The sequence below is a fragment of the Paralichthys olivaceus genome, chromosome 19 (genome assembly GCF_024713975.1).
Source record: "Paralichthys olivaceus isolate ysfri-2021 chromosome 19, ASM2471397v2, whole genome shotgun sequence".
Classification (NCBI taxonomy): domain Eukaryota; kingdom Metazoa; phylum Chordata; class Actinopteri; order Pleuronectiformes; family Paralichthyidae; genus Paralichthys; species Paralichthys olivaceus.
The window spans coordinates 5,296,201-5,368,289 of record NC_091111.1 but is presented as its reverse complement, the minus strand read 5'-3'; the positions used below and the strand labels follow the sequence as shown (position 1 = coordinate 5,368,289).

Genomic DNA, 72,089 nt, shown 5'->3' with positions numbered 1-72,089 from the left:
TCGCTTGGAATGGGCTCATCGAAGTGTCAGCCCTTGTAGATCTATGGCCCAATATGGTAGGGAGAGGAAAAAAAGAGAAAGAAGGAGCGGTAAACTCATAAACCTATATCTTTATTCTGATTGATGGTGTTCAGTGTCCCTTTACAAAATAAATAAAAGACGTAAAAAGATAGCGCACAAACAGCAGACATTGCGTAAACTAAATATATTCCCGACATACTAAATAAAATTATTCCACAATTTTCTGATGCCTGTGATGAGTGCTTCCATTTCCCTTTGGCCTGGACAATTTCCTCTGACATCTCTGCTCATCCACAGCTCATGACTGCATGTGAAAGCACTCAGAACAGTGATTGATATGTGGATGAGCGCCGGCAGTGTTTTCATCCTCTCTGAGTAAATCCTTTCAGCTGCTGCGTTCACAGACACGCCAGCTGTTCTAACCTGCTAACCGTTTCGGTCAAGCTTCTGAGTCAGCTATACTATCGGTGATTGAGATGCGTTCTCTGTGATTATGGCAATCATTGAACCACTCGTGTCATGCAGTAATACTTCCTCCAGCTGGACTGGCTGGGCCCGTTCCATGTTTCTGTGGAATTGCAACAACGTGCCACTACTGACGGGCACTGTCGCATAATGATCAGTTTCACTATGTAAAATGTCATGTTGTCTCTGATAACTAGAAGGTCTGAAGTCATCACTAATTATTCAATACTAGAATTGCTTCTACCTTCTTCCTTCAAAGTACAGTAAATACATTTTTTCAAGTAAAAACTCCATACTTCATCATTTGGAGTTTGGCTTGTTTGTTTTCTTACTGCATTAGGTTGTCATGGGGGAGACAGACTTGATGTGTGTAATTAGACTAGCTTACATTAGCCACTGAGAAGGATATAACCAGGTTTGTTAAGAGCTGAAGAGTGTTTGAATTTCTCTAAGATACGATGAGGTCACATTAGGGCTACATCCTATTACGTTTCATTTCTTTCCTCACAAGTGTTTTGGCTCTGTATCAGTTTTGATCCCATTTTTGAAAAAGCATATCATGGACCACTCACATACACTGGTGGTGCGTGTGTCAGTGTAAAGTGCTGTACACAGATTGCTCGAGTAATAGGTCAGCTTCTACTCATGTGAGCAGTTGAATCATTGTAAAGTGCAGAATTGAACTGCACAACATGAGGTCATCAAGGCTTGTGATTGTTTATCCATGTTACATGCTGCACTGGTAGCCTGATGAGTCCACAAAAGCTATGTACTAACTGTAAAAACCCAATCAACAAGCTTTTGCTGTGAGCAAGGTTTCCTAACATCTCCATTTCTGTCAGGGTTTAGGGAGCAGATGGACCCTAAAAATGCAGGAGTGAGGATAGGTAATATAAAGTGTCCTTTAATAAAGGCAAAACAAACCAAATCTGAAGACCCATGAACAGAAAAAAACACTGTGATCAAAAACCAAACACTAGTAACATGATAAAGCAAAGTATAAAGGAATGACAACAGGGTGGTGGCGTACGACGACCATGTAAGACGACAGACAGCCAGAGACAAGAGGAAGCACAGACACTTATATACACACAGGGGAGGCAGGGCTGATTGAGCACAGGTGAAACACATGAGGGACAGGTGCAGACAATCACATGGGTGGGAAACAGGACAAAGACAGGAAGTCAAGGCAGAGACACATGAGGAGCAAAAATGTCTGAATAAAACAGGAAACACTGGTTAAAGTCCACAAATCAGAGTCCACAAACAGAACTTAAACAACAAATGCTAAAATATTCTTCTTCTAAGAGGCAAAGTGTGGATGCCAGGCGTTTTTAAATGAAAATGTAGTAATGTAACATCTAATATTAAAGGGTTCAGTGTGTAATATATGGGTGAAGGGGATCTATTGGCAGAAATAAAATAAAAAATAATTAGTGCGTGATCATCTAAATTTTCATTAACCTAGAATAAGCCCTTTATATTTAAATAATTTATTTTTACATCAGGAGAATGTCCTTTCTAGAGAGGACGCCATGTTTTTTAAAGTAGTAACTGGACAAACTAAACACCTTTTGAGTTTTTATGACAACTGAAGGCTGCCACAGGTTTTCTTTCATGTTTGGAAGGGGAGGGTGAGGTGAGGGGTATTCGGTTCCAACATAAAACTTCACCACTAGACTAAATTCTACACACTGAACCTTTAAACTGACTGTTGATGGTAAATTTCTCCAAACTTTTGGCTTGTTTGTTTGTCTTGATACATATGTGTGTTAAATACTGAATATGTGACACTTGGGTTTGTTTACATGGTGCTGTGCTGCGTTGAACCATTATGAAGTACTATATATGTCAAGTAACCTATTCACTTTTTCACTATATACATATTATACATATGAAGTCATAATAATAATGAATTGCTTCCAGTTTAAACTTGGCTGCCTAAAGATCAGTGAATAAGTGTCCATATTTCAAATAAAACTTGCCCAAATGCATGAATTCACCTGCACAAACAACACCAGCTGTGAATGAGTCTTCTCAATCTGCCAACGTTACCCTTGCATCGCCAGATCCTTTTTCCTTCCTGGCACCCAAAACAGCTCAAATTGCCCAGAGGAATGCTTATTTTCAGGCATCAGAGCACACACCAGACAATGTCTGTCCTTTTCAAAGGGTATCAGGGATTGGCAGGGGCATGATCCCCTCTACTTGCAGGTCTTTTGTGATTCCCAAGAGGGGCTGAGGCCAGGCGAGCTCCCTGGCGCCATTCTGCTCTTTCACCCAGTCAGCCTTCATTAGCCTACACCGTAACATTCCTTTTGCTGGAGATCCAGATTTCTTGATGGTTGGATTCAGTATACTAACACTAAAATAAATTACACTAAATTATCAGTAGATCAGAGTAGTTATGTTGGAAACTGCTAATTAATGAATACCTCTCTGCTACCCATTAATCTCAATTTGATAAGAGGTAAAGCAAAAATAAATCGTAAAGTGATAACTAATAATACATTCACTGAAATCTAGGATGTTTGTCTAACATATGTCATAAGGTTTTTCTTTTTCATCAAATGTTGTAAATACAACCTACATTGCAACAGTGTTGTAAAGACTTTGTGAAATTATTACATGTCATATAAAAGGTGCAATGTCTCATTTATATAATGTATGGTGCCCTAAGTCAAAGTATAACTAACAGTGACAGCTGTTTGGGGTGATAAATTGTTATTTGTTGGAGTGGTGCTTGTGCCCTCAGGCCACCATTTCAGAATGTCATATTGCAGATGAATTGTCAGAAATTAGACTGTGAGGAAAGGGGATGTGAAGCCAATTTGATTGCATGTACAGTACTGAAGCTTGATGGTTGTATATGTGTGGATTAAAAACACAAATTTAGTTGGAATTCAGGGGTTTACATAATCTTCTATGTTACCAATTCCGATTTGGTAACAGGGTTGCACAAGCACTGCTTTGACATACATGTAAACTAATCTGCTTGACCTTTTCAGCACACAGTTTGTTAAAAGCTCAAATTAAGTGCTCCAGAATCAGTATCTAAGCCTGTGCTAATACAGCCTTAAATACAAAGATTTAGGTCTTTGAAAATTCATCAGTCAAGTCATGAGAGATTAATCAGTACAGAGAAAAGTGCTAGCCAAGGTAGTTAGATGATAAAATAAACTGAGAGGAAAAATTCTAGCAGACACAAAACAAACAGAGGTTAATAAGATAAATAAAGTAATTATAAAACTGCAATCAAAAAGTTAAAAATATCCATACTAACCTAATTTAGTATCGCAATGACTTAGAAAAGGCATCACGCAGATCAATACCAGTCAATGCAATAGTTTGTGCTAGATTAGCATTAGCATTAGCAGTCTGGACTGATAGGAGAGACCCTCTGAACCTTTATCACAACCTGTGCTAGTCAAGTCATGAGTGAAACTGAATGGTCTGTGCACTGTGTTGCTTTCAGGTGGATCTCTGCTGTGGAGCACAAATTCCTAACATTTTAAATTATCAATCTGTGCCCGGGGCTGGACTGGCCATCTGGCAGACCTGGCATTTTCCCAAAGGCCTGGTGGGTCTTTTAGGCCAACACAACTTTCTCTTTTTGTCTGAATGTCTCATAAAACTGGTAGATAGTTGGTTTGTTTTTTGAAACTGAGTTTGCCCAATACTGTCTTGAAACTCCTCCTTCTTTGAGCTCAATTGCTTGATTAAACAGTACATCTGGCATCAGGTGATCCTACTCTTGAGTCTGTGAAACCAGTAAGATCCCCTTGATCAATCTAAACAACAAAGTGTTATAGTGGAGGACAAATCAATTTCAAAATAGCCAATAAGTTGGAAACATTCCAATAAAAAAATTCTGCATGGGTCAGGTGTAGTAGAACAATTTTCTAAATATATTCAATGGTGTGTGGTAATGCTCAAAGCTATAGAGCTGACAGTAAACAAGGAATGATTTAAACGTGCACCTTACTGAATCAGGAATTGTGCATAAATGTATAATTGGCCCCCTTTGTGTAAACTGTGTCCTCTCTACGGAGTAAGGTTCGAGATCCGGCACTGCTGTTAATGTAGCTTACGACATCTTTATTTTTCAAAGCACCATTTATGAACATTAGCAGTGAGTCAGCATGTTGGTTGTTGTTGGGGAGAGCACTCTGTTCGGACCTGTAAAGAGGCCTTTGGGAGCCAGCTTTTAAGTAGGTGTTGATAGACAATATGAACTGAGAAATCTAAGCATGTATTTATTTGATAAACAGCAATCTGTGCATTACCTGTATTTTTATGTCAATGCAGCTTTTTTGATCATCGTTATTAGGGCCCTGACTGTATCATTATGTTAAGACCTCACCCATCTGTGTCTCCCCTCATGTCTCATTGAGACGGGCTGAGCTTGCATCCCCAGAGGAGGAGAGTGTCAGGGAGCGAGGAGCAGGTGGACATATGATTCATGGCTCTGAATTAATCACAGTGGAGTAAAATAATTTTGCACCACCACTTTTTGAAGGTATTTATTATGTTTCCTCTCTCTTTGTCCTTGATTCCCTCTTACTCATAACATGGTGTATATGGAGTGGTATGGTCATGTGCAAATTTGGGCCAGTGTGAAGACCGTGGAGTGTGATAAGTTGAGGTGGGTCAGTGGGGGCCAAAACACTAGAGCCATTTTTTTTTCTTGTTACATTCCAGCCCTGTCTGTGCTACAGGTTATGTTCCTTTGAATCTCTGATGATGCCCCTGTTAGTGTGTGTCATGAATACCCAGCTATCCTTTAGTGCATTTGTTATTAAACTCCATGGATTGCTGTCTGTCAACACTTTGCACTATAAGGCAGTAATTGAAGGTTAACTCAGCCCTCTACATATCCATGGAAGATGTCCAAAACTATTACATGTTGACTGACACAGAGCGAAAAACATGAAGATGATCACACTGTCATGAAGTTTTGTCGTAACAAAGGTCGTAACAAAGGATAAATAGAAGAAAATACAGTGAAAGTATAGTAGTAAAAAATATGTATGGCACACTGCCTGATCTTAAATACTGAATAGTGATTTATTTTGATTATTTCCAACTTACAGAATACAGTAATTTGTATTTTACATAAGTAAATAAACCAAACTGAACATTAGTGTAGAAACTAGCCCCGGTTTATAAAGTCTGCAGCAAAGATGTAATTTAAGGAATGTTTTTGTCAGCTTCAATTTAAAAATCAATAATTGATTCAAAAATTACAAAAACAACACTGAGCTCAAAATGTGCACAAATACTGGGCTGGACAAATGGTCAATTATCTTGATTTCATCTTTCCCCTATGCCACAGCAACTCTGTGGTTTTTATATAATCCCACTTCTTTGTGAGCAGTAATTTTAATTCAAATGGTAAATACATATAAAGTTCTAGGAAAAGGAATTTCCAGCGCAGCTTTCCCAGGATATCTGTGCAGTGCAGAAAAGTATTGATCCAGCTAAAATAAAGAATCTGTTGGTGTGAGCACAAGTATTGGCCTCTCCTTAATTCAATTGTTGGGGAGGTATTTTTTTGGGTTTGACTGCAAGAACATCTGTCAACCAACACACACACACACACACACACACACACACACACACACACACACACTCCACACAGGCTCAAACCCATCACGGGACGACACAGGTCGTCTGCACACACAAAAAACCCACACCCAATACTAATCAAATGAATCAGTTTAAGTGCATTTCTGCTCAACTATTTATCAGCTGGCCCTGTCTAAACAGCAGCTGATAATGCTGTGCACTGCATATTGAAGCAGAGGCTAGCACTGACACACTGTGGGCGCCCATTTCACGCCTGCCCAGTTCAGGGGCTAATGAGTGCAGTTAGCATCTCATATGCTAGCTCAGTAATCGAACATCATTAATTCCAGTGCGATTAATTTTGTTACCAAATCACTGACCAAAGTCTATTTGAGCTCGCTCCAAATGACGCCCTGATGACGGACCTCTGTATCCCAGTAAACAAATGATGTAGATTCAACTGTTTGTTAGATCAAATACAATGATAATCTCACATGGTAAGGTTCAATACTGTTTTCAGTTTGTACACGAAATGATTTATTTCATTCTATAAATTTGCATCTCGTGGTGTCAACACACTGGAATGCCAAATGACTGAGTCTGGTGTCCCAACAAATTATTATTATATTATTGTTAGATTAGATTATATTATATATAGAATATAGTATTTAACATACACGTTCTGCAGTGCTTAAAAAATAACTGCTGAAAAGAAATACCAAACTAGAAGTGGCTCTCTTTTCAATAATAAATACAGCTATAACTGTGAAAATGAAACAACTTATATATAACATACTGCACCCATTGTAACACATTATGTACTTAACAGTAAGGCTGCATTGTGGGAGATTTGTAAACACCATTTTGTTTCTTCATATTTTGGAGCTTGTGTTGTTGACATCCCATTCTGTCTTTTCACAGCCTTTCCATTTTGCTCCATTATTACCACCAACTGTCAATGGATGAAATATTGTGCCTGGTAAGCACCACACACACATTTTCATTAGCACCCTCTGCAGTTGTGTCACCCACATGCTTGTGCTGTCATGCGTCTGTAGGCTTTAAAATAGTGCAGTGGACATAGCCAGGGATTACAAATCACATAAAGCACACTGACCCAAGAATCTATTTTCCCATACACAATCATTCCAAAAAGAATGGCTGTAAAATGATTTAAAAAAAACATTAAAAACATTGCAAATCAATAATGTGTAATCAACATTTTAGGAAACCTGATAAAATAAAATGTGAAAAGTGTCCTATGAGTAATTTATTTAATTCCTGAGCCAACATGTAGTGAGCCAGCTAAGCCAGAGAAATGACGGCATCTAATGTGCATGTGCTCATCATGGTCAGACAGAGAAGGACTAGGGTGTGTTTATGCTAATGGGTGAGCAATATAACTTAAACAAGAACCTGCATCATCAAAACACCAGTGGTCAAGAGGGTACCTTTAAATCTTTAAATGTTGTTGTATTTAATCATCATCATCAAAGGTCATCATCAATAAGTTTTTGTTAACTCCTGGTTTGTTAGGCTCCAGAAAATCAGCGACTGTAAGTTTGTAAGTTCAATTTCCTTTGTGCTTAACATACTTTGCTTCAGAGCATTGATGTCAAATGTTTTCATTGTAGCGTTTTGTTAATAGTTTGGGTAGCATGCATTTAACCTATAGCCTTTAGCAGGCAGCATTAGCCTTCTGTGGATGATTGACCTTCATGCATTTAGATTGAATGATTTATAACATAATGGCATTATTTATTCTTCTAAATACAGTGACTTACTTTAAATAGTTTATAGTTTCATTAAATTTCATTTCAGTATAGTCATTAAAAATGTAACTTCATGACCCATTATTATTGAATAGAGTTTGGCTGGTTGTGACACTCACTCATGTAGGGAGGACAGTTACATGTGGCGTCTCCATCAGGATCATTTTTACAATGTGCGGAATGAAAAACAGCATTGCTGCTTTATTGGGCTAAATTCCATTAAAAATCGACATTGCATTATGTCTTCAACCTCTGAAGTATGTGGAACAGGTGGACAAACAGCCACTACCACATCCATTAAGATGATTTTGACTACAAACATAGAAAACAAACTAAGCCCATCCCACTATTAACTAACACATTTGGCTTAATAATCATGCAGACATGTAATTACACTTGCTCTCAGAAGCAGATTAATATTTGAAGAATGCAGCCTTAACATTCTTTGTGTCTCATACAATGGCTGCATGTGTTTGCCCTCGGCCCAGCCTCATGCATTTTCCAAGTGTGTGTCCTGTTGCCTGCCTAAGATGACAGAGATGGCACCGTGCCCGAAGACCCTGCGCTGCATTCCAATGGCCATTAATTGAGTACCTGCCCGTCATCTCGTCCCTGATTGATGACATAATTAGAGACGGGCCTGTTTGATGGAGATGCCTGGCAAACTCCTCTGTCTGTTTGGCCTTTGTGTGGATTTGAGGCCCAGGTCCCTGGAGCTTTGGTCTGTTGCTAACCTTGCCTCAGCATGAGCAGCACTATTCCTTCATGTATGTGTGTGTGTGTGTGTGTGTGTGTGTGTGTGTGTGTGTATGTGTACATGCAAGGAAAGTGCACCCTGGTCCCGCTCGCCTTAACAATGAGCACAGCTTCAAGCTTGGGGAAGCTGATTAAATTAAAGTGCCTCACAGGCAATCATGCCAAGGTCAAAGAGATGCTGTGCAAACTGCTTTTGGCACCAACTTTCCTCGGTGTGTGGAGATGCTTATCAGCAGATGTGTGTGGTTTAGACTCAGGAGTGGCTGAATAGTCGTGGAAGGTGGAAAATTGAATTGTCACTGTTGATTTTGCTGCTTGCATATCAGGGAGAAAATGTTCTTTCAACAATAGCACAATATGAGGTCCTGGTATGTGCCTTGTACAACAAAGATCTAGAGTACCCTCAGAGAGTTGGATCACAGCCTGTATGTCTTTGTCACTGAGATTCAGTGAGATCTATTTTATTTATTTACCATCTGAGCCATATTTATCTTTTATATTTATTTATTTGTTATCTATATGGTATTAATTGTTTTGGAAGTTTTCTGGAAGCTGATGAAAGGAGAACTCAGGCAGCAGCTGATTTCTTATGCAGAAGATTTGAATGTAGACTTGATGCATCAAGGAGACCAGAAGGTGGAATAATATACAAACGCTAACAGAGCAACATGAGACATTGTCACGCCCAAGTCTGAAGATGTCTCCCACAGCATCCCCATATATCTTCCTCTACTTGCATCACCCATTCTAAATGCACATTCATGAAAGAATTGCTGTCACTCTCTATGTTACATGTAGGTGTTCACATCCTATGGGATACTGGTGTAATAGACAAAAGAGTTGAAGTTGGTGTCTCTCTGGGGCATCTGAGTTAGATATGAAAGTCTCTAAGAATAGACACTACAATGTTCTGTTGGTTGGTCCTTTATCTATAACCTGACCTTGTGTACTGCTTAGAGAGAGAAGGGCGTATCTGTGGAATTAGCCAGGCACTCCTCTCTTAATGGTGTACAGATAGAATGTAATATTCACTATATATACATAATACGGTATATAGTGGCATATACAGTAATGTGTAAGGATATACGAAAATTCCTCAACATTCATTATTTCAATTATTAACTGTCACCACCACCCTAAGACCAGATCGGGTACTCTGGTCCAACACCTTTGTGGATTTGACATTACCCTGGTAGGATGCTGTTGATGAGGCCATACCATAAGATAATATCACACACTGCAGAACGCTGCAGCCAATTGCTGTGGATCAGAAGTTAAGATCCCAACTGGGCCCCAAGATGTTAGGGACATACACCCAGGTCTGATCAGCCTGTGGTGGGCCTGCCTTAAGAGAAGCCTTTAATAGACCGAAACTTCAGTTCAAGGGATATAATGCATCTTGTCCAATGTTCTTGAATAAAATATATCTGTATCCACGTGCTGCATGAGTGGCGTGTTTGTCAAGGAATATTTTGCACTTCATTTAGGTGCCCATGTTATCAGGTCAGAGCTGTCACACCACCTAACACCTATCACCAAACCAGCACATGAAACGCGGCATTCATGTGATGAGACTGCAAACAAATCCACTTCAAGTTTATAGAAAAGTACCAATCAGTGAAGGTGTGCAGGAAAATTGCATAGACGATGAACATCAGAGTAAATCTGCAGGCGAGAGAATCTGCGTGAGAAGGACACCAGTAAAGCTGGGCATACACTGTGTGACTTTACAAATGTTGTTAGATTCCACCTCACACTGTACGCAGTAAATCGTCTCAGATGTGAAGCCAAAGCTCACGATTAATGTTCTCACACTGCACGATCTGATCGTCTGACACGACCTGACTGCTGCATGTTGCTGTGAAAGCAAACTACATTTAGGCTCCTATATTGTAAATTAATCACCAGCTACACACTGTTTACTGTGCTGTAAGAACCCCTCTATCGCCTGCTTTTTCTTTCTTGCTGTGCAATTGCTTCCAGCCATAAACTACATTTCCTAATATTGCGTTTCACCATTTCGCACAAACGCAGTGAGAGCCTGAGGATGGCCGACCAAAAATTTCTCACATGTCAAAGATTGCTCCGACCGTCAGAATCAACTGATCACTTCTCGCACTTTCCTTAACACTGCACGACAAACAACGCTCGAATAAGCTGAAAATCGGTCCATGAAGCTGAAAATCACATCAGATCAGTCTCAAATCACACAGTATAAGAGAGGCCAACAACACAAAAAAGGCAGATGCTCCTTTGAAGGAACCGAAAATCTTGGTGCTGGGATGCGAAAAACTGTGCGTATAAAAACTGATGCCTGGGGTCTTCAATGGCGGCTGCTTTTAGAGTGACAAAGAGAAAAGAAATAACTCAAAGTACAGACAGTTTCATGGTCTGATGAAACACCCAATGACAATATTACATGCTATGTAGGGTGCCAGGAAAAAAAAAACACATCATCCCCACGGTCGCAGCTCCATGCTGTGGGGAAGCCTCCCAGCAGCAGGCCCGGGTTGGCTTGTGAAGGAAAAGATCAATCGAATGCAGCAAAGCACACAAAAATTGTGTGTTGCAAGTTTGCAGGAGAAGATAAACCAAAAAAAACTATAAAAGAAATGGTTTCAAAAGCGTCCAGACCTCAATCAAATCCAGAATTTGGGGCTGCACATGAAATGTTCATTCATTTACCTCGTGCAGCCTGATTGAGTGTGAGCAGTGTGGCACAGAAAAATAGCAGGGAATTTGCAGTGTCCAGACTGAAACAGACATAAACATATAGACTCAACGACTGTAGCTGCTGCAAGAGGGAGCCTCTGCTGAGTATCGACTCAAAGTTGGGGAATTATGCCATCAGTTGTTTAGTGTTTTATCCTTGGTCTCAAATTAAATCAATGTGTAGAGATTTCTTTTCACTTTGAGTTTTTTTCTTCCATCAGAAAAAGCTTAATCACACACACTGTTAGTCGATAATGTAAACAAGGCTGGTGTAAACCAGAGAGGGGGCCAGGGGTGGCATGAGCCTCCTCCTGGAATCTGAATGGTGCCCACTCCACCAGAGTCAGAGGGTGAAAGGCAATTCAATCAGACTTAGAGAGAAACAAATGAAAATGAGTTAATTAGAACAGACTTAAATTCTGAGACCCAAGTTGAGACTAGACGCTGGTGGTGAGGATGGAAGACACAGATGGGATGTCTCAAGAAGAGCTTCTGATTTGGACGGTTGAAGGGAGATGAGACAGTATCCAGTTGGTGTAGGGAGTGGAGGTGGGTCACTCTGTGATCGCTGTACTGAACTAACAGGTAAAGAGAGAGAGAAAGCATTTTAAATTCTGACAGGTGATTGGCTCAATGCATATCAGGTTGTGATTGGATGAAAAGAGAGAATGAGCTGCTGGTGCCAAAACACAGCAGGAAGTACATGTGCATGAGACCTGGGAGGCTCAGGAACCTGACTGAAGTTTTGCTCAAATTTATTTGGCACATTAGTATCTCGGAGGACCAGGGGTGGCATGAGCCTCGTGGTGCCTCGTCCACCAGAGTCAGAATGTGAAAGCCAGTTGGCACACTAGTATCATGGAGGGGTTACTAACCTGGCCTCTGAGGTGAAGGCTCTCTATTAAATGACCATATATTTTTAGAAAGTCAATCAAAGAAACATTAAATGACCATAAAGGGATGTGTCATCTTAAGTCATATGTTTCTTTCAGTCTGTCTCTCTCCTGTGTGGGAGGGGTAGAGGAACTAGGGGTCAAATAAACTGCTTTCGGACAGGAACTGAACCCTGCATAATTTTCATCAGGAGTTCAGGTGATGTAAGTGAGAACACAAATGTCTGAGTCAGTAGCTGCAGACATTCTCTGCAGTTTCTCCTGCAAGACCCCCATTAGAAAGATCAATGTCCAATGACGCCATGTGAGGAAACAGCAAGGGATCCTTCGCAGGATTCACCACAAGCAAGAGGGCAGGCTGAGATGCCATACATGTAGAGGACGATATGGACAGATGGCAATGTCCATGTCCTGTAAACAATCATGAGTAAAAATAATTCAAAAAGGTGCTCTTTGGTGCAGAGCTGGTAAATTCTGATAAAAAGGAAATAAACCAAGGATCTCCTGCTGTGGAAAAATTAAAAACCTTTATTAGTATGGCTAATACATGGCAAAGATTAAAAAATAAATGCACCTATGCATGGCAGCACACTGGGCTCATCAGGGTGAGTGGCACAAGAACGTCTTTGTTAAATTCCCTCTTTATGTCAGAAATTAAAGTTAATTGTGTGGGGAAAAAAATATTACACGGAATATTTTTAATTATTTAATAATGAACAGTTTATTACTGCCTGGAACCAGGTGTTAAATTTGAGTCTCAACTCATTTTTGCATAAGTGCCCCACCCTTCAGAGCCTCTACTCGAATGTGTTTTAATAACTGTGGAATTCTTTCCACATCAGTAATAACACTTCACCGACTGAAAGCCACTTTAAAGGCAAGTCATTCCTCAGCTGCTTGGCACTTGCACAGAATCACTGAAGTACTGAGGCGCTGGAGTACGGTTTGTTTACTTGTTCACAGACAAACAACATCATCGCCGAGCGTAAGACTAAACATATGAGCTAGAAACACAGAGACAGTGGTGCGCCCTAAAAAGAAAGAACGCGTCGGCGGAGAGTGGAGCGGAATAAGTGATATCCAATCAGCAGCTGCTTACACTCCTCAGTGGTTTTCAGGGATGTCTGTGGCTAATGACTCACCATTGGAGTGCCTCCACGTCCCATGGCGAGATTCAGATCTGCAGGCCAAGCTTGAACGCTATCAGATGGTAGTGTCTGAACACCAGTGGCGTCTGCAGCATATGCTTAATTGGCAGTTTGAGCCTCTGCTCTGCTGTCTGTGTTCCAAGTCATTAACATGTAATGTGCGCTCCGGACCCGGGGCTCGTAAGAAGCATTCCTACTCGCCATAACATTTAAACAGCTTTGAGCCACACTTTCCCCAGCTGTGAGACAAAGGGCTTCTGCTTTTTGTCTCGGGTGTACTCCTCTCCAGTCGCGCTGTGTGAACTGTCACCGCCTCGCCACAGCAGGCCCCCTTCTCCCCATGCTTTCTCGTGGGATCTCGCTCCTGTTCAGGCCACGCCATGTCTTTTGTCTGCGCCGCTTACAGCGAGAAAAAGGGGGAAGATAAAAAACAGGGAGAGTCGGGAGAGTGAGAGTTGTTAACAGCTTGTTAAACATGTCTGTTTAATTCAACACCACTCTCACCCCTGTGCTGATCTCAAATGCAATGTTCATCTTGTCTAATGCTAATGCACTCGGCTTTTATGGTCCAGATACAGAGAGAATCAATTTACAATGTCTCACTTTTCTTGTGCTCTCGTGGATGTGTGAGACTCTAATGAGCTCCCAATTTAGACAGACATTTTTGTTTGGGACTGTGAGAATTGGTTTCTTCTCTGAGTGCAGCATTGAAACTGTAAAAGGGAGTGAATGAGATGCACTTGAATTTTCAACATGTCTAAAAGGTTGAAGTTGTCAGCAGGTAGCGGGAGAGAAGTGGGAGCAGCCATAGTACATATCCTGTTTATTTCCTGCAGCCAAGGACAGAGCTAGACTGCAATAATTTCCCTGTGGTTAAAACACTCACTGTAGTTACCACACACATGATCCTGCTGTTCTATGATTCTATTAAAACCATGTGAGGAGTTTAGAGTTTATTTGAATTGCAGGCTCCAGGAGAATGAAACCAACTATTGCACATCAAGGAATGAGCGGCGCTACTATTCTTTAATTTTCTTACAGAGACTGCACTACTCCTGCCTTGCAGCATGAGGTAATATACATAATTATCCACATGAAGTAGAGCCAATACTATAAACAGGGCAGGTAGAATTGAAATGAACAAAATGTGGACACAAATGTCCACTTAGATGGGAGTCCTAAATTTATTTAATGAAATAATTTAAATTCAAACTGAAACACAAATTATCTGAAGAAATGTGAGCTAAATATATTTCTGCTATTGTGCACATTGTTACATTTTTAAAAAGAGGATAAAAGAGTTTTGGGGCCTAGAGGAGAAAGTCAAACTTTCTGCAAGGTGATGCACTATACATTGTGGTTTAATGCATTCAAGAAAAAATGTGTATTTAACAATGAAGATTGGAGGTGCACAACAACGTTTGGTTGTGTACTGAATGTTAACTTCAAAACTAGCTTGATCAAATTTTGGCAAATGACCAGATGGTCAAAACTCACATCCATCCTTCCATCCATCCATCATCCACAACTTTGAGGGTTGCATGTTGGGGGGCAATCCCAGCTGACATTGGGTAAGAGGCGGGCTACACCCTGGACAGGTCGCCAGACCGTCAGGAATCTCTGGAGGCAAGAAGCCCTCTACTTAATACCACATTTCTGTTGTTTCAGTGTGTCTGCTGGAATCATCACTAACAGCTGTCCAACCCAGATAACTTAGCTTTGGCAAGCTAATTGGTATGTTGTGTGTGTTTACTATGTCTGTTTGTGTGTCTGTGTGTGTTCCAAAGGCATTTTTTGAATTTCCAGGAAAAGAAAAAAGTTAGAGGTGAAACATCACCTTAACTCTAAATATTTTTTACAGATGTCTCCCACCCTTCAGACTGTCTATTCTAAGGTCTTTGGACAGGGCCAACATTCAGAGACAAACAATAACCCCAATCTGCATGTCACAGAGACATGGGGAGAGCATGCAAACTCTATGCAGGGAGGTATAGACCAAACTAGGATTTAAACCAAGACTGGAACCACTGCCACAGGAATGGTAGAAATCCTATGACCACAGCATAATTAAATTCACAACAAGAAGTAGCAGCTAACATACAGAGTTGAACTAACGTAGGAGAGCTCAAGTCAGTCATGATAACACTGAAAAACAAATTGCCTCGGTGCATCATATGACACCGTCGCCCAGGCAACATTAGGGAGCGTCGCAGCGGGACAAAAGCACAAAGTGTTTTCAGGAGCGGCGAGGCTGGAAATAGTACAGTTTCATGGGGAAGTGCATCGACACATGCACTTACAGCCTCCGCCGGTACGGTGGTTGTTCGATGCTGCTGTGTTGACGTACCCCGCTTGGTGGTGGTGTGTTTTCGCCTTAACATTTGCTGACAGCTGATTAACCGCCTGAGTGTGGCTGTCGGGACTGAAGTGATATAACAAACTATTTTTAGTTGGCCTGACACAGATATTGCACTAATCAGATTATGTGTACCCTTGTTGTCAGTCAGCGTTCACAGTCCTTGGAGATCAGTGATGTTTTGAGAGCTATCATGACAGGAGAATAAATTATCCTAAAATGTCTTCTTTCGGGGACAATAACGACACAAGTCAAAACAATTACTCATGATATACTGATTTCTCAGCAAAAGTGAATTCTAATTTCGGACTGACTATGACTGAGCGCACATCCAAAGCTATTTTCCAGTGTTACATCAACTGGCGATGTTTGCCAGGGAACAAACAAACTCAGCGCTCTTTCCAATACAAATGGGAGGCGATGTTTTGCTCATAAAAGCTCTGCAGTACCACACTTTACTTTCCCTGAACTTTGTCTTTATGACTCCAGCTCAAAGAATGCAGCTGAGAACAAGGAGTTCATGAGTTTAGGAGCCTTTATGGCTCAGGACGGTCCTCACTCTGCTCTAACATTACAGTTGCATGATTTCTCATATTGGGCGGAAGAGACTCTGAAACAGTGTTGGAGCCCGAAGCATTGACTTAACATACATTAGCTGACTGCGCCGCAAAGCTGAAAAAAGTTGATAAAACTAAGTTAAAAAGGGTCAACACAAGAAGACATCTACTCAGTTTCATTTTCCATTGGAAACTTAATTAACAATTTTGCTTTTAGGAGTTTAATCTTTAAAAAAACAACCGAAATGTATCAAATGACACTGATCTCATGAAAAAAAAAGAGTGAATTTAACATGACTAATTAGTACATATTTACAGTGTGGATGAGTCAGTTAGAGAGTCAACATTCCACTAATAACTCCACCAGTCTGGACTGTTTGCATAACGATTTCGTTTTTCTGTAATTGCTGCATTTGTTTTTATTTCCAAGTCATAACCACCTGCCATACTTATTTGTGCCAGAGAATATTCATCAATGTCATAAATACATCTCATAAGGCCTTGTTGTGAGAATAACATGTCTGACTGACATCCACGAATACATTATAAGCAGTTTAAAGTTTAAATTTCAGTGATTTTGTTATCAGCTACTATTTATCCAGTCACTCTCGAGCCCTTTCAGATGTTCATTTGGACAAAAAGCACTGAAACTGAAACAAACTGTTGAAATGTTCACAGATATTGGAGTTTTGTTCTGACTGTTCCAATGAATAAACTCTTTCAGATTGTACCTCTGCATGGAGTTAGTGTTATATTTCAATACTGCCAATAAATGTCCCTGGACTGGAGCCTTGCACTCTCTGAGCTTGTAATGAACATGAACATAAAAAAAGGAGAAACCATTTTTAGTTTCCCCCTGGTCACCTACAGAAAGCTGCAGAGCCTTTCGCCTTCACTATTCATCACCGTCTTCATTCATTACAGGCCTTAGCAGACGCTGAGTCTCCCACAAGGTCACAGCTGCTCCATCCCACCTGGAACTCTGACTCCTCTGACCCACCGGCTCAACTTATGGAGGCGCTACCATGCTCCATGCGGTGGGGGGGGGGGGAGTTAAACTTTAATCTGGCTGGCTACTGGGGAATTTGCTTTAAGTTTCCCTTGACAGGTGGTGTTTTAATTATTGAAAATGCTTGGTTCATTTTTAGTTGAGCCACGAATGACTTTTTCATTATAGAAAAACAACTTGCAGGCAGAGCTATGAACTTCCTGCAAATGTGGAGTCATTTTGAGGGTTTCTGCCTCTCTCCCTGTTGTGCTGTTATGCGCCGTGCATGCACAAACGTCTTCTCTATTGAGCCTCTCATCCAGCTCGCCCCTCGACAACATTAATATTATATATGCCTGCAAAATTCAGGTGGCTGTCGGTAGAGGCACATTTCCTCTCAATCAAGGAAAGCAGACAAAGAGGAAATGCTTAGATCCATGTCAATTATTTTTCTATATCGAAGCGTGTGGAGAAATGACCTTCCCCATGATAACAGCCTCTCTACGGAACCCGGTTTCGCAATGTATGCTCGGTGGCGAAATAACCAATTAGCATACAAATATGCACATGGTTCTTTTTGTGTAGCTTCATGTGTAAACATCTGAAGCTGAACAGTGGAGGCGTATATATTGTTAGTTTGAAAAACTGCTCGGAGACTTTGGTGGTTTACGCAGCAGATGAACTGAGTCTGCTCAGTTATGGATGCAAACATTTTTATGCAGATGAGGGAAATTATGCAACGATTTATCCAAACAAAGATCTGTGCAACGCAACAGGTAGATATCCACACATTGTACCAGTCTGCTCTGTGATCTCTCTTAATGACTGAGCTCACGGCACCAAGCATGACATGCACCAGGTACATGTATAATGAGGAAATTCATAAAGCACATCTAAAGCCGACCATATGATTGTGAATATAGGACTGTTTAAGAGAATCACTGTATCTGTAATCAACCTGTAATAGCACAGAAAGAATAAAAAGTGACAGTATATTGTAGAACTGTTTGAGGAGGACTCACTAAAGACAGGGAATCATTCTGAAGTAGCTGTGGAGCATTAACACAGGACAAGCGAACAGGCAGGTTCAGAAACTGCACTGGTTTACTCAAATAAAGTTTTGAGTTACTTCAACTCCCATGTCCATGCTAATTTCTACTCCACTAAACTTTAGAGGGGAATATTGTACTTCATTCATTTATGTGAGAATGCTGGCTCAACACTATGTAAAGTAGTATTAAATGAAATTGAATGTGCCTCACCTTGACCAGCTAGAACAGCAAAATGCTTCTTACACATGAATGCATCAGTATCAAGAATCCAACAACAGATAAGAAAGTAACACAGGGATCATATTTCTGCACTGCCAGTACTTTGACTTGATCGTTTCAGGACATTTCACTGATATTAATCTTACTTAAGTAATATTAGAATGTCATGTTATTAGAAAAAGATCTAATTTCTTTTCCCCCCACTGCATCACTTCACACTATCATCTCATTCGGTCTTACATAGAAAGAAGTGGAGAGATTGTTGTTACCACAAGGACGCCAGTTTAACACATGCCAGAGCGCACGCATGCACACACACAGCTTTTTTTAATCTCTGCTGAAATTTAAACAGTTCAAGTCCAGTGAATAACCTCAAATTGTTGAAAGGGAAGCAGAAAAGTAGCCACGGTAAGAAAAAAATTTCAGGTCAACAAAAAACTGAAAAACCATCAATCAACCTGATGGAAAAGAGGCTTTTTTAAAGGATTAATAAATGGGTTAACTCACAGCTTCCCTGAAGAAATGGAAGTAAATGAAGCAAGAACTGCAGGAGATCTAATACTGCCTTTGTACATACAGAGGGTTTGTAAGTCACCAACTAAAGTTATACTCTATATTGTAGAGTCATATCTTTGTTTAGATGGCCAAAGTGAGGCTGATTTAAATTAATCTAGTATAAGAATGGTGAGAAAAACACAAATGAACAAAGACAGACAGACGCGTTGGTCTGACCTTGTGGAAAACACATTTCTAAAACCTTTGACCGGCAGGGTATTTTTTTTATATTCTTTAGAGTTATGAAACCTAATTATATGTCTGGAGGATGATAAATGTATGAACCTCCCTGAGCTCATTAAAACACTGGCTCAATGTAGTTTGTCACTGAAGAGAAGATGCTGTAGGTAATCAAAACACAGGGTTTCTAACAGTGTGGTGGGAGGTAGAGGGAGACAATGCATGGGGGGGAAAGAACCAGGTGCATGCTGCTATTCTTTAAAAAAAGAAGTGGGATGGTAGTCATTATCGTTTGCTCTGTGCACAAACACAGGCAGCGTCAGCACCGGCTGCGACAGACCATTAATGCACGATCAAACCCTTCACTCTCAATCGCAGCCATTTCCGTTATAAAAACTCGAATCCGACCACTCAGATATGATTCTCACATTTGTACAATCATTGTGACTTTCACTTTCTGATGGTGTCATTGTGAATGAATGTCCATAAAACCAACCGAACTTCAGTGTGAGGGTAACCCAGTGATGGATGAGGTGTTGGGTGCAGTGGTGTCAGAGCGGCAACAGTTTGATTTTGTCTGAGATGGGATCACTGGTGTCAAACCTCTCGCTTAGAGGGGCAACCCAAAATCAAGAGAACCAGTTGACAGTTGAATCAGTGCCTCTAGGACACAGAAACACAACTGAGCACTGCACGCTGCGCAGTGGTGGTATTTGTTGCAGGACTGTGTTAGTGGGTTGCATCATACTGTAAACAGCAAGGGTTGCCTTTATTGTGTTGACACCTGTAAATACCTCCCGGGCCTGGAAGGATCCAGGCAGTTAGACAGTGTAAAACTCACTTCGTCACCAATTATGGGCCCAGACGGGCGGAAAGTCACTTCTCATAAGTTGTAAAAGGGAAGTAAACAATTTTTATTGTGTACATTTTTTTAAAGAAAGTGCTGTGGTTTTCCCTGTTTCACTTTGCAGACATTAAAGCCTTGTCAGGCAAGATTCATTTCGGTGGGCTAAAGGAAAAAAATCTTGCTTATCTGAATCTTTCTTTGCCACTGAGCGAGAAAAACAGTCGTGAATTCTGTGTAATATAAAACCGAGAGGACAAATTTAATTTCAACGAGCCCCCTTATCTGTGCTTGTTTGAAATATCCCCAATCTTCAATAGTTAAATGCTGTCAGATGGACTTCTACCGAGTCTGTGATGTGTTTCGGTCTATTTCATGTCATAAAATCACATTTTAATGACCAACATCAAATATAGTAAGCACCTTCAGTAAGCTGCAGAGAAACAGAACTTTCTTTCACCAGCACACAGGAAGAATGCCTTTTGCCTTTTTGACCAGTTTCTGTTCATTAGCCTTTTCATATAATGAAGCAGATGAAGGTGATCCTAAATTGATTTAGTCTGCTTTTACTTAATGTTCATGGCATTCACTCTTGCATGGGCAGGATTCCAGTGACCCATCCTGACATGCATTAGCCTGACGTACTGTGAAAGAGGCAAAGGCCTCACCTGCATTCAGTCTTTAATTAAAGGCTACTGAGGGCAATGAACGGAGGGAATAACAACAGAACACCGCTCTAAACCAGTCACTTCAATGTGCAGTCTACCAGGTGTCGATATTTGTAACACCTGCAATAAGACGGCGTTAAATTGCATCCTATAATGACTTTTCCTCCATATTGAGGCTGATTAGAAGATGCTTATATGAGGATCACAAAGTGAAGCTGTTAGGGAGCCAGTAACCAGAAGTAAATGAAATGTTCTTTGGCAGAGAAATATTTAAAAAAGAAATTTAAACCTGCTACTTAAAGCTAACACCTGTTCAGTGAACATTTCAAAGGCAGAAATCAATTTTTCTTCAGTGGCATATGGAATATGATAAACACAGCCACTTTCCTTTTAATGAACCACAAACATTCACAAATGCTAGGACAAAAATTGTGATAGAAAACACTGCAGAGTGTTTTATCGTTGTTGCTTGAAGTCGACTGCACCACTTTTAAATGTAAGATTGGCCTGGTTATGAGTGCACCAAACCAACTGGTGTGTACATAGTCTGGCCCCAAGCTACATCACAGAATTATTGACCAGCCTTAGATCCTCATGTCCAGCCCTGCTTGCTGTTCCAAAGTCAAGGTTAAAAAACGAAAGGTTACCGTGCTTTTGCCATCAGGGCCCCACGGCTTTGGAACAGAGATAAGGCTCACAGAGTCAATGACTTCTTTTAAATCACTTCCTAAAACCCATTTTTAATAGAATTGCTTTCATGTGGTACTGTGTGATTTTATTGTTTTCTTTTCACCTTTTCTTTTACTATTTTTATTGTAATTTTACTGCTTTCATGTTTTCAAGATTGTATTCACTTTTCTTAAACTCTGTTTTTAAAAAGTGCCAAATAAATACATTTTATTATACACTATATATATATATATATATATATATATATATATATACATACATATATATATAAAATAAGAACTAATACCACACTGTGAAAGTATTGCATTAATAGTCTTGCACTGGAAATGCTACTAAAATAAGATAAATGCAATAAAAAGAACACAACTTGCTATATGGAAAAATAAAAAAATGTTATATGAGTGAATTATTATTATTACTATAATTTTCAAATGTAAGAGTCATTTTACTGTTACACTGATTTAAGGTGAAGCTGCATTTAAAAGCATTTCCGGTGATGGAAAGTTTCATATATCACAATGATTCCCATGTTTGCTGCTTTGTAGAGTCAGAGAAGAACAGTGGAATGATATAGACTCAAGGAGCTCTATATTTGTACTGAAGTAGAAAAACCTGAGTAAATGTACATAATTTATCAGCTTCCTAAATACCACATGTAACTGCTGTGTAGTTAACGAATCTAACTGGCACAACTGATTAAAATTAATCAGAAAAAAAGACATGAAAATGTGGTTGACACATCTGATTTGATAAAATTGGTCTAGCTATGATGTAAATGGGGATTATATTGTTATAATACATTTTTTAAAAAGTAGCAAGACCTAATATTTTAAGCTATGTAACACTTATCATATATATATATATTCAATTCTATGTAAACTGCATGAATACTAGAATTATAGGGCAACATTTACAAGATTGACAAGTAATTCATATATATATATATATATATCATGCATAGTTGATTAGGATTGATTAGACAGAGTTACAAACACTTCCTGTTGACAAATTAAACTTAGGGGCTTACCCAGTAAGTAATTTTATGGCGCGAAAAGAATTCCTCATGAAGCCAGGTTGAAAGAATTGGACTTACTATTCAATCCTGGTGAATGCACCATGGGAGAGATCACATTCTAAATTTTTCATGGTGCTGGTTACACAACACACAGGGAGCGGGCAATGGCAAAGCAAATGATTTTTAGTGCCAATAAAGCCTCACTTCTCTCTCAACCCATTTGGCCTCCCTCAGAAAGCTTCAATTCTGCAATAACAAATCACACTTTGACATTTGGGGATTTTGAGAAAATACCACTTTCCCACTCAAAATACCAGAATGGCACACCCTCTTGCGTTTCAGTCGAATACATGTGGTTAATTGTCATAGTGAATTAAGGCTGGGCTAGTGCGGGTTCCTCAGTGGGCTGGAGGTTGCAAAAGCAACATTGGGATGTGGTCATGGGGAAGTATAAATGATGGACTTCTGTAGAACATAGGGATTTGGAGAAAGAGCTCATTCTGGGATTTAGTTGTGCCATACATGTAGAATGAAAGAGTATCCTGGATTTTCCCCAGCTACACACTAAGCTGTGGTGGCCACGCTAAGATGTCTCTAGCTTCCCGTATAGAAATAAGAGGATAAATTGGAATGGTGTGGTGCAGCACAAATCTATGACTCAGAATCAACAGTGTCTGACCCAAAATAGATTTATCTGGGTTTCTGTAAAAACTCTTACCCACAAAACTAATTTAAAAGACAAAGAATTTCAGATCGTTCATTCGCACAAACACAGTAAACTTCAATTTCTTTGTTAAATACAGGGAATGTTGTTTTTCTTTCTAAATGAAAAGGAGTGATCGCTCAAATCCAATGGCTCTTTTATTTTCAAAAAGCTTCACTTAAGTATTTACAGTTTGTGCAAAAACATTTAAAGGTTTCAAGGACTTTACATTGTAAGTTCAACCTCAAGGCACATACATGGAACAACATCAATATTTCGTCATGAGAACAGAAATTTAACTTTGGTTCCTAAGAAAACGTCTCGGTGTGGATGGCTAACGTTAACACTGCGATCGTCTCGACGAGAAGCCAGAATGGCAGAGTATCCCGACCCAGCTGTTTTACATGCACTGTAAAGTTCCAGCTCATACTGTATCTCAATCACCACTGGGTGATTGCTTGGAAAAACAAAAAAACAAACAAACTTTAAAGTTCAAAACCTGGTATGACAAAATGAAAGGCTACGAAGCTAAATACAGTACATGCAAAAATCCTTGAATGAATGTCACTGGCTATAATCGCTATCTGCAGTGAAGGGTTTTGCCTATAGGAAGAAAAGATGACTTAAAAAATGTATTCAGTTTCAGCCTCTTGTGTGTTTAATCTGAACTGACCTCTCTGTGATTAAACATAATTATTTCAACGTGAATCAATGAGCTTTAAGGGAAATTACTTCTCGGCACCCTGAAACAGTAATAAACCGACGCTTGCAGACTCTAATACATTTTGTGTAATTCCATTGGTCACAGCACTGCGGCCGCGTTCTTTCATCAAGCAAGTAGAAAATTAAGAGTAATGCACGCTGCGACGCAAACACCAATGCTCCTTCCCGGTCTCAGTTGAATCATTATCCATGCACCGCTTAAGGTCTGGCACTATGGATGAACAGTCTCTCGTGTGTAGCTACTCGGTGTCATGTTAAGTGTTGTTCTCCTTGTTAATACTGTTATTGTTGCCACCATGACTGCAATCTGTTGGAGAAATGTGCTTTCTGTTCTGCCGTCTCTTTGTGTCTCATCTTTTTTCTTTTTCCTCGCTCCTTTTCCTTCTCCCTCTCAAAATTCTCTCGAGCTAATCATTCAGTCCTGCATAAAAGGTAAGGCAAATATCTGTCTCCGTTACACATTCACAGACATGGGGGGAGATAATATATGGTGCAATAGTTTGACCTGACATGTCAGCATGTGACTTGAGATAGGGCTTTAATCTTCAAAGGAAAAAAACTATTGAAACCATATCTTATGTAAATGTATCTCCACGTGGGGGTTATGGTTAGCTGGTGAACCATTGGTGGGTTAGGTGCTCAGCTAGTTAGCTTCATGATTGTTAAGCAGGGTAAATCAGCACACAGGTCAGGGCAACATGGTGGGTCCTTGTACTGGGTGTGCTGATATGTGGATATTAGTAAAGGTGTAAAATAAAAAGTGGAGATGCTTTGGTAACCACAGAAGAACATTAAACCCAACACAAAAAGAAAAACATCTACACAAGCCTTGTATTAAAATGTATTCATGCTAAAGATTTAGCCTTAAAACCTTATTTTATCAAAAACAAGTGAAAGTCATTTGCCAGGGGAATGAGATCATAACTTACATTAATTTCATTCCTTTATAATTCTGTTTATTTTGAACAGTTTGCTTCACCAATTCCCAAGATGGAGAAAATTGAACCCACTTTTATGTCTGTAAGGCAAATATGAAGCTGTTTCTCCAAAGGTAAAAAAAAAAATAAAGATAAAAAAAACTGCAGCAACTTTAAAGCTCACAGATTAACACAATATATCTTGTTTGTTAAATGCGTGCAAACGAATGTAGAAAACTGACACAATGTGGTTTCATGGCAAGAAAGAGCCAGGCTCGCTGTTTCCTCCTGTTTCCAGTCTTTATGCTAAGCTAAGATGAGTGGCTTGGAGTGGTAGCTTCATTATTTAGCATACAGACATGAGAATGGTTGAACTTTTACTTAACTTCTTAATTTTTTTTTTGGATAAATAGGTTGCCAATTGCCTGAAATAAAAGTTACAGAAATGAAGCCCCAATAAATAGTAAATGTGTCATTACAAATAAGACATTAGGACACAACAGGATAATGTGAATATAGATAATTTCATTAATTCACTGTGTTCATGAATATTAGTTTGCTTGATCAGAATTTAACATAGGGGCTGTGGACCACGTGAAATTAAAGTTGTGATCGGAGCTATTGCTGATATTACAGTAAGTGCAGTTACTTTTGAGATGTTCTGACCTCTGAGGTAAATCCTCTCAGAGATAATCTCGACACTCAGGAGTAACTCAAGTACAAGCCCTTAAAAATCTTTTCACTGTAAATTGTTTGGCCTAGTTTGCAGTCATTCTACGTATGAGTTCAAGCAGCCTCACAAAGAGTTAACACACTCGCTCTCCCAGTGTGAGCTCCATGCAGCGAAGTGAAAATAAGGTCTACATATTTTTCTCCCTTTTTTGGTTGAGGATTATGAGCAGCGGAGGGGAGGGGGGGGGCCGAGCGTCGCGGTCTACGGTGGGAATTCTTTAAGCTTGGCCCCTCAAAATAAAATCTTGTCAAATCAAATAAAGTCTCCTTAAGAAGTGCATAATGAAGACCTCTCACTGGCACCTCACATGCAAAGAGCTGCCACCACCTCCCATGAGCTGAGGGGCAGGAAAAACTCTTTTAATTGAGCCCCCGCAGGGATCAGAGGTGTGGAGACAGACCGGGAGACAGCGAGACAGACAGGGATGGGAAGACACAGCAAGCAAGGGGAACTGGTTGAGGATCATCTTTGCAGGAACTAATGTTGGGAGGTGAGCAGATGCATTGTTCAGGTGTGCAAACCATAAATGAAGTAGACAGTCTCATAGATGGAGACAAAAGGATAAATGATGGGATGCTAGATGAGCTCCTCAGTCACAACTGTGCACTGTGAGGATTATGGGTGGAGTGCGATCTCATTGTTGTAATTTCCTAATTTGTCAAAAAGCCTAATGAACGCTGAGACAAGGCTGAAATAAGTGGGTGTTTAATTAGCATTATGTGTTTGTCCTCTGTAAATTCATCGCACACACAAACACAGAGGAACAGCCCCCCCCCCATGATAGACCACAGCAGTGAAAATCCATATTATTTATCCACCAAACTGTTAGTTTTTAATGTTTCCACATCATTAAGTAGCTCGATGAGCAATAATAATCCAAACAATGCTGTTTGACCATGAGTAATGCTGTCTGTGTAATGGACTCAAAGGGAATGGTGGAGGTAAAGTGATCCCTCTGTCTCGCCCTCTGTTCCTCTGTCCCACACATAACGATGAGAGAAACTGCCCCCTTGTGGCCTCACTTGCCAAAACAGAGGAAAAATGCATTGAAAAAAAAGAAGCAGAACAAATTAGGGAATTTCTTCAAAAGGCTCTGCGTGTCTCAGCACATCCATGCGCCTCATTAGGGACAATAATCCTTTGTTGCTTTTTAAGCTCATGTCCTGCATGTCCTCACCAGAAAAACTGAAAATGTGCTGAAATATTCCACATCCCATCCCAGAGTTTTCCAAAAGCATCCATAGACTAAGCGCACCTTTGTTCTATTGTAAAACAACGGAACAAAGGTGCTTTGGTGTAAAGGTACTTTTGGGAAATCTCAGCAGGCTTTCCAACAGCACCAGTGACATTCTCCCTAACACAAGCAGCCCCAGTCCCTTACATGTGATCACCACCACTGCTCATTTCCTGCCGTGCTTCCGTTAATAAGAAAAGTGCACTTCAAATCTTTTTTACAACATGCCACCTATGAACCAGTGCTGTATTTCCACAGTGCTATAATCAGCAGTGTTTGGATTTCCCCTGTGCTGTGTTGTCTTTACTACTGTTCTGTTGTACTGGGGAGTGTTTTCACTGTGACAAAGCGCAAAAAGGCCATTTTTTGCTTCTGTGGTTAGCAAAGGATCCCAGTCCTCAAAGCGCCCCAACATTTCCAAGGCTGACAGCGTTTGTCAGAAGCTACACCCAGGGTGCCGTGATTGTACAAATCCATGTTCATGTACAGTACTGACCATTAAAACAACTTTCAAAACCCTGCTGATTATAAAAAAAGAAACACTTGTATCTCTTTTCTAAGAATAAAAAAGATAGCAGAGAATCCCACATTATTATCCACAGTATAAATTACATTGTAGACAGAACTTGGAAATATATATAGTACAGTTATATTTCACTAGGTTTTTTATGTTTTTTGTTGTCTACACAAACAGTGTATGTGTGTGTATTTATGCATGTGTTGTGAAGTGTTTCTTGGGTGTGTGTGTGTGTATGTATGTGTGAATGCCTCTGTACTGTTTGCTGCTGCATCACGTTTGGCAGAACTCTGTACTGGGCACGTTGCTGCTCTTGCAATAGGCTATACTGTTGTTACTGAGGTGACAGTCTCTAAATCCAATGCCCCCATTGGGCGTATAGATGGGTTGAATGCGGAAATCTCCCTTGAGAAGCTGCTCATTGTTCAGCGCCACTATCTGAAAACTGGTCTCAGTCATCTCCAGAATGGAGTTATCCTTCTTGGTTCCTGCCTCGCAGTAGTCGTCTTTTCTCCTGCCGCGGTTGTATTTCCACTTGGTCGAAGATGACCGGCTCTTCCTGTGCATATGCCAGCAGAACAGACTGAGCAGTGTTACCAGGATGATAAGAACCGCCCCACCTATGATCCCGGCCATTAGCAGAGTTGAATTGATGCTCTCTTGAGGAGCTTGGTCTCTACCAGGAGGCTTAGTTGACAAAGCAGGCTTGGTCCTGGCCTCGGAGCATATAGTATCCTCTCCAGGCCTGTAGGAGTTAAGGGTGTCCAGCACATGTACACAGATCCGATACACAGACCGGGGCTCCAGGTTAATGAGGCTAATATGCCGCCGGCCCCCACTCACCGTCTGCTCCCGCATTCCTTCGTTTATTTGGGTTTGGCCCCTTTTGACCCAAGTGACCTTGTAGGCTGTGACAGTGAAGTAGGAATCCCAGCTCACCTCAATATTGGTGGAGTTGACCACATTGAAGGAGATCTGAAGGGGGTCCTCATACGGGGGAAGGGGGCCAGGAGGGTTAATATGGATTGGGGGTAAGGGTGGGGAGGGTGAGTCAAAGAAGTAAGGGATGGATGTTGTTGTGATGACATTGGAGATCATGGTGGTGATAGGGGTGGTGGTGGGTGGGGGAGGGGGTGTAGAGCGGAGTGTGGGCCAGGGTGGCTGATTGGCACCATCTGGGCACTCAATAATATCCAGCGTGAGCTCTCTGATTGCCATGCCGCGCACCTTGTCTGGACTCAGGCACACAAACCCCCGAGCGTTGATGGAGGAGGGCAAAGACTTGAGCCACACTACCACCCATTTAACTGCACAGTCACAGCGCCAGGGGTTATTACGAACTATGAGATGCCTTAGGCTTGACAGGCCGTCAAACACACCCTGTGTTAGAGTCTGAAGCTGGTTGCTGGAGACATCCAGTTTTTCTAGCCTGTTTAGGTCAGTGAACGCTAACACAGGGATCTGGTTGATCTGGTTCTCCTGCAAGCTGAGTTTGACCAGTGACTGGCTGGGTAGAAGGGGAGGGGGGAAAGTCAGTGAATTGCGGGCCAGAGCCAACTCGCGGAGGTTGGCTAGGTCCTGGAAGGTCCCTGGCGCAATGCCCTCATCCGTCAACAGGTTCCCATCCAGCAGGAGGCGCTGTAGGCGCGTCACATTCTGGAAGGCCTCCTCTGCAATGATAGCAATGCGGTTCTCATCCAACCGCAGCTCCTTCAGGTCCTCAGGAAGGCCAATGGGAACGCTGCTTAAATGGTTCTTGGTGAGGAAAAGGAGTTTGAGGCTTAATGCCTCCCTAAAGGCCCCTTCTTCCACCCCCACTGTGGAGATGGAGTTATCATCAAGGTGCAGCTCCTCTAATTGAGTTAGCTGAGCCAGGGCTGCCTTAGAGATCGTTTGGATATTGTTCTCCTGGAGGTGCAAGACCTTGGTGTTTTTAGGCAAATTGACAGGAAACTCGTCCAGCTGGTTGCCGTAGAGATAGACTGTCTCCACAGAGGCCAGATTGTGAAGTTCCATCGGGAAGCCAGCACTGTTTATCTGGTTGTTATGTAGGTAGAGGACCTTGAAGCCCTCCTGTATCCCCAGAGGCACTGATGTCAGGCTGCGTTCATTGCAGTACACAAACAATTTGTCACAACGACACTCTTCCGGGCAAGCGGCAACTGGGCTGAATTGCATTTGGAGGCTTAGGATGACAGTCAACCAAAACTGCAAGAATGAAGCCCAATCTTTATTCCAGGGTCCAGCCAGAAACTCCATAGTGGAAAAACAAAATGGGAAAATGGAAACAAGAATAAGAAGAACTGGATGGGGAAAAAAGCAATGATGTATATATATCTATATATATCCACTGAAAACTAGACTCAAGAAAAGTCCAATGAGGAGAGTTAAATAATGATGCAGTTAACTGGGAAAAGAGCAGGAAACCGTGGGAGTAATCCTGTAAATGCTAGTCCTCAGCTGAAGAGCGATGGTCTCATTAGTGGTGGCCAGTCCTCTGACTGACTCCATCCATGCTGAGACATCAGATCATAGCAGGACTCTTCACTCGTTCATCCATGCAGAGCTCAACCAGGGCCAATTTGAAGCCACGCAGAAGAGAGCCACCACAGGCTCCTCTTGCCTGTCCGTCACACACTGCTGGTCCCCGACTGGGGCAGAGTCCAAGGGGGGTGACATTTGGATCCAGAGACCTGTGGGAAAACAAAGAAATGCTAGATTAGTATTTTCAGGGGTGGCCTGTTCTTGGGAAAATAAAGGCTTCTCTTTTCCCTTTCTTCCTCTGCCTCTTTATTTGACATACAAACATGCACACGCATACCAACTGTGTGTCCCTCTCGCTCACCCTGCCCTCCCTCCCAAACACAAAGACAGAGTCACACAACATACTGTTCAATGCTGATCTCAAGTTATGCTCTGGATATTTAAAAAAAAGACTCAAACCATCTGATAAATATTCAGAACAGCTCTTTGCACATCCGGTTTCGCAGACATAAAGAGGGCTTTTATCCCTTCTGCTCTATCAAAGGAGGGAATAGACCACTGCAAGGACAGAGAGTCATGGATTCACAGAGGTTCTCAGCAGCATCACAGTTGCTTAATGGAAGAATTGCTAAAACGAGATAAGGCTAATAATAAATCTGCCCTTTGAGGGCCGACATGGATGCACAGGATATTTCTTGGAAGGAAAAAAACAAAAAAACAAGTTACGACTGTCTTGTGGGCAGAGGTACACGAGTAAACAAAGCGCTTACAGTAAACAGAGTGGATTGTTTTGCCAGTGGCCTAAGGAGGAGTTAGTTATTACGTGTCGGGCCTTAACACACCATCATCAAACTCGAGATTTAAAACTGTGAGGAGTGAAATTGCACAACAAAGGGGAGACAGTCAATGAATAGAGACCCCTGCATATCAGCCCCCCCCCCCCCTCTCGCCAGAGTGACATACACACGCTGTCAAATGAAATGGGATTGGAAAATAATTTAGTTCCCCCACCTGCAATAAATGATCAATACAGGCCATTTTTCAACATGGGGAGTTTAGTGGTAAGGCACAAGGCCACCGGATTACAGTAGAACCCTAGATCTATTATTCCAAGTTTTATGAGCCATCAAACACCACCCCCCTCCCCTCAGTCTCCCACCACATGATTGAAAGATACGGGTTGTCATCGGTTGCTTTCAGCTTAACTGAACCCCTTCCACTACCTGTGCCAGAGTTAGATGACACACAATAATGGGTAGGATGGATTCAATCTTAAACACAGGAACGGCCATGAGCGCGGATTAAGGTGTCCTACCGGGTTTGTCAAGCCTGGAGCGGCCACTGAGCAACACAACTCCAAGAGTTCATACAATTCCTGCATTCAGTTCATTTTTTACAAGCTAGATTTCAAATGGCAGGCAGCATAGGCACACGATATTTTTTCAGAAAAAGGAACAAGATACAAACATTAAAAAAGTTGGTAAAAAACATTCAGGATTCTAACCATTTCACTGCAAGCTTCTCCAAATACCCTGTGTGGACGAGATGGTGCCAACGCTGGCTCTTTGTGGCAGAGATGGAGAAACAATCCTTTGACACACATCTGTGATCTACTTTTCTAAATTGAAAGAGCTAAATTTAATCAAATAAGCTTGGGGGGGGGGATAAGCAACCACATGAGGCGATAAAATGTGCTGCTACAGCAGCAGAATCAACAGCAGAAGGCAGCAGCATCAAGATTATTATAGCTGCATAAATAAAATGTCACTGGAAATCCAAATAATAACCTTAAAACGAGGCAAGAGGACCTGGTTTGGCAAACACCCAGCCTGATAAATGTGGACACGCATGGGTCAAGGAGGGAAAGTGCATTGAAAAGACTTTTTTTTTTTCTATTTCTCTCTTTTTATTTAATTTCCAGATGAGTGAACACAGTTTCTCGCCACCAGATGAACGCTGTGATAGCTATGTGGCCAGGACAATCCGATTAGGACTGGATTTGGCGACAGAAACGCAATTAAAAGTTTAAAATGGATAGGGTCTTAAAGAGGCGATAAGAGGCGGATCAGGTATACTTCAAAGTCTGCCCAGCGAGCGGTGTTCATTTGAATGAATGATTTCAAAGGGGGAATTGAAAACCGTGCAGTGCATTGAGAGTGAAAGAAGAAAAAAAGAAAAAGAGTCAGGTTTTCTCCGGGGTGAGAAATGTGGGGCTGTGCGCTCTGTGGGGCTCTAATATGTAACTGGATGACATACACGTCTAATCAGCCTGTAAATACATTGACCAGGGTTTTTAATTAATCTATAAAAGTGAGTGGGAATTGGAGGAGCAGTCAGTTTGTGGATATCTGTGCCTGCAGAACGCTTTGGGGCTGAAAACATATTTTGATGATTTCAGGATGAGGTGCATATTTTAAAGGCTACATTTAAATCCGAATTAACTAGACAAGTAGTCGATTGATACAGAACTTAAGCCAAGGTTATTAGTATATTCTTTTCTCTACATTTGTGTGACACAGAGAAACATCCACCGTACCTTTGGCGAGCCTTTATCCATTATAAACCCTGCAACCGCGTTCAACTTCCCCCCTCTGTCTTTACGCGTCTGTCCTTCAAGCGGTGCCGCTGTAAAGCTCCGATCGGTGACACCGTGGTTCCTCGGTTCCGATAAGCGCCAGCTTGGACCCGGTGGGTCCACAAAACAGCATATTTGCCCGCCTGCCTTCCTGCGTCCCCCAGCCCCGCGGTCGTGGCTGCGCGTCCGCTCCGTCCGCACTTTTCTCTCTTCTTTCTTTCGCTCTCTCTTTCTTTTTTTTTCTTTTTTTTTTTTTACTTGCCCAAGCTCCAGACAGCAAACGGAGCCGCTGCGCCTTCAACTCAACACCGTCTGAAGCAGCGAGGGAAGCGGCGGCAGGGCGATCGCAGCGTCCACTTCTCCCGCTCCGCACTCGCCGAAGTGTCCGCCGCCTGAGCCTGATCCGCCACGGGCCATGACGGCCAGCTGCGTCCGTGCGCTGCGCTCCTCTGGTCGGGCGCTCAAACTTGGTGTTAATTTTACGCAGCGCAGAGCCGCAGAGCCAGACTCCCTGCGAGTTGTTTTCTTAGATGGGCTCAGTTGATAGTGCGACGTGTGTGCCTTGCTCACCTCTCCCTCCCTCTCTCTCTCTCTCTCCGACTCTCTCTCTCTCACCCTCCTCCCCCTCCTCACAATAAAGAATGCATCTCCTCCAGCAGCTCCTCGGATGGCTCCCGGCCACAGATCCTCCTCCCTCACTGCAGAAAATAGTTTGTCTCTCCGCGCACTTTTTACCCCTGCGTGCCCTCCGCCTGGCACTACACCTCACCCGACGTCCGCGATGTCTGAGCTGCCATTTTAATCACACAAACCCTGGAGTCAAATGTCTAAATAAATAAAATACCTCCCCCCCACACACACCCACGCAAGAACACGCTGCTTTAATATTCCTGGATGTGGGACTGTATCCTCAGGGTCGCAGCGTGTCCCCGCAGGGCCTTATTATCTATCTGGACCATTCTCCAGGATATTTTACGAGCACTATAACCCTGCTGCTTCTTTTCGATGGCTTTTCTTTTTTTTTAATTACCGCTGGATAATTAGCCTCGAGTGAAAAGCTCAGTCTCGTCCTGACTTCTCTCGCAGTGATTTGAGGCGTTTAGATGCGCACTCACATCCGAAGTCATTTCATCTGACTACATGGTTAATGGCCTCCTGATTCAGCAGGGGTACACACACACACACACACACACACACACTTTCCTGTATGTGGTCGTGCAGCCTTATACTCTGCTCACCACCTCTGTGCGCGCACACGCTTTTCATTAACATAACTAAGGCAAGCACGCTCACACACCTAATGTACAGGCTGTACACAGGGAATACTGATAAAATATGTTGTTGTGTTTTGCCGGACACTGTGTGTGTGTGTGTGTGTGTGTGTGTGTGTGTGTGTGTGTGTGTGTGTGTGTGTGTCCTCTCCTGTCAACCCACCACTCTTTCTGTCTCTCACTCTTTGCCCCCTCTCTGTTTTTTTCTTTCTATGCTTTCTCAAACACACTCTCTACCTGTCTCTCTCTGTCTTTCTTTTACTCTCTCTCTCTCTCTCTCAAACACACACACACCCTGCCTGTCTCTCTCTCTGTCTTTCTCTTACTCTCTCATATCTCTCTATCTCAAACACATGCACGCGCGCGCACACACACACACACACACACACACTCTGCCTGTCTCTCTCTTTCAATCTCTATCTGTCTCTCTCTCTGCCCCCTCTCTGTTTTTTTCTTTCTCTCTCTGCCTGTCTCTCTCTCTCTCTTTCTGTCTCTCTCCTCTCTTTCTCAGACATAATTATCTCCCACAGTTCGACTGCTAAAAACTTTTAAAAGAAAAATGATCACAGTCTTACTCTTAGAAAAGTTCAATCCATAAGTAATGAGTCACATCCTCCCTCAGTAAATCCTTACGCTATGTGAGCAGTAGTTGAATGTGGTAACGAATGTTTTGGGAACTTTCAACAGATAAGGGATACTAACAAATCAATTTTCTTTGTTTCTGCTTAGACTATGTTTGAGCTTGTATCCCATACTGGCCTGATTGTCTCCAAAGCTACTGTTAAGCGAAAGCTACCTGCTAAATTTAAAAGGATCTGTGTATTTGATGAAAATCACAAAGATATTTCTTTCATTGTATACTATTTATGTATGTTGTGATAGTGCCTCCTACAATAGTGTTCGCCAAGGAAATTAATTAGTAGTACGAATTGTCATGATCTGTGGCATTGATGATATATAAAAATGGATGTACTGGGGCAATATGTATTTTATGTGTATATTCTTTGTGAGGATTGAAATCGATAAATCTTGTATGGTAAGAGAGAAACCTGGCTGGCGCCCCTAAAGACAGATTTTAATGTTAGAGTATTAAGTACCTGAAAACTTTATTCCCTACATGACCAACAGAAGGGATCAAACTTCTGTTGTTTTTTAAAATCTAAATGGCGCTGGCCAAAATGTCAAACTCAAGACTTCAAAACAGCAATCCATGAACGAATGGGTAACGTCACGGTGGGTGTCCACTTGAGCAAATGTTAACAAGCTTGCATACTTAGCTAGTTTCCACTTTCGGAGAGAAATACTAACATAATAGTACATTAGCTTGCGACAGACAAGTAATAGTAAACATTAAAATGGGGTTGTTAAAAAAAAGGAGGTGATAAAACGAAATAGATCAATGTTTGTGGTCTTCACGGGGTTTATGACATGCTCCAGTACCCACAAATCATGACAGCGGGTCTGCTAGCATTGCAGGCTGTTAAATGTCTTGAAGCTAAGGACAAATGTTTTGTCCTTTTGAAATAATAAAAAAAAGTAGTTACATTATTTCCCTACACAGGACGGTAATATAAGTTCCTGACTAGGGAGAAATTTCAAGTTCCAGTTTGGCAGGGGAAATACTAAAGCTGTCATGTTCAGTGTTTTCCATGTTTCTTTATAGCCAATGCGAGGATCATAAAGGCAAACAGGAGTCACAGGATCCAGCAGGTCAGCAGGTGCACATTTCGCTTTGATCTCGGCCTCCACTTCTAATGTCGCTCTTTGACTTCTGCTGACCTACTCCAACACAGACAGCTCATGAAAAACGTTCCCAACAAATCATGGGGCTCCTGTTCCAATCACCAATGTCATTTTGTGCAGTCGGGCCGTCCGTCGCACGTGCCACTTCAAGTCTCCTTATACGTCAGCTCTCCGTGAGATGATTTGGTTGTTCTGTGTTTGCCTTTCATGTTTAATTTCAGCTGCAACGTCCCTGAGATGGACGGCCGATGCGAGGCCCAGTCCACAACATTTAATTCCTTCATAAATCAAGCTTCTGTGCAGAGCATGAATTATTGATTGAGTGAATTTAGAGGAAACGGCCTATTCTTATTGTCTCCTTGATGGACATGTTTTGCTGTTGGTGCAGCGCTCTGGAACGTCTCTTTCTGGCACACGGATGGGGATAAAATGACAGACACTTCAATGGGCCTATAGGCAAATATGCTCAGGCAATTATCCTGTGTGTTAATTTGATTTGCTCATTGTTGTCTGGGAAAATAACAGAGCAGTAGTTCGATAGTAAAATAGACCGAAAAAACAGATTGTACTCGATCAGAAAGTACTTTAAAATGAAGCTTAATTAAATCCAAGCCTCTGAAAGTGGAATAGTGAACTATCTGTAATGCACCTTCCTCTTGCCTCTCGTGCGAGATTTAGAATTTCTCAATTTTTCTAGCTGTTATTTAAATTCACATGATTCACTGTCTCAGTGTTTTCGGAAATTAAACCATAGAACAAATAAACAGTTGGTGATTTTATAAACAAGGGATCATGGAATGTTATTATTCAGCAGCTGAACACATTGACATTTTTTCCACCATGGGGATGAAGCATGGCTCAGAAAGTTTGTCCCAACACTAGAGCAGAAGTTCCCACAAATGTGCTGCTCTGCTACTTTGCTTTCACCTTCTGTCCAGCTATTCAAACAGCTCCGTGAGGTTTGGGTCTGGAGATGGAGGCTACATCCACATTACTACATTTTTGTTTGAAAATGCATCAACTCTGCTACGAATATGCCTGACGACCACACTATACTCCTCAGTTTTAAAGCTGCTAAAAAGTTTGTCGATGCTGCTCGCCCTGTTTTAGTTTGAAAACTGAGATGTTTGGAAACTATGACTCAGACACTCACAACTGCTTGTTGATTGGGTATTTTTGGTCACAACATAGCCTTTGCTGATTGGTCATTAGCCTCAGTCATATACATAATAAATTTCTCTTGCATAGTTAAATTCTGCATTTTACAGTAATACAACATGAGTATGACAAAACCTGTTATTCAAGCAATCTGCAACATTCCTGTGTCCGGCAGGATGTGCATGCCTTCAGGAGGGTTTGTATGGACGGGGATTAAAACTGATTGAGAGTTAAAAAGCTTGTGTGGACAGAAATTGCAAAACAAAAACACAGTGGGTTGGATGTAACCTGAGCGGCTCTTCATCATGTGACAGCACCGTCTGGGTCTTTATCTTGCTGTAGGAGGAAGCAGCACATTGTCTCTCTTTGTAACTCATGTTTTTCCCTCACCATTCTGAAGGAACTATACAGAATTACTTCATGCAGTACAATATTGTCCTAATTATGCATTGCGGGCATAATAACACAGTTTGCGCCTACGCTGCCTTTGTTCACACTGAGGTTTTAGAAGAACAAAACAGAGGCACCTGTAGGTGTAGTTTGCATTAAATTTGAAGGCTTCACTTCCTTCCTTGCTGCAGGAAAGCTGTGCAGTTACCAAATTCTTAATCCCTGAAATACGCCTGTTTATAAGAAATGTACATGGTATTCAGTTTTCTGGCCTTGAATTATTTAAATATCAATAACAACTGGGAAAATTATCGTGTTTTCAAACCAGTAACCTGTAATTTTGGTGAGGATATATTGTACATATCTGAGGTCCACAGTGCATAATTGCAGAGAAATATTTCAGCCTACACCCTCTCCTGAGTGGAAATTCCCCTTCTCTGCCTTGCCCAGAGACCTTCCCACAGTTTTTGGCGTGGCATATTTACTCTATACGCTTGTGTACCTTGATAACGCTGCATATACACACGACCCCAGAACACATCAAAGCCTCCTCTGTCCATCTGCTGCTGTTCAAGACCCCAAACTGTGCTGAAGGAGGGAATGGGGAAAAGGTCCACTCAGATATGCAGATATGTTTATCCCATGGTTATATTCACTCCAGTCTCTAGAGACATCATTAGCTTATCACATTTCTCCCTGCATGAATTTTCATCTGGACACTGAAAAGCACTTCAAAGATGCCAACATCAGTGTTTAAAATCCAGCCTGCAACTATTGGCAACATCTTTGAAAGTACTAACTGTGGGAAACCACAGCGATATTGAAAGCATGATAAAATCAGGCCCGTCGCCTGAGATTTCAGTGGCTTAAAGAAAAATATGCTTATTATGTTTAGAGTGGGCGATCAATGCGTTCATTAATTTCTAAGGCGATGTAATTATGTTTACCCCCGTCGATTATCAATCTACATGCATCCAATACAGCATGGCTCCCAGAAGAGAACGCAAATTCACAGCTGAGGAAACAGTCAGCCAAGAGCGTACTGTGTGTTACTCGAGGAGTGAGCGGGGGGGAGACGGGGGAGTCGAGAGGGTTGCACGAGCTCCTGAGCCCCACTAGACCAAAAATTCATTTTTTCCTCCACCTTCGAATTTTTTTTATTGCACCCTGTGCAAGCATATCATGGCTGACAGACACTGGAAAATACAGTATCGTATACAGTCTGTGCACTACACACAACACAATTATTATTTCATCATTTGGTGTCCCCCATGATGGTAGAGTTACGGTAAACAACAACAACCTCCCCCCTTCCCTGCTTGTTAAAGTCAAACAAACCGTCCTGACCATCCAGTAAGAAAACTCACTACAGCAGCGCTTCATCTGATCCATGCTGTTGTCATATGTGCTGTTATGTGACATTTGAAATGTATATAAGATGTTTTTGTAAGACTTGAAGTTTTGTCTAGGAAGAGTGAAATGGTCTGTGGAGCAGTCAAAAGGCCAACAATGCTCAATCAGGGTCATTTGGTGAGTAGCGAAGGCAGCGCACTCTCACATGAGCATGTGAATTATAGTGGAAGGCAAAGTGAATGCAGGGTCCTGACTGAATGCTGCCCTGTGCTAATGCCAGGCTGTAAAAACACTAAGTTGACAACAAGCAAGCCCCTGTAGTTCTGCTGAGGGAGGGAGGGATGGATGGAGGGAGAGAAGCAAGCTGAGGAGTGCAGGGGGAGAAAGAAGGGGCGAGCGACAGAAGAAAAGAGATAGGGAGGCTTGCAATGGCTCAAAAGAGGACGGGACGAGAGGATTGTGGATTATTGCTGTTTTTGACATGTGGCTGCCATGTCATCCCAAGATTTAATACCTCCGACAACTGCTTAGCAATTGTTAAGATATGTGGGCGCCATTTTGTGCTGACATGTGCTATGAAAAATAATACAGCTTAGAGGAGCAATTCACACTTGGAAAATCTTATTTGATTTAACCCCATCAGCCTGTGACATTTAATGCATTGCTTCAAGTATATTATGGTCAAGTGTGGCCCCATTATAGCCTCATTTATCATCATTACATTCCAGTCTCTTAGCAGAGTGTCTGATTGTCTGAAAAATAAATACCTGGTGTAAAACCCAGGAAGTCATTTAACAACACTTACTGCTGCTTTTTCAATAATCCTCAAAGACTAGTCAAACCATCTGGATGAAAAACATATTTGGTCTGTTGCATAATAAAGAATGCTTAAAGAAGTTCTTTTTCAAGTTGTGCCTCATTTTAGCTGTTCTAGGATAAGACAAGATAAGTTGGGCATTGTTGAAATCCAAAATATACAGGGCATCACAAGGAAATAGCAGCACGAGTGGAAAATGAAGGAGGAAATAAAAATAAGAATAGAAAGATAATCTAGAATAAATAAAATAGGGATACAGATTAAATTAGGAATGAAAATAGAGTTAGTAAATTATTTTTCAAGCCAGATATTTATATTTATTTATGTATTCATTACTATTGAAATTAAATTGTACTTAATGCCTGCAGATGCTAGTAAGTTATATTTGATTACACTTATGCATTTTTAAAAAACATTGTATATTCTCTACAAAATTCATATTTTGCTTGTGTTTTTACAAAGAGAGCACTGCATTATGAAACACAGAAACATTTTGGGAATCTTAAATTGCATTTTATTGTGTGGCCAATAGATTTTCTTTTATCATTAGAAGACGGCAGATTTTTAGAAACAACTTTTGAATAGCATCCATAAAATGGACCCTGTCTCTCAAACATAATGGTAAAGCATTTAAGGCACAAACTAAAAACTTTAGTTGTCATATTTTGACAAACTTCAAAATATGACTTTTTACACATAAGGCGAAGTGAAGGTGAGGAAAAAGTAAGAGTGGCAATGTCCTGATTCTTCAAATTTGAACAAACATCATCAACATTTGTATTTCAAACACAATTATTATGTTTCTCCCTGTGTTTCATCAAAGAAAAGAAAGAAGTCCTTGAATTTTTCACACTGCTGCTTTATCTCTAAAAACCTGCTTAATTAATTTACAGCTAAACGTTTTTCATCTAAATCTTCACTGAAGTTTTTCCTGAAAAAGAGTTGTCGTAGTGTTGTGAGAGAAAGATACAACACAAGGTGAAAAACTGTGAAATGTTTTCTGATAACTTTATAAATCCCTGCTTTTCACCTTATTTAGTAAAAAATGTGTTGTTCCACAGTATCTCTTATCATTTCATGCACAAAATGTTGGGTAACTACACAACCAAAGCAAAACTGATGCTGCGCTGCTTGCTGGAAACAGCTGTGCTGTCGAGGAGGAAAAGTAAAAGGGCCCGCGAGACAGCAACTTACAAGAGATCATCAGACACAGAACAGAAAAGGAGAAAAATAGACAGATGCCAGGAAGGAGCAGGTCTCAGGGTCACGCGAAAGATGGGCCTGATCCCACCTCCAATCCCAGCAGCTTTTCTTTTGTTTGAAGTCACATCTGGGCTAAATTTCCCCTCCTGACTCGAGTAAAGAGGAAGTCTTCTGGGTGGGTGGACGGGGGCTCAGGGCCATTCCTGCCTCCCAGGATAAACTGTACAAATACTGTAGATCCATGAGTCATTAAAGCAGCGACTGAACAAACATATATCCAGACCTTGATTCAGAGTTCATCATAGTGGATCCATGATGAATACTCCTATTGGTCATTCAGACACATGTGGGCAAGGGTATGTTTTGACTCGGTGTGCAAGATGAATCTGCACTGTCAGAGTGTTAACAGCTTCAAATGTGAGGGGTACGACAATAATCACTTTCAGTCTGTGAATAGAACAGTTACCACACCACCTCAGATAGGACTGCACATTCATGGATAAGGTATTAAAAGCAAAAAAAAACAGTCTCACCTTTAAGTATTGACAGAGTCTTAAACTACATGTTATTCTGCTGTCCAAGAAAAACAGCTTTCAATTCCTGCTGAATAGGCTTTAGTTCAAAGGTTCCCAACCTGGGGTCAGACCCACCATGAGGGGTCATGAGATGAAGCTGAGAGGCCACGGCCGCTCGATCTGAAAACACAAAAGTAAATGTATTTTACTGAACCTTCTATAACTTTGTCTGATTAGTCGCTTAAAAAGATGTTCTATTTTTACTTCTCCATGCTGGATAATCTCTACATAAAGCAGTGCTAATTAAGAAAATACAAATTCTGCGAGTTTGTGAGTAGATGCTGCAGTAAAGACTGGGGACGACTGCTCTGTGTGTGTTGTGACATACATAATATCATGTAAAACTTTGACCAATTAATGTCACTGTATTTTTTTTTTTGTTTGATATATGAATTGTGGGTAATGTTAAAGGTCAAGTGTGTAAGATTTAGGTGAAAGGGAACTATTGACACAAATTTAATGTAGAATAATCCTCATGATGTTTTCACTAGTGTGATTCATCTAAATTGTATGAATTGTAGTTTTCTTCACAGAAAAGACCCTTTATATTTAAATACTTTATATTTACATGGAGGGGGTCCTCTCTACGGAGGCCGCCATGTTTTTTACATTAGTCCAGACTGAACAAACTAAACACCTTTTGAGTTTTTATGACAACTGAAGCTACCACAGGTTCTTACTCATGTTTGAAAGCGGAGGATGAGGTGAGGGGTGTTTAGCTGCAACATGCAACTTCAACACTCAGTATCAATAAATCTTGAACACTGTCCCTTTAAAGGAGCACTCTACTGATTTTACATAGGTATCAGTTTACTTTTCATTTAGAGTAGCCTATAATACTTTGTCTGAGATTCCTTAAATGTTGCATTATGGGAATGGTAAATGTTTTTTTTGTGTTCGACCCGTCCTCTGGGCTGTGTCTCAGCCTCTGCTGCTTCACACTTCATCTCAAGAGTCACATAAAAACAGCTCAGAAAGTACCGCGCTTAGCTATTTTGTTAAATTAGTTATAAAAGCATTCAAAACACAATTATACATGTTTTATAGTAATGATAAAACCTGTTTTGACACATACAAGTAATTAATATGAAATATTCTTAACTCTACATTGTGTAAAGTAATTATTATTTAATGACACAATGAAGTTTTTATTTGCTAGACTGAACCAGTGTAGTTGAAAGTCAAATCTTAAAACAGTTCCTGGGCTTTTAGGAAAGTTCCTTCAGTGAGTTGTGCGGGGGCATTACTAGCACATACCGCCAAGGATTCAATGTTAAGAATATTTCACATAAATTGAAGCTTCAGTGAAGATTTAAGTTTATTTCTTATAGAGTCTTTCATGTTTTACAGTTAATTAAATATAACTAATGGATGAGACAGAAACGAGAAAATACAAAAGAACAGAATATTTCTGAGGATCAGGTTGTGTAATAAGATATTCAAAAGAAAGCAATTTAAATAATCTCTTTTCAAATAAACATAAACACAAAGTCTAATGCATGCCATACTAAAAACTACGTCCTGTCCGTGTAACGCTCCATGTGACCGTCCAGCACCTTGATTTGATCAGGAGCTCACAGCTGCAGACAGCTATTTAAAGCCTCTTCCTGTGCTTGAATGACAATCTGTGTTTATGTTCAGCTTTCCCCTCCAACTAATTAACTGAGCCCTGAAACACCAAAACACCATGGTCCCCTGAACCTTTTCCTCTCTGACAGCTTCTCCCCGCAGCTGATTTATTATTGCACAATTTCAAATTAGTGCTGAGTGGAGTGAATGTCTCACAACAATTTACGCTCACATGACCTGAGACACTTGTTAATTACTATATTTTAATTAGAGATAATTACAATATAGTGCGTATAATGTAATTTTGTATATAGGCTGATATAACTGTAAACCTTATTTATTCAACACTGTATAAAGCGAAGAGCAGATGATTATCATTAGTATCACATTTTTTTTAATTTAGTGAGTCAGATTATCTAGAATAGACACACATACACACACACACACACACACACACACACACACAGACACAGACAATGGGGGGGTGAGGCTTGGAGGACGTTCTTCACTTTCACTCTACTCCTATACTCCTGTGTCTTCACTTTCAGATTAAATACTGCGCCAATCTTTATTCCTGGAGGAAAGTTTTAATTGCCTGGGAAGCAATGAGACATTTTAGCTTGCAGTATGTCTGCAGGCATACATTGTAGTGGATGTTTGAAAAGGCCTCTTATTATCTATTGCAGCCCTCCCCTCGTCTTTTCAATGTGAAAAATCCCCCTGATGCATGAGGCAGGAATTTGGGTAAATCCAGATTACATCGGAAGCCAGGTGAAACAGCTCAGAAAAGGACTAAAAATATTAGAATGCTGTCAGACACTGCTTAGCTACACTGTTTAATCCTTTGCCATTGCTTGCCTTTTCCTATTTAGTGTTGTAATTTAATATTCTTATGCTGGGTCTTAATATGCATCACTCTCCTGTGGTTAATTCATCATCATGAACCTTTTTTTCAATACAATCACAGCATTACCCTTGGCAAGCTTTTAATGTAACTTAATACTTTATGGTAGGGAAGCCTGGCATGTGTTCCTTTGCTCTTATTTTGGAATATTGCTCACAAGTTAAAATGAGACTTCCAATGGCAACATGCCCCGGAGATGTGCAGATGCAGAAGAGGCAGCTGCGTATCTGCTTTTTTTTTTTTTTTGCTTCCATCACATGTTGACAGCGTGAGTACTTTATCTTTTGTTTACAAGATCCTCCAGTGCTGCTCACCATGTCGTGAAAAACATAAATGAGATTTCAATAAATTGCATTTTTGCCCCATATGGTTTTGCTGAGGCAGTAGCCCCTTTAAAACAATCTGCGGTTCCATCTGGTCACTGTGGTTTTTGCCCCCTCGCCAGTTTGTCCTCCCCCCCACTCCTCCTTTGCTTTCACTTGCTGCCACAGTGTGCCGCCCCAGTTTGAGAACAGTCTCACAAAACATCCTGGGGGTTTCTCTAGGTGGAAGCCTGCATGAGAATTACAGCTCCCTCCGCGGGGGCTTCAGGGACGCCTGATGAATCAGAGCGCCGTGTTCAGCCTTTGTTGGCCTCGTCTTTACGTTCCATTTAAGAGCGAGAACAAAGGCGCACAGAGCGGAAGACGGGAGGAGAGGAGTGGAAGTGAAGGGAACGATTTTGGTGTGAGGAATAATATAAAGTGTATCAATTCAGAGAGATCTGTTTTCAGTGCTCATCCCTCACCCGGCAGCTGATCGCTCTTCTTCTCTCGCTCAGGTGGCATGGGGCCCAACCCTGGCGCCTGCCACCCTGCCCAGATTAATTGAAGCATGCTGTTGTAAATGAATCACATATGGCTAATATCTGCCCACTTTTCCCCTCTCCAGCGCACGCAAGCCTCACCTTTCCTCCTTTGTTTTCTATTTCAGGGAACAGATGACTTCAATCAGTGCTCATTCCCTTTTATTTTTATTAGAGGAAGTCAACACGAGAGAGAGGAAGAAGAAAGGAAGAACAAAAGTGAAAAAGTAGACAAGGTCAGGTGTTCGCTGGTTTCAGTTCACTGTAAAATTCATGACTTTCCCCTTTTGGTTTTTCATTTGTCTCTCCCCACAGTCCACTCTTTACTCTTAACTTGGCTCAAAGCAGATTAATTGCGTTGTCTTACAAAAGGTAGGAATGAGCCGGCGCACCTGTTCCTGATGCCACCTAGCATTAAGATGAATGTGTCATAGCTTCGGTCTTTATTAGTTATTTATAAGACCCACTGCCCAGAATAACAGCACTAGAAGAAGGAGACATAGTGAAAAGTTGCTATCGTCATCCACAAGGAGGTCATATAATAGAGTGATGAATGTTGACCTAAGTGACATTAACAACGGTGTCAGGCCAGGCAGCTCCATCAGGTTGTCATGTCAACACAGCATGGTTGTGACACACATTTGTCTTGTTGACTCGTGTCCTACAGTTGTTTATTTTAACCCTTTAATGGTTTTCACAAAGAAAACTGAAAGAAATCGTAATTCCTGTTTCGTGACTTTTTAAATCACTCATCTCGCAGCTTCTTGAAAACGAGTTTTATTCTCTAGTCTAAGAGGTGAGACGTCTGAGTGATTTAAAACACTGCACCACAATTGATCGGACCTTTTGAGATTTGCATCATGCTGTGTAATAAGACTTTAAAAACGAAAATAAATCCAACAAAGAAACAGCCGTGTAAGCGAAGAGGCTAAAGACTACCTAGCTGTTTAGTTAAATGCTAATGTCAGCACACTAACATGATTACAATGACAAAATAAACCGCCGGTGTTTAGCAGGCCCAATGTTTTCCATGTCCACTATCTTTGTTTAGCACGCTAATACGTTAACATGGGAGCCTATAATCTACATGGGAGCTTATAGTTGACTATGTTCAATGTCTGAGAGTAGCATACTGACAAGCAAACCATTGCTAACAAGCACCGAATGGAAAGCTGATGCTGATGGGAATTTCATTACTTTTTCAGGTATTTAATCATAGACACAATCTGATATTTTTGCCTGGGGATGATTCAGGAGGAAAGGACAGCGACAGTTATTACAGTTCGATTTCCTGCACCAAGTTCCATTGAGGAATTGTCAGGGAAAAAAAGAGTAAGATTTAACCTGTGGGGACCATGAATGTGTTGTTGAGATATATCAGTTTCCGCCAAAGTGGTGGACTGATGGATTAACATTGACATCCCTTAAATACGATATGGAAACTCTACAATAAACACGCTCAACTAGGAGAAAGAATTTTCTGCCCCTAATGTCCTGGAAGGATGCCACATGAAAAGGTAATTTTTCAGCAAGATATCACGACTCAAAATGGGCTTTTCCAACAGCTGAGAAGACCATTAAAGAGAGACCAGGCTGAACTTGTGAGATTATTTTGTTCCTGTCAAAAGAGATTTTGGGGGTTCTGCAACACAGGAGGCATTTGCAGCATATGAGCTAATAGTGCTGCCTCAAGACGTCTGATAGCTGACGAGAACACAGCCTCTCACAAAGCCATGGTGCCCTGTCAGTCCCCTCTTATCATCTGACTGATCAGGGTGTATTCACTAACTTGGCAGTGCCCTTGATTGCATGGTTAGAAATCCAAGTGGTAGATGTATCAGGTTTGATATGAATATTATGTGGTTTGCCCATGGGGACAATTCCATTTGTAAGACCTACCCACTTCTTTGTCTCTTTTTGGATTTGTCACTTTGCATTAAATTTAGGGAGTAAAGCTTTTAAACAATCGTTATAATGGAAAGCATGCTTTGGTGGCGACACCACTGTGATCGGTATCAAAGCCATCTGGAAAATAAAAGTCCTGCTTGTCTTTAAAAGTGCGTTCATGCCCTTTAAATCCTGCATCTTGAATTTCCACATTACATTCTGGGTTGAGGGGGCATGTCAGTAAATCAGTTCATGCAAATGTTCTATGTGATTGCACTTCAAATGGTTGGAGGATGATGACGCTAAATTCAGATGCAGCAGACTAAACCCCTTTTCTGTCGCTGTGGTTGTGTTCATCCCCTCACATTTCCTGATCTATCTACAAAAAACAGATGTCGACGACACGGAGCTTCACAAGAGTATTAACATGTGCAGTGGCCTTATGTTCAAATTTTGTTTTTCATTAAACAGTCTTAATATGTATGATTCCTACACTAAATGCTATGGTGTGGCTCCCAGCGTGCACTGCCCACAAGCATTTGTCACACTGAGCCACTTGTGCGACGCACTGTTGTGATTAATTGCGTGGCCCTGCACAGATTTACTGTGATAGTCCCGGTGTCAAGGAATGAGTTTGCAGACCGGCTCTGCAAGCACACACCCAGCATTCACAGTGGTCTGCAGTTGTTAAACACACAGACCAGACGTGGAGCATGCACATGCTGGAACAGTGAGGTTTGTAGGTGCTTATTCTGCACACTGAACCTCTTTGTTCCCCAACCGACCTTCATCCAGACACTTTTATTTGACAACGAGGTGTGCCCCGCAACAGCCGATTGGAGATGATGTCCCTATGCAGCCGCCAGGGGTGGCGATTACGACTGTCATAAAACAACCTTGGCTCCATCTCCCTGGTGTATAAGAGCAGGACAACAATAGCTGGCACATGTGCAAAAAAAGAATAAAAGGAAGTCCAAGGGAATGGCAAAAATTCCCCCTCTTGTTATTTAAAACTGTTCAGAGCTAGCAGGTATTTCTCATGACTATCTGCTTTCCCCTGGGTATCGGGTATCTTCGGGGTGAGTCTCGAAATGCCTCAGAAACATAGTAGGAATGCAGAGACTGCACATGGAAGCATTTTAGACGACTGCAGAGGAGGCGGCCGCTAGAGAGATGTAAGACGAAACATTGCTCAATGTCCTCTTCAATGTATCTCTTGGATAGAGAGTGTTAACACATGTTTCGTTCCAGGGCTATCTACCCTGGTGTGTTTGTGTGTGTGTGTGTCTGGGCCTGCAGAATAGTAACTGCCGTGTCATAGCGGGGGTTGTATTGAAATACGCCCCTGGGACTTCAGCGCTGGCTCAGGACCAACTCTACTGATACGTTAACAAGAAGAACTTGTTCTTATCAATGGGGCGCTTTATTCCTGCTGTACACACACACACACACACACACACACGTACACACACGTACACACACACACACAGAAACATTAACAGACTAAGTCAGAGAGACAGAAATGCAAACATCAAAGATTCCAATAAACTCAGAGACAGACACACATCTACAAACAATTTACTAACAGACAAACACATTCACACAACTCAAACACGTTCACTAACCAACAGCCGTGCACATAAACATTTCTCAGGGACCAATAAATGCACAAAGATGGACAGAAAGAAAGAAACACACACACACACGCACACACACACACACACACTCATAGCCTATGGGTACAAAGACAAAGTGTTGACATCAGGAATGCCCTTAGAGATTCTCATTGCACCACACACACACACACACACACACACACACACACTGCACACTTATTATTGTTTAAAGGAGGAAACAGAATCTTTCAACCAGGAGGAATTTACACAAGAAAGACAGGATGGGAAAAAGAAAGGGTGCGGAAAGAAAGAGATACACGTGTGTTTATGTTAGTAATGTAGAGGTGTCTTGGTAGGTGGCAGGAATACTGTTCCCCTGGTATATTTAGTGTAATGCAGGACTAGGAATACTGGGGGTACTAGTATTTCTCTTGATACTGACAAAGATGTATTATATTAAAAGTGTAATGTAATGTAAAGTAATGCAGGCAAAACCATGTTACAACAGGTAAATCTATTAATGATTGTAATGTTTAATCATTACCAAAAAATAATTAACTGGACATTGAACATTTATGTTGATTAGTTTGTATTATTTCACGTCTGGTTTATTGGTAAATAACTGTTTGTCTTCTATTAACTAATGAAGTGATCATTGTCTACATACAACAAGATAAAGAAAGAAATATTATTTTTCTTCAAACCTGCATCAACTGATTTGTTTGGCAACAAACTGTTATCCTGATACTAACTTATTATCACTCTATAAAGTTGATGGCAGCAACAAAGGTGCCTATTTACACATCCAGCAGACATCAGCATTCATTTAGAGTCAGGTTTCTGACCACCTGGTGAATGTAGGTCCAATATTCACTCACCCAATATTCAATATTTCCTCTTTAGCTCTGTTTTCCCTTTTAACAACTCCTGAGTGAAATATCTGTTTGTTTAGCTGTTAAATGCTCCACCGTGCTCAGCAGCTAGCCACTGTAGCTGTATCTGTATGCAATTTGGTGCTGGGCAGGTTGTGCACGTTGGGTTTATCACAGACTTCCCACTGAAAACAGCTGTATGCTGCTACTGGAAACGAGGCTGGGGAGAGCAGGAGACTTGAACCCAAACAGCATAAACTGTGGTTTTTCGAAGCCAAAACAACGAGCTGTAAGAGGCTAAAATGTGTGGTGCAGCTTTAAGGCTGCACTGCTCAGCTGGCTTGACATTTTAGGGTGGTACGTACTTAAGTCTGGGAGGAGGCACTGCCTTAAAGGCCGAGGTCAGGCTAAAAAAATCTCCCATGGATTAGATGAAAGATTGTAACATAGCTCACTATGGAGATGTTTTAAGGGGGTGTACGGTAAATCGGTCGTAACAGCTATATTTGTGTGTGAGGTGGACGAGAGAGGCACAGGGAGGAGAAAGGAAAGGAGGATGAGAACACAGGAAATCTGAGATCACTGTTCATAATGGCAGATAGGAGTAATGGTAGTAAAAGCAGGAAGCGAGAAAGGCACCGTCACCTCCTTGGCTGCTGCTCCTGCAGACTGTGGCGTGAAGCACAAAACAGTGCCCAGCCATCCACTTCTCTGCTAATCTCTCAACGTGGCCCACCTAAATGAAAAGGCTTTTTGACAGAATTTAATTACAAACAGCATTAGGCACTCGTCTCTCCTATTCTCTGTTGCTTTCCCCACACACACCTCTCATATACTTCCACTGCAAGTAGACCTCCTCACTCATGCCAGCAAAAAGCCTTGATTTCTCTAGCCTGTGCCGCTGCACACATACAGTTCAAATACACACAAACATACAAGGCGTCTGTGAAATACAGCTCCCATTCTCATGCAGTACCAAGGCCAAGTGCTGCATTACTCACACTCTGTGTCACTTAACTAAACAAAGCTGGGTACAGGTCTGTGTGGAGGCAAGGCATTAATACCCCCCACCTAACACACTATTATTGCTGGAACTGTGTAAAAGCTCTGCCGCGTGTTCGCCAAAATCTTCTGCTGCGTCTGTGCAGCTGCAGCTTTTTTGCCTTACATCCCACAAGTCACAAGATCCCGTTGTTTTCAGAAATCCATTAAAAGCTGCTCGCAGAACGCGAAGCTTACGGCTGCCTCGACTATCACAGTCTTTATTGAATAACACATGTTTTTTTTTCCAGATGTGACCCAATCATACAGCTCATTATCATGTTTAATGACAGGCTATTTTCACTTCTTCCATTGCTGAGCACTTACACAGTCACAGTACTTGTAGTGAAATGATTCAAGGATGGAAAAGAGTTTGATACGATTACTAGCACAGTTATTGCGATATAGTACAATTACGTAAGACAAAATACTTGAGTGACGGTAAAATGATGGATTGAATTAGACATTCGTTGCAATAATATCATCTTTTGAGCAGGAGCCTGGTTTCTAGGCGGTTTTTCCTGTGGTAAAAACAGTGATGTGTTTCTGTTTCGCAACTTAAATGTAATTTGTGCTTTACACAAAAGATGATATTTGTCATACCCACATCCCTCTTATCCCTTTGTGGTACTAAACAATATTTTAAGGTCTCAACCTTACTCTGTAAAGGGCCCTGGGATAATGTATGTTGTGATTTAAAGCTTACTGAATAAAACTGGATACAATTGAATTAAATAGAGAAGTGCCGTCCACTTCTGGCAAGGCTGCTCATCTTTAATCATGAACAAGCAACATATAGGGAAAATTAATAGTTTTTCATTTATATGTCGCCTATATTGACAATACAACTTGTATGATTTATCACCATGACAACAAATTCTAATTGAATGTGTGTGACAGCTTTTTCACGTTGATAAAATGAATGTTGGGTATTTATATTGCGTACATTTTAATGTTTTAGTCAGTACGAGAAAGAAACGTACATGCTATTATTCGCATGGGACTATGATTCAATTCAGTTTTATTTGTATTAGTGCCAAATCACAACATATATTATCTCAAGGTACTTAATTTGGTGAGACTATACAATTTTAAATTCTGTAAAACATTACAGTTCAATGATTGATTAGCTGTAAGCACTACTGTCACTGGAGCTAAGCTTACTTTATCCATCAGCGATACTGTCACTGGATTAAGCTAAGGTTAGCTATGAGCACCACTGTCACTGGAGCTAAACTAACATTAGCTGTTAATGGTCAGGTAATACATGTCCAGACTATAGATTAGCTGCTTGATAAACTGTTTTATGAAGTAACAAAAGTAAATTTAGTAACGCAACAGTTTTTGCAATGATTATTATTATGTGACATTTTTCAAGACACTTTGACCAACACCGGTCAAAGTGTATCAAAATGAGTGTGAGTGAATTATTCAGCAGAGGTGGTATCCAGACACGGACATGTCTCACTTCTAATCGTGAGGGTGAAGATATTATAGTGAATCGGTAATAAACTTTATTTCTTTCAGTGAATGAGACTTTTCTTATTTCCTCTGAAGTCATCTAGAATTGCTTTCAGGAATATGAGATATTAATATGTATAATTACTTAGGAAAGACACAAGCTCAAGTGTTGGAATTAAACACAAGTACTCTAATTCAATTCGATTTATATCTTTGTAGAGATATGCAGCATTGTAATTGACTTTAATTCCCCAAAAAAGGATTATAAAGAATAGAATAATTGAAGTTGAGTGCATTGGCCTGATACTAAGCTGAATGTCTTTCATGTGGGTACTATGTGAGGCCAGCAAACAAACAAATAAATCAAGTGTCAACCTTATATTGGTTTAATTACAATTCCAATTGAGTTCTCTTCTCCATAGTAATTTCAGGCTTTTATGAAGGCAACCTCTCACTCCTCTAATGTCTCTTGTGCTTATGGGAAAAACTCCCTAAACTTTATTCTCCCCTGAAACAGTTTAGTGATCTCTGCAGCCGAGTCAATAAATAGGAACACATGACTTATTTTTTGGCCCCTCTTAGCTCCCACTGCTCCCCTACTCTGTGCACGATCCAATTTCAGCCCGACAAGAGGTGATCCTTCCTCAGGACGCGTTCAGATGGAGGCCGCCGGGCCGTTTACACAGCGGAGTGAGAATGAGGGATTTCTAATGACTCTGCACTCTGATAGTCTTCCAGTGGTGCCCAAGGCCTCTTGCCAAGGACCTTTCAACTCGACACAACTACTCACCTACCAGTCCCATAATTCTAGAGTATAGGCAGAGCGATCGGGGCCTCTAAGTCCAGGAAGCATAGCCGTGCCGAGTGTTAGCAGATGGAGTCCATGCTGATTTGATTTTTTTTCCCCCCTGCCTTTACACTCAAATCTCTGAAGAGTCAAACATTGCACCGGGCAGAACATTTGAAAGCTTGATCACGTTTATTAGGTTTACTTATCGCTGCCTTTCATACCTTTTCAACATTCTGAACCAAAAGCTATTATAGTCCTGAGGGAGACATTCAAAGGAAAACGTCCTTTGTCAGTTTGTCAGGTTTTACGATGTTAATGCAAATGTGATCCCTGAATAATGAGTGCCGTGTCAAAAATATTAATGATCCCCTTTAATTGAGTAATTAGCGGTGAAGCTGTCCTGCGTTATTAAGTAACCTCAAAGCTTTCTAATATTTTTCAGAAAGGTGAATCAAGGTGGAAGCTGTGATTCTGCCAGGTTCAGTGATTAACTTCTGGTAATCCAGTTTTACTAGACTTAAATACATTATTCATTATTTTCTCTTGTGGCATTTTGCACCTGCGGCAATGCTGCATTGCCATGGAAACATTAATCGTGAATTGAAGCCTTTTTTAGGGTTAATAATATAAATTATTTTCAAGCGTATTGAACGTTTTTGTGTTATTTCTTTCCCTTTTCATTCTGTGCAACGTTCCTGTCTATTCTTGAGATTGCCAGTTGGTTTAACAGAGCAGAAAGGTTCCGTGATTAATTTCAGGACAATTCCAAGTTCCAAGTTCTCTTTGTTTTAAATTTGGTTTGGTCTCAAAACTACCCAGATGTGACAGCTATCAAAGGCTGAGCGATGGTGTTGCATTGACAATGCCTGTCAGTCAGATGTTTGATAGATTTTGATACAATATTCCAAATAAAAATGTTATATCTGTCTCTGTCTGTTTATTTTAGTACCATCTTTGTAGATAAGCTGCTGATTTCACATCCCAATACCCCTGAGATCACTTGTCAATCAATCAAATGAGTACGATATGGAGTTTTGATTCATTATTTAGTTTTTATCATTCCTATTTTGAGTTACATACTTTACATATACATGTGAATTAGTAGGACAGTTCACAGCGGTAAATAATATTAATTCTTAGTAATTATGAGGGATGTATATTTGTCTGTTTGAATTAATTGTATTTCTAACGATACCGTACATTAGACACAACTATATATAATTGGACACAACACAATTCACCACTGTAACAATGAGTCCAACGCTAATCGATTCAACACAATGCAATTCAACCTGATACTAAGCGATGCCAATGAATTTGATGGTATGCAATTTAATCAGGTTCAGATAGTTTGATTTTAATTCTTTGTTTTTTCTTAAGCAGACAGCAAATCATGAATTAACCCAAATAATAATTTCTATCTGATTTCTTTTTGACTTCTAAAACATTTAGACCATTTCCCAACAGGCATTTCCACAAGTCCTTTAGTACAGAAAAGATCAAATAACTCCGGGCCTTGACTTCGCCTGAAATCAGTCACTCTTTCCTGTTCTGTGTCTCCTGTTACACTCAGCATGTTGGCAAACTCAACAACTCGAGCAGCGGGCCTGTTTCTACACTTTACAGAGGCAAGTACAACATATTTTGCAAATTGCCTGAGTCTTGTCAAATTGTTCGTCACTCTTAAAAAAACTGAGGTGTCGACAAACATTTGGTTTGGAGCAGTTTGGTGGAACGTGCTGCTTGTCATCCTCCGAGATAATCTATGACACAACTCCAGCTGCCTGAGAGAAGTGGCCACTGACAGAACAGATAGAATATTCTTTTATATTTGATCTTATTCGATAGTCGCATTTCAAAATAATGAAGGTATAGGGCAATTACTAAATTGGATTTGACAGATGAAAAACATTTCCAATGACTCTTCATTGATTAATTGTTCTGTATTTGATAGAATATTCAGTTCTCTAGACGAAGAACAGATCCAGATCCTCACACTTGAGAAGCTGGAACCAGCACACAGTCTTTTTTGTCTTGAAATACAACAATTGATTTGAGTTTGTTTCTAGCTACAAATATTAAGTAGTTATTGTACGACTATGTAATTGTATCACTATTTTAAAAGGGACAGTTGTATGTGTATCTGTAATTCATCTAATATGTAGAAGAAGTAAGCAAGAATCACTCTAGTGAGATCTTCTCTTACCATGTTTACAATGGTGAAGCAGAAAAATGATCTATGCAAAAAATATGCAAACAGAGCAGAAATATTTTCAGCAAATGTCACATAATATTACTTCAACGTGTATTAAAAGCTACAAGCCTCGGAGGGCGTGGTAATCCCACTCTGGACCGCATGTCTCATGGTGTCAGTGGACTTGAAGCAGCAGAAAAAATGGGATTTATTTACAAAAAATGAACATATAGGATCAATCCTAAAATTGATTTCCTTTAACCTGCATTAATTCTGAAACTGGTCACACCCTCAGGCTCATACTGTCGTCACAGAAGGGAGGGGGTGGGTGTAAAATCGCTCTACAAGGCCAGGAACCTCATCCACGTGTCCCTGAATGGGAGTCGGGCATTAGGATGCAGGGAAAACAAGGAGCACTTGACCTCCATTGTCTCCGTGTTTGGTCACATTTCCCTGTCACAGTCACAGGCCCGAGCGAAACTCCATTTCCTCCAACACGTCAGCGTGTCGGAGACAAATCATAACAGTGCAGGCGCATGGGCACACACTCGCAATGTCACTGCAACGTGGGTTCATCACCCCCATCAAAGATGCTGCAGTTCATCCTTCAGGAGGGGGAGTCAACACACACACACACACACACACACACACACACACACACACACACACACACACACACACACTTACTTTCACACATTTCTGTTTTTCATCTGGGCATACAAACCCATGCATGTCTTCGCAGAATTCTTTCCTTGAGAGTGTGGCTCCTTTGACATTTAACCAAAGCAAAACAAATTCCACTCATGAGTGAGTTTTCAGAGCTCACAAAAACAATGTGTAAAATGATACTCAGAATAATTAGAGTTTAAAATGTCCCCTGATAATAAATACGGGTGGGATGGATGAAGCAGAAAAAAGCAGTTACTCGCAGACTGGCTGGATATATTGGTTCCTGTAAATGAGGGCATTTTGTCGCTTATAATGATGCGGCTGTGCACAGTTTACTAGTTAATTTAAGAAGAGACCATTTTGAAGTGTGACCCAGTAGGAATTGAGTGTTTTTATTCCTCATCTGCACTCTGGTTTTAAAGAAATGTCCTCACTAAACCGCTGCTACTTTTACACGTCTGGGTCCATTTATGTGAACAGTCCCTGTTGTATAATTTCCCTCCTGCGTTTGCATTACTCCACCAGCTCCTAGTTTCCCCTCCTCTCAACTCTCCTCGTCCCCGTCTCCTTTTTCTTTTATCTAACACCATATGGGAGACAGATATGTAACATGTTTCACAATGGAAAATTGATTATAAATAGACGATGCGAGGCATCCGGGGTAATGATGGCGGAGAGTGTTCTGTACCACAGCACAATGTCAGCATCAGCTGCCCCGGTGCTCCACTTTGATGCTGCCCGGTGCATATTCTTATGGTTTGGGCGCTGGTAAGCCTATATGCTTCGAGAGAGCTCGTCTGAGGGGTCAGCTAATGGGACCGCTGCCATCCTCCTGCTTTGCTTTGAAAAAAGCAGCTATTCCTATTTTCTCTTTCCTGGGAACTTGGTTACAATAACTTTTGCTCTCACAAACCCAGATGGGTGTCGAGTCACAGCTCCGGCCATGTACAGGAGATGGAGAAAAAGGAGTGTAAGTAACCGGCCTGAACATTCAGAGCCAACACAAACTGAATCAAGCCATGGAATCTCTCAATTTGCCTGTAATAAATTGCAGTAGGAAGCAATTGCGTCGCTGAGGTGCTGAGGGCTTTGAAATTGAAACCCATGCAGGGACAGTCACACGCTCTCAAACAGCACCGCACCGCATAGTCTTCCCTTTGACTAGCTGAGGAAATGGAAACAATGTACAATTGCTGGATTTCTCTGTCACACACACATTCTCGGGGCCACAGAAAAAAAATATTTGTCAGGCTCAGCATGAAAAGAAAGCCAGCAGATATGCCTATATGTTAACGTGTCAAGTTGATGCCCTTGCTCACATTATTTTCACACAATGAAAAATACAAATACAATTGACAACAGTGACAACATCTACTCTGGTAATTATGGAGGCAACAAAACAGCTTTCAGAGAGGAATACACAGGTATACCTTCGGTGTAGAGCATACAGGAAATCATTAAAATGTTTCACACACACACACACACACACTAACACACACACACAAACACACACACACATATTGATTTTCTGTAGACTTATTCTAACTTTAACCATTGTTACTACTTGGCTAACCTTAAACCTTGTACTAACCTTGACCTAAACATTAACCTAAAGCTAGCCTTAACCTAAACTTAAACTAACCTACCCAAACCTTAATCTAACCTAAACCTTATTTCAATTTAAAACTTACCTTAACCTAAACTCAACCTAACCTACCCAAACCTTAACCTAACCTAAACAGTGATCTAATCTTAACCTAAACTTAAAACACGTCTTCACCTTAAAATGTAATGATTTACATAATGGAGAATGCACACATATTATCATTATCGTATTATACATAGGTGTATACACACACACACACACACAGGCACACACACACACACACACAGATGTATATGAATCTGTGGCTAAATGACCTGGGTCAGTTGATGTAGTAACAGAGTCCTCCTAATGCTCTAAGCTTGCTCCTCTTTCTGCTGCATTAGTGTCCAACTGAGTGGCAGTCAGCTCTGTTTTCTCTGACTACAGGTGGCATCAGTGACATGCTTTAGTTGCCCTCTGGCCCCATAACATGAGAGCAAATGTGAGCTCCCCAGAGCGCCCGGAGCCCAGACGTAACTGGATAAAGGCCGTTGGAGGGCCCCATCTGAGCCACAAGTGGAAACGCAGGCCAAATCTAAAGGGAGCTGAACCCACAGCGATGTAGACTGTATCAAAACAAGGCCTCTGAATATGGACTTTCTGTAGGTAATTTGGTCTCGGCTGGGCCTAAACCTGTGTTATTCTGTTACATTCCCTCATGTTCCCTGTTAGGCTCTGGTTCGATGCTTTTACACAATAAACTGTATTTGGGGAGCTTACAAATTACATTCTCAACATAATGATGTGGCGTCTGCATAATCATCTGATTTGAAATAAAAAATATCATCAGTGACATCTTGCGCTTTGAGGAAAATCTTGTGTTTTAGCATTTGTACTTGATAAAAAAAATACACCTTATGTAAAAAGGGCTATCAAAGGCTTGTTTAGGAAAAAGAGACAGCGGAGATTGGCAGAACCTTGTTTGCTCGCTGAGTGTGCGGGTATCAGATAACACTATGCGTGTTTTATAGGGTGACGGAAAAATAAAGAATAGAAGAACAATGTGTGGGAAGACAGACACTGGTCTAAAAGCCTCCATTCATCCCTGAGTCATGTTTCAGCGGGGCTGCAGTGTCAGGTTGGACCCTAATCTCCTCCAGATGCCCTCGCAGGAAAACAACATCTCTCCCTGTAACCGCTGCGGAACAAGAACAGAGAAGTGAACCCAGATAACATAATTGATTTGCTTTTCCATAATAGTTGTTTTGACGCTGCATCTACGTATTTGCTCATGTATCTCTTCTGTTTGGTTTTCTCTGTCCGCACTCTGGTCTTGATTCAAACAGTGGGCTATCTCCCTCTACTCATCAGTTCCCCCTCTACGGCCGCCCGTTCCTGCTGGATGCGAGGAACAAGGGAAATATATGCATAACCCTCCGCTGACACGCCGTCTCCTTTGATGTGGGATTCTCAAACAGATGCCCTGTCTCTCTCCAAGGTTATTGGGGATTTTAAAGTGATGCGTGGCTCTGTCTCCCTGACTCTTTCATACACACACATACTCATTTGCAAAAGCCAATTTTATATCCTGTTTTAGAACCACAGCTTCACAGTTTTTCCTGTGTTACTCAGTAAATAAAGGGAAACTGAATTCAGGAAATTTAGAATTGATGGAGTGTTGCTGGTGCATTCAGTCTCCATCATAGGTTTGCGGACAATGATAATTTCCATTGTAAACTATTAATGATGTTTTCTTTTAACCATTTCACTTGTAAAATATCAACTTCCCACAGATTACGATGACATCTTCAAATTGCCTGTTTTGGACACGACACAATAAGATGTTTAATCTATAAAACAGAGGAAAGTTTAAGAAGCTGAAATCAGTGAATATGTTGTTTTCTAATTGATTAAAGAAAATAGTCTAGGAGCCTTATTTATGTATCAAGAGTTAAAAAAAATCAAAAGATTGGCACCACTCTCTGTGTCATGTAGAGCCAGCAAACAGTAGCGTAGCTTAGCATAAAGACTTAGCATAAACAGGGAAAATAAGTAATATGCTCTCTCCAAATGTCAAAGAATGTAATTACGAGCACTGGTTGATTATGAATGATATGTGATAGAAAAGCTTTGCATATGTGTGAAGCACTGTGTGATGACTGTCACACAAAAGTCTAATGTAATCTATTACTGTTACATTTCGAATATTTTAAGAATTTGGATTTATATAATGTCCTTTAAGGTATCCAATACCACGCTACAGAGTCAAGAAAATGAAAAGTAGAAAGTTGGGGGTTATGAAACTCTTTGTCCAAGGATGGGGCATTACAGATCTGTGCCAGGAGGGAGTTCCACAGGGTGGGGGCTGCTACACTGAATGCAAAAAAAAAAAGCGAAACATGAAGCACATAATTATTCTCATAAATCAACTTAGAGGCTACTCTGTACAATCTGCTCAACTCACTCTTCCTCTGAATTACTCCTGTATTACCACTTGCACTTGTGAAGTGTGCAGGAGCTAGAAAAACAGAAAACAAGCAGAGGTGTGTGTGTCTGTTGAGCAGAGCTGCAGGCGAGGAGCTGAGAGCTGGTTGGAGAGAGAGGTGGGGCTGATTTGCATATTCATAGATCCTCAAATATTAGCTAAGGTAAAGGTGTAGCTTTAGATCCCAGGGATTTTTTTTCCATGGCAAAAAAAGCCTGTAATGAGTAATTTTGAGCAACAGAGGTGGGTTGTCGGGGTTTAATCAATGCCAGGAGAGGAATCCAGCATTAGTTGATTGATTCCTAACATTAGCACTGTCAGAACAGAACATCTGTGTGCACAAACCTGCTACAGACAGACCAACAGTGCCCGACTCGACCTCAACACTTTGATAAATTTCAAAGGCTTGAGTGTTGGAGAGTGGATGTATCTGTCCTTGTAAAACAAACCTGTAAATACACATCAGTGGGATTTACAAGCCGGCTGCATCTCTGGAGTTGAGTCAAACTTGTAAACAATGAGGAGGAGGAGGACGAGGAGGAGGAGGCAGAAGAAGAGGAAAAGATAAGCAGGCCTTGAATTATCTAGGCCGGTCAAATGGAGGTGTGGTCAGGGACAGACGGTGCGGCTCTAGCTCGGGGCCAGGTCTGTGAGAAGGTCATGTGAAAGTGGAATGTGGCTGAGCTGGATGTTCGCCGGGGGCTGTGTTAAGTCAAGAAAGTTTATTTTTCTTACAACAAAGTGAAAACTGTACGCCACCTGGGAGAGATTATTCCTCCCTGTTTCAATATTGTGCAGATTATTTTAATAATTGGGTTTTTTGGGATTGTGACAATATTTTGCCACAGATCTCAGATGTCTCTTTTTTTCTTTTAAAGTGTATTGTTTTGACAATGTTTCAACAGACATAATATGAAAATGGGGTTTTGCATTGCTGCATTAGTGGACAAACAATTATCTGGCAATTACTGTGCAGCTTTTGAGATGGAGGAGGATGCATCACTCAGCGGGCGGCTGACAACATGAGCTAACTCAGCAAGTGACATGCAAATAGGAAAATAATGGTGCAGAGGAGCCAGGAGTGAAACTCATCACAGACGTACAATAAAACAACAAGGAGAAGGCAATGCATAGGTTGTGAAGACAGGTGAAAGGAACATATATAACAAAACGACACATATTGAAAGAATAGTCCACACACACACACACACACGTTCACACTCTCCAGTGAGTGCTGTCAAAGCCTGGACGTCAACTGAGCCTGTCTGACTGAAAGCATGACGGCTAGCGAAGTCTCAGCCTGGAAAGACACGTTCACAACAGTTTCACTCAGAGTGAGTCATGTGTCAGAGAGTGTTAAAGCAGCACATATGAACAAAATGATTAAATTTGTTCCCGTGTGAGTGGAATGTTTCATTTCATTATATTATTCTGTGGATTTGACTGCGGGTATGAAAGTTTAATAAAGGAAAACTTTAAGGTGAGCAATGGCAGGAGGGCCGGGGAGTTGCATGATGTCTGTGTGATGTTTCATTTGGAAAAGGAGCTGGTGTGTTGTGTTGACGAGACCTGTGATCCGTCTCTAAGTCATGAGTTTGGGTATTGCAGAAGCTTAACTGAGGGATGATGTCACAACGTCTGGTGAGAGAAAAAAGTGAAAAAGCCTTGCAGAAGGTAGAAACCTTTTTTTTTCTATTAAAAAAAAAAAGGAGAAAGTAGAATATGGATAAAGGCAGGGGCTCGGGTTCAGACTGGCAGCCTACATCAGATTCTTGGCGTATCCAGAGTGGAATCAGATTGCTTTGCATGTGTGGATGGCAGCAAACATGTAGAAGTCATACTGTAGGTGGTTTGAGATCTGACTCAAATTATATTTTAAATGACTAAGACCTAGCCACTAAAATCAGATTGCAAACTGTCCTTTGCGTCACTCGCAGAGTGTAACACAGAACACATGATGGTGACATCACATCTGGCAGTGACTGACACGCAGCGGTGTAAGAGATACTCTGATCCTATAGTACCAGTGCAACAGTATAAAGATACAATTAAAAGCCCTGAACTGAAATCCCTATTTTCAGGAGGTATCCGAATTACTATCATGTAAATGTACTTCAAGTGTTGAATGTAAAAGAAGTGGTTCTGCAGAAAAATCTGTATTATTATAAATGAAAGTTCCTTCTGTTAATTTTAATTTTTACATGTTTACATGTGTACAATGACGTGGTTCAACCCAGAGTTCGTCTTACATAGGTTAACCTAATGTTATATACACAATCACTGGGTTATACCTCCAACACAATACTACATTAACTTTGCCCAGTATCACTGCCAAAAAACTCTGGATGGAATTCCACAAAACTTGGTGGAATGATGTGGTATGGGTCAGGGAAGAGCCCATTGAAATCTGGTGCAGATCCTGATCAGGGGACTAATCTAGGAATAAAGTAAATCTGCTGACGTATTTCTCCCACTTGCTATTACCTCAAACCAAAAACAGTTTGTGACGGAAGCGCAATGGATCATGGGATATGTTGGGCCAGGGAGGATCCACCTGGTGGAGCTTCTGTTGCCCGGGGGTAGAAGAAAACGTTTGTTTACCAAATTGGGAGGGGCCTTTGAATTGGGACAGCCTAGTCACGCTGCTGTGAAGTAATTGGTCTACAAATGAGGCTGCCGAAGGATCCATGGTTGTGAGTAGTAATTATTAATTTCAGAATCCAATTAGAAGCCCATGTGGCTTCTGCCCACTTTCTTGATCTACTGCAGGTTTCTACTGTCTCTGATTTACTTGTTGTTCACAAAAACAGGATTCAAACTAATGGGGGCATGTACACTTGACTTGTGGCTTGTTTTTTTTATTATACTTTGTCTGTATGAGTTTTTAAATCTCCTCTGTGAAGCTCTTTGTGACATCTCTCCGACCCAGCAGCGATGTGTAAACAAAGTAATTAGTAATTACTTATATAAACACTTGTTGCCTTTTGCTGTGTGAAATATCTGATTAAGGTCAGTCGACTAAAGCATAGTTATTCAATCAATTCATCTTACGGACAGTGAGTAGGTGAGTAGTCTTTGTTGTAGTATTAACTTATTATTTACTTTTACGTTTAAACTGTCACAGTTGTATTACAATGTGTAAAAAATATATACATACATAAATATGGGAAATTCAAGTGCATACACACGTAATAAATATATACTGATTCTTATTATTAATGAAACTGTCTCAAACCATCTCTGGTGAAAGTGCTAACAACAGACTGATACCTGAAACACAGCAAAGATCTCCATCTGGACACTGCTGTTCTGAGTTACATCCCAAATGGTTGGGATCTTAATCTGAAAAGCAACTGTCTATCAAATTGAAGTATTAGGAGTGGGAAGGACAATATGTCCCTCAGGAATGTACAGTGGAGTAGAAAGGAAGCTGAAGTAAAGTGGAAGTATATTGAAATTGTACACTGTATGAACCTTCCAGGTGTCTGAAGCTGTCTGCTCTGCCAGTACTGCTGTGGTGTCAAAGCGTGAGCGTCCACGTCTCCGTTCTTCATCTAATATGTATCCTGCTGTCTATGAGTCAGTGCGAGTCTAGAAATGTCATAACCAAAGCCGAGGAAAGACGTTAGCTTTACAATGTCTCTTCAGCTTCTGAACAACGAATGCAACATCGCTTGTGAACGACGACAACCATCCCCTGTCCTGAAGATCAACTTCAGGCAACAAATGCAGTTTTTATGAGGTGTGATCGTAAAATCTACGATAAGGAAGGGAGGACGAGGGCAGAGGTGACAGCGGGGGTAGTTGAGTCCAAACTGCATCACCAGCATGAAGCCTGTTAAAAGTTCAGTGTGGTTGAGGCCGAAAATCAAGAAGCGGGGCTCTGTGTGTTGTGTGCTGTACGCCTGCTGGCAGCCGCTTTCTCTGGCATTCGCAGATGCTTTTTTGGCTGCTTTCACATGGCTCCAAAGCAAACAAGACTGGCCCCGCTTACAGGCCGTAAAACTTGTGCGTCAGCCTCCTCAGCCCTGTGCTCAACAAAATGGCACGGAGCTGTTTACATTTTCTCATGAAGCGGAATACAAAATAATTATGTGATTTCAAATTATAATACAGAAGCTATTTCTAAAATATTTGAAAGCCACACAAAAATTTGAATTCTCCCCACTTTTTATGGAAACATAAACTGTCACGAAGGTGCAGCTACAGTTCACTTTTTTTTTTTTTTTTTTTCAAAGAACGATAAATCATCTTGTGACAATTGCAGGAACAACTTCAACCCTGAGCCGGGTGGGTGTACTCCATGGCAGCTGTTGACTGACATTTGAGTGTCGGTGTTACAAGGAGACGCGCTGTCATCTGTGGTACACGCCTGACTGGAGCATGTCATGGCTCCGCACAGCCTATAAAACGATTTAAGACATGTGATAGGTCACTTTATAATGTTTAAGTAGTTGAGATTGTGCTGTTAAGTGACTCGGACAGTGACAGTGAGAAAGCTAAGCTAAGTAGCTCAACTCAGAATCTGGGGCCAGTCAGCCTAGGTGGTTTTGATGTGTTGGCCACTACTGGTATTGCATCATGTGACACACTATGACCCAAACAACCTTGTAAAGCTTTGAAACAGGGAAACCAAATATTCCAAAATGACTCATCAATTGTGGCTCGCCTGGACTGCATATAACTTGGTGACATAATGTAGTGGGTCATAGTCATTCAATGTACCTTTTTTTAACAGCTTTTAAAGTTGTATATAGTATGAAACACTATTTTTATTGCAAACCCATAAACACACATTACATTGATGTACATTGATTTAAGAGATACTTAATTGATCCTCCACCATAATTGCTACTTGCATAACTCTAACCCTAAACTTAATTTAAACCTAATCTTAAATAAACTTAACCTTAGCCTAACCTTCAAAATGTTGTCACCAAATAATTAATTAATTCACGTTACGAGACTTGCTTTTGGTCGCCATAAAGAATCTCCATAATGTGTCTGTGCAAACAGATTTAGTTTCCCACAATATTAGTAATTCCTGAAGCACACACACTCACACTCACACACACACACACACACACACGTACACACACACAATGCATCAATGAGCCTGAGGGGAATACCAACGTTAGAACTGCTAATGGCAGAATCTAAAATACAAATAGATTTGTATTTGACTCATCAGCAGCATGTTCCAGTCATGTTTCCCATCACTCAAATTGCACTTTACTTTACTTAAAACCATCTCAATCACATTCAACTGTAATAATGCAATCTGTCATTCACAGCGTGGCCGTGTCTGTTACACGAGGGCACGAGAGCCAGATTTAAATGGCGCCTCTGAATGTTTATGGTTGCTTCCTCATCCCTAAGTAGTTTGAATTGCGGGTTTTTTACTGAACAGTGTACAGCAGTAATCATAGCTGTGATTGGCCTTTTATGCCTCTACGTAAAGAACAATCAAAGGAACCAGTAAATGCTCAATGATTCATTCGCATTTACCGTCACGGCGTGAATGTCAGTGTACTTGCCAAAACAAGCACGCTGGGAGCTGAAGTATAAGTAAGTCATTTTTTTTCTCCTGTGTTAAAGCTTTAGTCTGAGTTTTCCAGGTCAAGGTTGAACTCTTTAGGTGAAGCATTCTGACCCATTTGGAGGCTCGTCTGTTCCACAGAAAAACAACACCAATGGTCACAGGCGGAGGATTACGAGTGTTTGATGAAAACAGCTATAGGAGGGATTTATCAAGGACTGTGTTGCGTCGTTCAGTTCGACCTCCAGAAATGTAAGACACTTGGAGTGAGGTCACTACAGCAGCTTAATGTTTTTTTACACTGGTCCTCATGTTATTCTATTCCACATGTCTAAGCCGTTGACTATAATCTAATGATTGGTCCTCAAATGTCCAGGTATTATCTTTAGAAAATATACATTTACAACATTCTTTCTAAACTATTGACTTATGTGTTTATTTTAAGGGCAGCAGAAAGAATTCAAGGCCTGCTGGCAGAATATAGGTTGACTTGCAGTTGTATATATATAGGCTCGTTTTTTATATGGACACTTAACTCCAATTAACCTTCATTCTCCTATTTGCCTGTAATCACATTATCCTCTGGTATTTGAATCTATTTTCCTTTCATCCACGAGAGGCCATGTCCTCCCGCTACATGCCTGGAGAAAGGTGCGACGGCGCAAGAACAAGCTTCTCCTTGTCCTACATCTCCCAGTTGGCCAGAGAACCAGCCTGTGGTCTGCTCTCCCTCTCTTTTTCTGTCTCCCCCTCGGATCTCTTTCTCTCTCAATGCTCTCCTCACGCTCTCTTTCTTAACGCTCCCCTCTTGCTCCCTCGCCGCATATCTGAGCTGTGCCCCCGGGCCATGTCCAGCACCAGACAACGTCTGATTCATGCCTTCAGTCAGCTACTGCGGTCAGCTGACTCTGTAGTATGATAAGACCAGGCTTGTTGAGGGTTGATTCAATATCCTGCCAGGGTCGCTGATCAATTCTATTGTACTGTCAGTGAGCCCAAAGAAGAAAGTAATTTATGAGAACAGGTTGATAATCAAAAACCACAACCTATATATATATATAGTGATTCATTCAGACTGCCAAAATAATGTCATATGATTTGAATTCTTACTAAATGGTTTAAAATGGAGTTTGAAACAGAGCCTTGCCCCTCTCTCCTCCCCCTGCACTGTACAAAAACACATTCCAGCTGTCAAATACATTCATTCATGTCCCTCTATATAAAACCATTTTTGACTACCTGCCTGTCGCCCAAAGCAATTATAGGTGAAAGAGTTTACTTTCAGCACCTATGCTCCAGAAGCTGCATGTTGAGCTGTCTCCAGCGCTGACACATTAGTGACACATTTTCAGAACCGATGAACGAATCACGATGCGTGAAAGTTGCAGTGAGTCCGAAAGATTCGTACAGGTCACCTTGGACCGGCTCGGGCACCTCTACTCCACGACATTTCTTCAACCATGGTTACTTATTGTATGGATGAAGATTCTGGACGCAAAATATGAGTTGATCTTAAAAATCAATGCCATATCTAAAAAATATTTGTTTGTCAATGAATCTGAAAATGATTCCTTCAAGTTACCAATTATTCATTTCGACTGTTAAAGCTGAAAATTGTGAATGTCGAAAACCAACGAAAACCAACAGTGCAAAAATGAAAAATCTGTTATTTATATGTCGGAAAAGCAGCTGGGTGGTGTTCTGCTTGAAATAATTACAACAGCTTCACATCAATAAGCACCAACAATAAAACGCTGCTTACTTATTACTCCATCAGTAAATGTGACTTAATAATGGGATATAGAAAATACACTGGCCATTCCAACTTCATAATGAGAACTTTACACTTTCAATACATTTAGCTAATGCTTTTAATTACACCTTGGGTACAGGACTTTTCATCATGGTGGATACTCTATCATCTTGATATGAATAAAATTATTCGAGCATGTGATGCAACAAGTCAGCTATTAGCCACAACAGGATGACTGCACTGTTAAAACAGCCAAACAGAGTTTGAGTTGAACCTAAAAGCAACTTGTTGCCATGGAGATGACGTGAAAGCGAATTAAAATGTGACAAAATACATTTTCTCTTCAAAATTCGTTCAAATCAATTTAAATAAATATAGGTAAGGTATCTGATGGGTGGTGACCATTGATCTGATGAAGCTCTGTGTTAAATAGTTTATTTGGAGGCTATTTGTAAACTATAATGGATCATTTTGGAAAAGAAATGTGACATTTCACCAAGGGGAAAAAAAAACTGCAACACCACCAACAAAAAGATACTTATTTAACAAAGTGAATAACTGAATGTATTTGGATAATTTAATGTTGGAGGTTGTATGGTGATGTTGGTGAGTTATGTAGTGTTATTCACTGTAATGTTTCCTCATTAATCACATCCATTGACAGTCATGGTGTAGTTAGTATTTAGTGTGCTGGCGGTGTGTTCAGCAAAACCTGTGAATAAAGAAGCTTTTTCAATAGAGTGCATTCAGGGAAGCTTTCTTCAGCATAATGATAAAATCATGTTTTTGATCATAGGGATGTCATTTTCTTTTAATATTTATATTGTGTTTACCTGTGAGGAGCACTGGAGCACACCCATTTAAATAATGAGACCATTGCATTAAGGTGTTAAGAGACAATTGTTAGTGTTTCACCTCAGACGTTTCCGCAAAGTTATTGCTGCAAACGCTCACAATTACTTTCTGCTGGAGGAAGGAAGAGCAGGTGGCAGATTTCAGAGAGTAAAACAGGCTCTTACACTGCTCTGAATTTTTAAAATAACCCAGCAGAGAGGGGTTATTTTAAAAATTTGGGGTTTAAAAAAAAAAAAAAAAAAGAGTGTGTACTCAACCTTTTATTTAGTGTCTCCTGTAGGGCACCCATTAAAATCATCAACCCTGCTTAAAAGTTTGCTTCAGAGGGATTTGTCACCCCAGAGGTTGACAAGACAAGAGCACGAGGTCAGGGAGAGACAAGGCGAACAACAGGCAGTGAACTAGAAAGAAACACGGCAGCCATGAATAATGCATGAATGAAAGGTTTATCTAATGGCTCTCTTAAAACTTTTAAAAGTTCATCTTTGCTTTCAGCTGGAGATGCTCTTGGCTAAAAAGCTCCTTTTTCCAACTTAGTGCAGTCATCCTCCGAACTCAGCTGGAGAGAGACGCTGATTGGTTTAATTATGTTTGCAGTGATTAAGCATCTTAATGGTGCTCATCACAATATGAGACATGAATTACAATGATGCTGAGATGTGACAGCCAGGGTATAGATTTGTCTTTCTCTACTTTTTTTGTAACGTACAGACAGAATAGACATCGAATCACCAGACTACACAGACATGCACACACGCACACTGTAAGACAGTTTAAAGAGGGACACTTACCATCTTTGGACAGTTGGTGGTCATGGCAGGGTCGGAGAAGAACAGAGACTCAGAGTGAGTGCGGAGCGCGACCTCGCAGCATTACACTCACATCCCAGCCCGGCTCTGAGACACGAGGACGAGACCATCGGGGCTCGTTAACTTGAAAGCGCGGATGGAGGTCGGCGGGCTCGCTGGAGTGTGTCAAGAGGAAACTGCAGGCACCACTCAGCCAGGCCGCGGAGAGACAAGACAAAAGCAGAGATAATTCAAAGACGCCAGCAGTTTCTCCTTCCTCTTCCTCCTTGCTCTCTCTGGTGTAACTTAACCCCCGAGGAGTCCCGGCAAGCGCACACATAGAACCAGTTCCAGACCTGTCCCGCACCAACGGCTGCCTCTCCCCCTTCTGTCTGCGTTTTCTCTCCCCTCACTGTTTTTTGGTATCATTTAACTCTTGATTCCGCAGCCCGGCGATGAGCTCACCGGGGCTCAGGTTTCAGCTCCTTTACTGGAATGCGAGGCCGGCCGAGCGGAGAGGCAGAGGTGCCGGCGAGGTCAAAGGCTACTGGGGTAGTGTGGAGGAATGGAGAGGAGAGCGGTGTCTGTCATCTGGGTGAGTTCCAGCAGAGGGATATCTGAGGGTCCTGGAGTGTCGAGAACAAAACAGGAGTTACAGGGGTCATGGGTTACGGATGTTGCGGGGGCCAGACAACATCTGACAGCTCTAGAGGCTGTGGACTTGAGGACATTGAGTACATTTACACGCTCAAATACACACACTCACATGGACAACCTTCTCTTAAGTGCCAGATTTATTGCTCACTTAGAGAGAGAGAGAGAGAGAGAGGGGTGTTTCCCTCTGGGAAACAAAGACTTTTTTTCAAAGTTTTGTGGACTTGCTGTTTTCACATTTTAGCAGCCCCTGACACTGCTATGAATATGAATTATGCAGTCAAAATACAAAATAAATAGAGTGACCACAACCACAGGAATAATAACAATTTTATTTGCATAATATATGTTGAAAATGGATTGTTACCAGCTGCTTTACAATCTTGATAAAACAGCAATAAAATGGAAAAAATAACATAAAATGTAGTTTTAAAAAAATAGGCTTTAAATAAAAGCAAGAATGTGTCAGCGTCTTAAATAACCTACAAGGAAAACAAAATAATTTCTAGATGGTTCTGATCGGGCGGACATAAAGACGATCTGAGCAAAAGTTACCACTTCTCAGAGAGGAATCCTTTATGATTCACGGAGTTCATTTCGATTCTTTTTGTGGAAGATATCTATTTTCATTTTCTACATCTGTCTTGATTAAAGCGCTATCTGCCCCCTCACCTTTCATTGTACAACTAGCTAACATTAGCTAGCTCCTGCTAGCGACAGCAGCCAATGGGGTGAAAATACCTGTATTAGAAACACCTTGGGTACAATACAACTAACATACATTTCATTTATCTGATTTATTTGGAAAAATGTTAAAAAAATAAATTCATAAACAAGAAAAGCAGACAAACACTGAACAGACTTGTCAGAACGTACTAAGTTATTCAGATAATGTAAGCCATGCTCAGTAGGAAGATTTGAAATGTAATTAGTGTTCCACATGTTTTCATTTCCTCACTGCAGTCGTTCCATGATTTTTACTTCATTTGATTGTGACTCAGTGACATTTCACATTAGTCCTTACTAATGCAAAACATAAAGGTTCCTCTAAAATCATGTTTACTTCCTCTCATTTGAAACAACTGTTTTCCTTTTTGTTCTGTAGGCTACATGATTTGGGCAGTTTTGAAGTCAACCGCACATCTTGAAATTATAATGCTTTTTTTTATTTTTTGCTAATTTAAACTTTAGGAAAATGAGTTTGGTTCCCAATAAATGTTGCTGCCTACAATCCTTCAGAATGAAGCAATCTCCCTCACAAAATTAGGACCAACACTGACATCATTAAAAATAATGAAATTCATCTGCAGCCAAAGCCATGTCATTAATTGTTTCCTGATACACCCTACAAACTACAGTCTACAAAATGATCTTAAAGGTGACTCCACACATTTATTCGTTCATTCTGGTTCCCAGAAAACTGAACACCATGACCTCTATGAACGTAGGGTTTATTTCACCGTGATTATATCAGACCGTATTTTTTAGGTGGATCTAAAAGTGTAGCAGCTGTTTCGATTATTTCCTTGACTCCAACCAGTCTTAAACACGTTGTTAACAGTTTTCTTTGAGATTAGTATTTGGTAGAAAGTACTCTTGTTCCAAGGAAAACTGTGGATGTGTTACGTGGATTATCTAGAATTACAGGGGCATTGTTTCTCTGGGGAGGGGTGTTGCTATTTAATTGTTTCAAATGTAATTTCAGTACTTAGAGAACCACATTAACATTAACCTTCATCATACAAGAGTGCAGGCATGTGTCAGTGATAGAAATATTAAAAATCATATATCTTGTGTTGTTTTATACAATATGGGTGAATTAACACTTTCATTTAAGACAAACAAGATGTTGTTTTAAGATGTGAATGACTTGATCAATTAGGATTTGTACTTTTCTTTTTCTCCATGGCAACAAAAACCCTTCAGTTTATAGTCTCAATTTGAACGTTTATTTTATGTAGAGCTGTAGCTCTTTGTATATGGATATACAAACCTTAGCAATCACTGAGACTTGGTGCATTCACTGCCATAATACAGTGGCTACAATCTCTACTGATAATACAGTGTTTGTGGCAGGTGTGAGCAGCGGTGTTGTACTTCACTGTTGGCAAACTTAAAAACACAATTCAATTGCCAAAGAGAACAAAGTGATGCTTTTTAAAGAAGCATCATTAAACTGACTTTCCCTCAGCAGCGCAACAAAAATAACTCGGGCTGATTGAAGCGGCCTGGTGATTATTTGTTCATTATTTTGCCAGTCGACTCTCAGCTGCGTAACTCTCTCCTCTTATCCTCTGCGGCCGTGGCTGGCTTGGGACTGCAGCTCTGCTGGCCCAGCGCTGCTCCAGCCGCTGGGAATGTGTGGTCTTTATTAAGGGGAGGAAGTGTGCGAATGAGCACTGCAGGCCCAGAGTCTCAGGAATCTTGATCCTTTTTCCCCTTGTGGCACTTTTCACAAGCAGGGCCAGCAAATCACTTACACTGATAGCAGAGTTCTGCATGAGGCCCTGGTTCTTGGAGAAAGAGGCAGGGGTTGGTTGGGGGGGGGGGCTGCACTCCCACCTCTCCTGGTTTGCGGAGCATGCTGGGGAGTAGGCTTGCATTTTGTTTGTGCAGATGAGTGTCGGAGCGGGCACACCCTCTGTGGGTCTGTTCCCATGGGAACAGCAGTGATAGCGAACAGCTTGTTTTTGTGTTTTTTGGCAATGTTGCCACTGCTGGAGTAGTGACAGGCACTGGGGAGGTCTGATATGCAAAAGCGTTGCCAGGTAGGGCTTATGTGAAAAGAATGTTTACCCTTTGACTTTCTCCTGTGAGTTTTTACATCCATGCTAAGTTATTTGGTCATGCAGCTTCAGTGGAATTTGACGTTTCTTCATCGGTAGGCGATGTTGATCAAATGGATTTTAGATTTCAGAGCTTGCTCTGTGCCACAAGCTGACAGGCTGAACTTGTTGTTAAGGGTTCACAATCCTCAGGTGGATCATGACATCCGTTTTAGTCAAATGACTTCAGGTTAGTGTTACACGTCTCCACACGCTCGACTGGCAGACACTTGGTATTGGTTTTGACCTTTCTGTGTTACACCAGGAATTCCACACCGCATAAACAGGAAAATAAGCTTTCTTAAAATCTCCCCTTCCCATTAAATTTCAAATGATAACATCGCAGCATGGGTTGGCTGACTTCATTAGCATATTTGTAACTGTAAACCTCTTGTCCTTATCTTTAAAAAAAATCCCCTGTAGAAGGGTGAAGAACAGTGAAGTTTTAAGACTTATTTGTACTGGCACTGTATGTGCTAGTCATTAACAAGCTAGTTAGAGGCAAAGCGAAAATGTACAAAAGCACTGAGTCACATTCTTTTAAAGAAGTCAATCTCCAACTGTGATGAAAACAAAAATATTCTTTTGCGGCTTTGTGAAAGGCAACACAAGATTAATTCTGTAAAAACAAAATCTATTGCCAGTGTCCAGGAACAAGGAACAAATGTCCCTCGCTGACCCTCATACATCAAAGACACTCAACCTATACATCATATTCTTTTGTTTTCATAAATATTGGACACACAGAGCAGCGAAAGCGCAAAATGAAATTAAAGTGTACGTTTATTGTGCAAATGATGGCCTTGCTTTATGGTGTTTGGATTCCTAAATGAAAACATACCAGATGAAACCCTTCACCAGGCTTCTTGCTGAGAGAGTGAGCTGCACGGAGACCAAACGCCT

General features: G+C 41.0%; 1 protein-coding gene across 3 annotated transcripts; it reads right to left on the bottom strand.

Annotated features, from left to right (window-relative positions):
- Positions 1–23,302: 23,302 nt before the first annotated feature.
- On the bottom strand, positions 23,303–68,557 carry flrt2 (fibronectin leucine rich transmembrane protein 2). 3 transcript variants are annotated; one of them, XM_069514765.1, is made up of 3 exons: positions 67,711–68,557; positions 40,814–40,975; positions 23,303–29,979 (listed from the first exon to the last, which is right to left on the bottom strand). In XM_069514765.1, the coding sequence occupies exon 3, from the start codon at positions 29,543–29,545 to the stop codon at positions 27,560–27,562; it is 1,986 nt and encodes a 661-aa protein (XP_069370866.1). In that variant the 5' UTR covers positions 29,546–29,979; positions 40,814–40,975; positions 67,711–68,557; the 3' UTR covers positions 23,303–27,559. The 3 variants fall into 3 exon arrangements, with proteins under 3 accessions (XP_069370866.1, XP_069370867.1, XP_019947396.1); XM_069514766.1 differs by lacking the exon at positions 40,814–40,975; XM_020091837.2 differs by lacking the exons at positions 40,814–40,975; positions 67,711–68,557 and adding an exon at positions 32,307–33,635.
- Positions 68,558–72,089: the final 3,532 nt, after the last annotated feature.

Bases quoted from the DNA above. Each gene is read 5' to 3' on its own strand.
- flrt2 (XM_069514765.1), bottom strand. From the start codon at position 29,545: ATGGAGTTTCTGGCTGGACCCTGGAATAAAGATTGGGCTTCATTCTTG.